We start from the raw sequence: 60,018 nt of genomic DNA on the forward strand, positions 1-60,018 counted from the left end.
TTTTATTATGTAGATTTTGAAGTTATTTTGTACTCTGTCTCAATGTTCTTTTATCTTTGTTATTTGCAATTAGCCTTCGGGCAGGAATTTGCAATGAAAGTATCAATTTTCCTAATTACTCTGTGAAGGAGGTCATGACCTCCGGATTCCGGACGGAGTATTGTGGGCAGTCGTTTTTTCGTGTTCGCAGCTAGAACACACGGTTCCCCTTGTTTAATCGGCATGTTATTTTATACATCGTCTGCAGGCATGCCCTTGATGATGCACGTATTTTTATTTTGCCGTAGCTGTTTTCGTGGTCAATGCTACTTCGCGGAGAATTGTCGCCTATGGACACTTGTTTAGACTTTCTCCTGGTTCCTTATTTGACGAATCCTTACACAGTAAAAGCGTGAAATATGTCACTGCCCAGGACCTGCCTGCTGACATTTCCGAACACCCCTGTCTCGTTAGACGCAGGATTTATCGGGAGGATTATTGAACTGGAGTGACCAGGAGCAACTTTGGTTCCTGTGGGCCAAACTTTATTACGGACTGTGCGTTCTCCATCAGATTTCGGCCTTTTCAGAATAACAACGTCTTCATTTAGAGCACATGTCTACCTGCGGGCGATTGGGAATCGTTAGAGAATGGTATTTACGAACAAGTTACGAGGTTCTGTGTGCATAAAGACGCCATAAAGATATGATAGTAAAAATGTATGTTGTTTTCATGTACATGTATGACCTCTTTCCAAAATTTTTCAACTGACCTACATAGCTACGATCGGTATGATCGTCTATCGTTGACTCCTAATTTGAGCTTTTACTAATATTAGCCTTTTTGTGTTACTTTGGACAAAGAATATGTGATAAATGTATATATTATGATTACGATCATGTTTTAGGAAAAGCGTATAAAAGACTTTTGTAGAAACCATACTTGAAACGGCTGGCCCAGTGGATGGGATGGACAGTTCGATCTAATGCCACTTCTTTGGGAGATATTGTATGTCTTCAACTTGAAGTCAACTTTATTTTGCTTATGTTCACTCCCAGGCGACTATGATTGCACAGTAGACAGGAAATTTGGGGGACGTGTGCCTGAAGAAGGGTTGACATTCCGATGTTGATTATTTTTCTATTGTCCCCAAAATGTCCCAAAGTGTCTTTTTAGCTGTCCCAGCCTAAATTTTAGTGGACTGTGGCCATTGGATCACCTTTGATTTCAAGTTTTGATTGTTGACCAATCAGCCAACGAAAAGAAAAGGGTGAAAAGTTTGAAGTTCCCGCCCGCCAGATGCACCACGGGAAAAACAAAGATGGCTGACGTCGAGGGAAATCTCAAAACCATCTCCAAGGCTATCCAGACCACGCAGCGGCTCCGTGGCAGCGTCGGCAGGGTCTTCTCACAGCTCCGGGATGGCATGGAAGGCGGGGAGACCGCTGGGGAGAGATCTAAGGCCTTCTTGGACCAGCTGAGAGAGAACCTGTTGGCCGTGAACAAGGAATATGAGTGAGTTGTGGGGAGGGGGGCAGTATGCTTTGTTTACATGTGTACAGCAGCAAGCGTGCATGTGACATTTACGTGCACCCACCGAATTAAAAGGGTGGACTCAATTTTAACGTTCACGCTGTCACTTTTCCGGTAAGCAATGTTAATGTCACTTGTAAATTATGGTAGCTGCACTGTGATGACAGATGATTAACTGTTATGTTACTAGTATTGACATATACAAATTATGTATTGGCAGCCAGACGGAGTATATATTATAGCAAACTGTCAAACCAGGGTCAAACTGAAATAACATAGTTAGTAAGTACCTATTACCAACTCATAAAAGAACAAGAAGTAGTCATGCCTTGAACTTGAAGTACCAGAGTTATCAACCAATGATGGAGGTGTTAAAAAATTCATTCTTTGTCTTGTCTTGTCTTGTTCGGGTACTGCACAACACCCCTAGATTGGGGTAAAACGTGCAGAGGAGCTGTGCGATGCGTTATTGCTGCTTCCTCAGGTGTTGTAGTACTGCAGCGTTGAACTTCGTGGGTTCCGCAGTATCAGTTATCTCTTGGGGCAAAATGTTCCAATCTCTGACAGTTTGTGGAAAATATGAATATTTGTAGCAGTCTTTGTGAAACGTTAGAGGTTTGTATGAGTTGGAGTTGAAGTGTCGCGATTGGCGCGGGATAGGCGTCAACAAGGTTTTGACCGGAAGGGCTGTTTTTGAGTGTCTTGCTTTCTGAAGTAATGTGAGTCTACTTGCTGTGCGTCTGTCCTTTAATGTGTCCCACCCTAAATCTGTGACCAATTTGGTAGTGCTGGCATAAGTATCATAGGTATTAGAAACAAATCTGGCCGCTCTTTTCTGGACCGATTCTAACTTGTGAATATGTTCCTTGTAGTACGGATCCCATGCAGCGCTAGCGTATTCAAGATGGGGTCTGACTAAACTAGTGTATGCATTCATCTTAACTGATTTAGGACAGCTATAGAGATTGCGTTTAATAAAACCTAATGATTTATTTGCTTTGGAAGTAATATGATGGATGTGTTCAGTCCAAGAAAGTTTGTTGTTTAAGATAACCCCTAGGTACTTGTGATTATTAGCCTCAGCTAGTGTATGGCTCCCTAGTTTGTAGTCAAATACTTTAGTTAAATGCGTTTATGGGTGTAGCGCATGACGTAGCACTTATCAGGGTGTAGTTCCATTTGCCAATTGCTCTGCCATGCGTCTAACATGTTTATATCATCTTGTAGTAGGATATGGTCATTGTCATTATTTATTTCTCTGTAAATGACACAGTCGTCAGCGAAAAGCCTGATGTTAGAGTTAAGGTTATCAGCCAGATCATTTATGTATACTAGGAACAATAAAGGCCCTAGTACGGTGCCTTGGGGTACTCCAGAAACTACTTCTGCCCAATCTGAATGTTCTCCCCCAACTACCACCCTTTGTTTACGTTTTTTTAGGAAGTTAGAAATCCACTGGAGGAGTTTGCCTCGGATACCGTAATTATATGTAGTTTTAAGAGAAGACGGTTATGAGGAACCTTATCGAAGGCTTTGGCGAAATTCTTTCCCAGAACTATCGCAGAGTGGAACTTGCTGTCACCAAGTACAGTAGGGGCATTGTCATTAGATAGCTTTAAACAATGTCTAGAGTTAGATGTTCAAGGGTTAGGTGTAACAAGTTGTTTGGTGTATAATGTAGCCATCTGCCGTCACACAGCATTCCTGCAAAGCTGGGTATGTTACGCCGAAGGGCGGTTATACCGGCTATACAGATACAGAAGCTGGTGTGTTACGCCGAAGGGCGGTTATACTGGCTATACAGATAAAGAAGCTGGTGTGTTACGCCGAAGGGCGGTTATACTGGCTATACAGATACAGATACTCGCTAGAATTCGGTAAGTACAGTGTATGGTCGGGGCTCAAAATATGTCCAAATTCCACCAGCATATGCATGTTGTAGGTAAAATTTGTCTGGTACAGTAATTTTTGTACACCTATATAGATAAATGTATGTTACATGCCCCAGTGAAGGTACATGTACATGTAGTATGCAGTAAAAATATTTTGACCCCCGGATGTTTGTCCTCCCCCCTGTACCAGTGAGTTAGAGAAGCTGAGTACTGCAGTGACCAAGCAGAGTGACCAGTTACCCACCGGCAGCAGTGGTCTGCTGAGCCTGGACCCTGTACAGGACAAAACTCCACTGTACGGACAACTGCTGCAGTCTTACAAGTGGTCCAACAAGGTGAGGTTCTAAGGTTTTATTTATACTATAGTAATATTATTTATATATAGTAGGGAAGTGTTATCAATCCTTTTGTTTGTTTGTTTGTGTGTGTGTGTCTCAGGGCTCTAGACAGAAAAAGAGATTTTTGTACAGGATGGCTAGTGCCTGGAATGAGATGAAGTTGTAATGATGTATAGAATCTTTGTATTGATGTATATAGATCTCCGCTGTGTGTTACTGTTAGTATTTTTGCTACTGTTAGTTTATGTTTGATATATTCCCTGTGTGTCATATGTGTGTACATGTCAGAATGGAACACAGGAAGAATAGCTACAGTTTGTATGATAAAGGTGGATCCTAATAAAGTCAAGTCAAGGGGGAGAAGTTCACACCCCAAAGAAACACCCCTACGCTGGTTGAAAGACAGTGTGGGGGGTCCAAATCACACTACCTTGCCAGCTTAACTTTAACTGTAACTGCTGTTTAAAGCTATCTATTAGACTATAGCATGAGGATGCCTTTGGTTAGTCAACCCAACAAGCAACCTTGGCTTAAAAAAACTTTCTTTGTACTTACTCAAACTACAGCAAGAACTTGGGTTTCACAGATCACCAATTCTAGATCTCAAGGGCTTGAAATACATGCACAATGATGAAAAGAACTTTTATTCCTTTGATTTTAAGTCATTATTCCACATTACATACTTCACTACACGCATTCAAACTAAACGTGAGAGTTAGGATCTCTCTGTAGCCATGTTAGTTTGGCTGACATGATCATTGCTTGGTCACAAGGAAGTAAATACCTTTACTAATGATGCCAACTTGAACATCAGATTACACACACACATGGGTGACCTTTTTCATGTCCTATGGGCCATGCTAAATGATGGGGTATTGTAGATATTCTACAAAAATTTTAAAATAATATCAAAGAGTTATGAAACAGATTTGAACTGTAATTTCCAACACAAGAAATTGGACTTCATGATGAACTGTAAATTCCAACACAAGAAATTGGACTTCATGATCACTAGATCCACTGCTTACCAAGTCATGCTCAAGAAACGTCAGTGTGAATACAATGTACGTCTTAATGTATTGTTCTTTATGACAACAGTTAACCTTTACGTAACCAACACCAAGTAAATTGGGACTTACCCCAAATTTTCGACTGACTCCGTCAGCCTTGTTCACGGAATGGACCCTTCTACTGCAGCTTCCGGGACGTGACGTCGGAAACACGTGGTTGCAGCAGAGGGTCATACGTGGCAGATAACCTATGACGCTCCCCGTCTCTGTTCAGTGTTGGACTCTGTCTTCCTCCCTGTACTGTTCCTTGCATGATGGTTTTGGCTAGTCCCAATGACCATGACACGTGGCCATATCACTTCTTTCCATTTCTCAACAGTGTTTTTATTTATATTTCAGAATCCATTGCCTACCTCTCTTTCTTTCTTTCTTTCACCCTGGTCTGTTCCTTGCATGATGCTTTTGGCTAGTCCCGATGACCATGACATGCGGCCATACCACTTCAGTCCCCGTTTCTTTACCGTAGTTATAGGAGGTCTTCATATCCTGACCTAACCTTCATCAATCTAAAATTGAGTCTGATGCGGTCATATTCCTTGCCTAACAGCCAGACATTGGCTGATGAGTTGAGGTGAACCACCCAACGGCCCATTAACCTTCTGTCAAAGCCATACATGTAACTACTATGGAGTTACCTGTACCGAAAGGATGGTGCCGCCATTGAAGCTTTGTGTGATTTATCGGCGTAGTTAGCGTGCGCGGAACTTTGGTCTCCCTCGAGACGCCACGCATGCTGAAGTATTCATTTCTTCATCTTGCTTTAGTGACCCCCGGGTCAAAATCAATCCCAGTGATGATGGAATCACTAATATTTAAGTAAGTCTGGCTGGAACTGTACTGATACATGTTACAGGGCAGCTTGGATGTTTTGAAACCACCTCGGTTTTGCAAGAGACTTCGATGAGAATTGATGAAAAATTTGACTGAAATCAGTTACTAGTGTAAATAATAAAAAATAAGGAAGTTGCAATTTAGAAATTAAAAGTAGAGTTGAGACTACATGACCAGAACTAAGTTTGTATAATATCAGTGCTTGAAAAAAACTTTTTTCTGCATACCTGCTCCAATATACATAATTCATCGAATTTCTGTAGATCTTGATGTACTACATGTAGTATATAATGAAAAATTGTTCTTTCTTTAATTTTTCCCAGCATGCCACTGTAGAATTAGGAATACTACATGACATACAGCCAAAGATACAGTTTTTGGAAATATAATAATTGTTATACGTTACTCTAGAGTGTAGTTTGTAGCCCATTGTGTCTCAGGTGTACTTTAACATATACGCCAGTGTACCCCATAGTATAATTTTTGGCCCTATAATGTACATCTATACCATAGGGTGCAGTTTGTAAGCTAAGTAGCCCTCTGTGCCCCCAGTGTAGTTTAACATGTAAACACTTACCCACAGTACAGTTTTTTGCTATATAATGTACATGTATGCCATAGACATGTAGGGTGTTAGTTTGTAGTCTTGGGACACTCAGTCATGCAGTACAGCTTTGTAATGCTAGGGGGCACCACTTAACAGTCCTGATTCCAGCTTGAGCGTATTTTAAACGACTCCACACTTATAAAGACTCCCCTCCCAATTGTGTACATATAGTACTTTAGCATGATAAAATTGTAGATTATCTGATCTGTGCCAAATTTGATGTATATAAGGATTAGGCTAATGGTTGTACAGGATTTGGCTGTCTCAGATATTTGTAGCCCCTGAAGGCAGTCATCAAATATTTGTCTCATGGCATGCTGAATGTACAGTGTAGGTTAGCAGAGTTCAGCTGAAACAAAAACATGTCATTCCTACAGAACCATGTCATTCCTACAGAACCAATATTGTCAATTTCCAATAGAACCATGTCATTCTTTCAAAACCATGTCATTCCTACAGAACAACCTCATTCTTACAGAACCATGGAATGATTACAGAACCATGTCATTCCTACAGAACCATGTCATTCCTACAGAACCATGTCATTCCTACAGATTGTCATTTCTGCAGAACCATGTCATTCCTACAAAATCACCTCATTCCTAAAACCATGGCATAATTGCACAACCAAGTGATTCCTACAGAACCATGTGATTCCTGCAGAACCATGTCATTCCTGCAGAACCATGTCATTTCTACAGAACTATGTCAGGCCTTGAAATTAACTTTTCTTAATATTGTCCCAGCACTGTCCCTATATCAATTTCAACTGTCCCGACCTGCTTTTCGAAAGTATTGTTTGACTTTTGTATGACAAAAATAGGAAATTTGAGGGGACTTTTACGAAGCCAAAAGCCAGGATGTGTTCCTGGTGAACAAAAGAAGGGCTGACATTCTGTGGTTGATTATTTTTCTGTTGTCCCCAAAATGTCCCAAAGTTGTCCCAAAGTTATAGTTGTCCCGGCCAAAATTTTAGTGGTGAGTGGCCATCGGGACACCTTTAATTTCGAGCCCTGCATGTCATCCCTACAGGTACATGAACATGCAGGTTACACAGCCCAGCTCCTGAACCAGAACTCCCTGAAGCGCTCGTCCATGATGACTGGACTGTCCACCAAACGTCGCAAACCCCAGTCTACCAGCCACGCCCTGCCAGGACAGTAAGTCCCATTACATGTATATCTGTTCTCATGACAATGTCAATACTTATCAATGCAAATACTTTACCCTTCAGCATGCTTAAAAGTTAAAGTCATTTGGCACAAAAGGCAGGAAGAAGGTTAAAGGCACCCAATTAATGGAATTTCAAATCAAAGCAGCAAAACTGGATTTTAAAAGTCAATTTTCTGGCCATTCTTTTAGTGTAGTAAGTTCATTTGATCATATCCCATATAACATAATGATATGTGTGAAAAAAATTGAAGTGAAATGTTGCTTATGGTGATCGCTGGTTTTGTTTGATATGCTGGTTCTACTTCTAGCTATTTATGAGTGGTACCAAAAAAATTAGCTTGTTTTGGGGCTATTTCAAATGTTTAAAGTATGAAATGAAGGTAGATATGTGCTCAGAAATGGCAGTAAATGTCAATATCAAACAGATTTCCTCATCCAGAGCTTTAGTTTTGCCTTTAAACACTTGTCTGTATTTTGTACATGTCATCATGATACAAAAAAAAAATCATAAGATGTATTACAACTTGCATTGTCAATTCCTTCCAACAGTTCAGTGAACTTTTTAACCTACTTACATAGATAGAGTTCATAAAGTTACCAGATCAGTGTCAATTCCTGAATGCTCCCATCACTCATAATGCCATCCTCGGCATAGAAATAGTGATCAACCGCACTGTGAGACGCGATTCCACATCTCAAACCTGGAAGCGCAACGATAGTGTCTCACACAGACTCCGTAATGTGTGGAAAAGCCACTTTGTGATGCTATCGCGCGAGACAGCATCTACACGAACAGTCAAAGCTTTTAAACTGTCAGTGCAGGGCGCATCACTAAGTACTTAAAGTGTGCAGAATGTGGTCCACTGTACGTTGATATAATGGTGCAGGGTTGATAAAGTCTTGCTTTAGGACAGTTGGATAAAGGTTGATTTAACTTTAAGCAAGTCGGATAAAGGTTGATTTAACTTAAAGCATTAGTTACCACTTTGCGCACCAAGCAATAGTTCTACTCACACAACACAATGTTAATTTTAAACCTGCCATTTTCAAGTATAGTACATACTAGATTCTTTATTGACTCGACAAAAGTACAGGGACTTAAGTATGGTCTCCTACTAGTCCTAGTTCTACAACTAAGATTGAACAGAACAACATACATGTGTGAATAAAATCATAATATATGTATGCACTATGTACAGAATATGTCAGTGGCAACATTGGAGGATAATAGTATTGTTTTATGAAGTTATAATATGAAGTTCTGCTGCAATGTTTTAAATCCTTTTGATCCATAAATTTGCATGACTTTTGACTGCGATTTGCACTTGTGTACAAATGTACAAGGGGAAGTTATTTTAGATCTGTACTGTATGTGTATGTAAAATGTGAGGTCCTGTGATCTGCAGGTATGTAGATGCTGTGGTTGCCAACCTACAACGCCATTTTCCCAACATGAACATCACCATGACCAGACCTTTTGGCCAGTCAGCTGTACTACAGGTGTGTAGAGCATTATTTGCAGTTAAGTGTAATTATATGTTACCGAAGGAAAACATATTGTTTTTGCTCAGTGTCTTCTTCCTCTTCCTCCTCCTCTTCTTCTTCTTCTTCTCCAAACAGTGACCTCTGACCTGAATCAATGTTTTGTCTGTCACCATGGTAACTGGTTTTGGGTTACATCATGCTGCAATTTCATAGCAGGAGGGATTTAGACCCCTGTGACTGTCTGACCACATATATGAATGTGTTTGAGTAAGAATTAATAGAGCAGACCATTTGCGAAGGTAAACATTAAGCATTTGCCTTTCTATTGTAGCATTGTAATATGTACTGTGATATTATTAGCTAAACCTCAACTATCATTCAAAATTTCATCTATCACATGTACACCCACAATACTCTTATTTGCCGCTTCTCTTGCCCACAGTGCTTTGCTTTATCACCAACTGCAGATATACTAGTAGTTGAAGTTTAGCAAACACCTGCTAGGGGGCATTGTTGAGCTGTTCCACATGTACCTGCTAGTTGGCTGTTATAGTGGTTGGTTATTTTTAACCGGTTATAATGTTGGATGTGGTGCATCTTTATGCCTATAATATTTGATAGGTAGGTTGTGTTGGTAAGACAAAGGTCAAATTCAATTATGTGGCTTTGAAGTCATATGGTATTGCAGCGGTGTACAAATATATATACGTGGGTATGCTATCTTTTACTGTGTATTACTATTAGGATTTTTTTGCAAGACTTTTCTTCTTGTTTTTTTTTTTTACATTACAATATTTTGTTTAGAGGCAAACAATTGAAAAATCAAGACAATACCTTTATGTTCTTTTTATTTCTAAGGCACACATATACATGTAAGACACACTAAATCTTTTTTACATGTAGCTAAGAGTTACACAATATTGTACAAGCCTGATTTGTACTGACATGTATGACATGTATTTAAAAAGGCATCGTAGGAAATCTCCTAACACGTTTGTACAATAATTATACACGCATGCATAGAACATACATAATTATACAGTGGGTGCTTACATGTCCAGTACAAGAACAACAAGAAATGCTTATGCATCTCTACATGTGTAAATCTGGTCCATGTACAAATGTATTAGCACAGTACAGAGGCCCAATTATAAACCGGTTCAAACCCCACTAAGTGAATATTTGGTCCTTCACTAAATTTAACCCAAGCACTATGTATAGTCTTTGAAGACGATGTCCCAATTTGATTAGTACATATCAGCTATTATATACTAGGCAAGGCTTCAACAGCATACAATGTGATCATCAATGGCCCTTCCGTGTAGTTACCAGGTATATGTAGGTTCCAAAAGTACATGTTGGGAGCATATTTTACTACATGTACATATCAGACACATATAGACACAAAGGACTTTGTTGTACATATACAATACATGGTCAATTACGTCCTCTTTCAATCAATGATAGTATGCAATAATTATTCCTCCATAATACAGTTGGTACATGTATTCCATTTTTTACAGGATTCTTTCAAACGTCAAACGGTAACCCTTGTTTGTAATTTCCTAGTTAAGAGTAGTAAAAACTAGTCAGTACAACAATTGCAAGGCATATAATTCCAAAGATCCTAAGTAATGACACACTACAAATGTACATACTTTGTAATTATGTATGTACAAATGTATACATACATGTAATGTTACGTGGAGTAGAATTTCACAGTTGATTGTCATATATATGTACATTGTATTGAACAATTTTATAAACTTGAGATGTCTCACTTTAACCAGTTTTACACTTTATAGCATTCAATTTTATAGATGCTTTTTTGTTATTTCTATGTGCAAATAAGATTAAGAGGAAATCATGAGAAAGGGCTAGAAATGCATTGCCTTAGTTAACATGATTTGGTTGACTTAAAGTTGGAGACTGTTCCAATTTGAAGAAAGATTATGTCTGTCTTTTCCTGAAAATGTATAGTGTAAACCACATATTAAAATTTTAAACCTGGCTTAGATAGACAGCAGAATTTATTTCTCCAAGGCTTTCTAAGAAATTGTATAGAGATGTTGATCCTTTCAATATTTTACACCAAATCTCCAGACATACATACATGTATATTCATACAATTCCTGGTTCTGTCGGCTAAATTGCCAATTTCATGCACCAGTGCCTTTTTTGATAATTATTGGCTCAATGTTTAATTTTTAGGTCCATATTCAAACATTGCAACACTTTATATTATAATTACAGGTAGCATCATGGATCAACATGTTAATATATTAGTATCTCCGTGGGGCTTACAATGTACACAATAAAGTTTCATTAGGATTGATTTTGTTAAGCCCACGGATAGTACTGAGTCAGACATTGAGTTGTGCCACAAGTACTTCTAATGATTGTTTTTGAACCTTTGCCAGTAAGGCTGTATTTGTACAGGGAGGACTTTTTAAAGCTGCTCTGTACTCCAGACTGGGGTTTATACAATGATCATTGGATTAATGTGTGTCTTAAATTCAATATTCAACAATGTCAAAGTTCCCTAGGCTCAGTAGGCTGACTTTGGTTTCGAAAATTAATTGTAAATCCTTGATGCCTCCAGGAACAAGAGAGTCACGCACGTTCATTATGAGACCCCCACCTTTGCTTTAGATTGCCGAGATTATGACGGGTATTTAGCCTCCTGTATAGACTTCTAGCAGTTTGCTTTTAAAGGTTAGAGCGGCAGTTTCTTTTGGAAGGGACTCCTGGGCCCTATTAAGGGGAAGAGCTGTGTCCACAGATTGCGTAGCTGTGTATTGCCCACTTTTTGGAGAGGTGTACATCTGTAACTCCCTATGCGGCATAACTCCCTTAGGCTGCACTAGAGAACATTAGCCCGTAAAATTTGTAATAAAAGACCATGTGTCAGCACAAAAGAAACAGACGCTTTTCTCCAAAAAGTGTGCAAAGGAGGCGTCCATTTTTGTTGATTTTGTAAGTATCTTGTCAGAATCATGTTGCAATCAGTTTGGTAATACAAAGTTCTGTCAGTGAAACCCTGTTGAAAGAAGCATTTGAGCACATATTGATTAAGCAAGTTTAACAAGTTCTCAGAGAAGAGATTGTTTTGCTTGAATTCATTCTGACAAGTTTACCATAGGTTTAAGCCTGAATACAACCCTTCAATGTGTGTTTCGTGGGGGAAAACTTTCATCAACTTGGCAGACAACAACAGGCCCTTACTACAATAATATTTCTTACTTCGGTCAGCAAAACCCTCAAAGTAAAATACAATGTACATGAAGAAATAATTGCCAGAGATTGTCTTGCTACCTTTCTCTTATGAGCTCATGTCAGACATGAGGTGTCGTTGGTAACAGCGGTGCATTATACAACTTACTAGTACCTGTGTTACTGTTAAAGATGTGTTTGTCCATGGTTTCTAGCTTCTTCTCTCTCTCGGCTTTCTGTATAACGTGGTTAAAGTTTGTGACTATAACTGTCACTGGTAGGGTGATCAGTAGAACACCGCTGAGCGAGCATATACCCGTGAGGGTCTTCCCCAGCCATGTTTTTGGCACCATGTCGCCGTAACCGAGTGTAGTCATTGTAACAATGGTGTACCAGAAGGTGGCTGGTATACTTGTGTACTTCGTGTTCTCTACGCCCTTCTCGATGTAGAACATAAACGTGGAGAATATCACCACGGCGATGAGCATGGAGAACACCAGGAACCCCAGCTCCTTCATACAGTTCCGTATCGTGTAGCCGAGGAGTCGCAGCCCCGTCGAGTCGCGGGAAAACTTCAGGACTCTGAAAACGCGGAAGACTCTCAACGTCACGAAGATCGCGTTGACATTGCCGGTGTCCGTGAGGCACAGGCCGATGTAGAAAGGTAGAATAGCTATCAGGTCTATGATACTCATGCCGCTGGAAACAAACTGCGCCCTCTTGGGTGCAGCGTAAACCCTTAGCACGTACTCCACGGTGAATATCGCAACGCAAGCCGTGTCTAAACAAGTGAATATCAAGTTATACTTATCGCCCATTGGAGTGGATGAAATTTTGGCTCCGTCGGTTTCTTGTACAGGCACTGTTTCGATGATGTTGGCCAAAATGGATATCATCACGAAAAATCCAATGATGTAGTTGAAAGCTGGAGCGATCTGTGGCATGCCAGATTTTTCCGGATCTTCAAACATCTGCCACAGGTTCTCCCGAAAAGTTCTCTTCTTTTGCATCTCAGTTTCCGCTTCCTTTTCTTTATTGTTAGGTTTGCTGGCATGTCTCTCTGGGTAGAGAGTCTCCTTTTCGGCATCCTTGTAGTCTTGGTACTCCTCGAAGCAGCAGTCTTGGATTACGTCAGGTACAATTCTGTAGAACTTCAGCTCGTTCTCAAAGGCAACGTGACACTCGTATTTGGGGAAATGAAGTTCTCCTGTACTGTAGTAGTTGAGGATGTACCTGAAGAGATGAGGGTCCCGGTCAAAAAAATACTCGTTGTTTCTCTCGTCGAAGAAGTAGTCTATCTCACAGCTGCCCAACAGCGTTGTCGGATGCTGGTCCAGATTTGTACGCCAAGTTTCGAACTTGATCCCGCTTACGTTGATCACAACTCTTTTGTCGTTTTGACTCTTGTGACAGTTCACAGAGTGGACCACCGAAGGATCTGTAAGACAAATCTTATTGATTTACTTATAATTATAGCTAATATGTTTTAATAATTATCATTCTATATGATATTGTATGGAACTGAAATGGGGGACTTGAACAAGCCTCACATTTTCTTTAAAATTTGTACATGTTATTTATCTAATTTGCTTTTAAACATTTGCAAATAAACAAAGAAGCAAAGAATCCATTGGTTAGACATTGGGTAGAACACAACATTGTCCAAAATGAATCAAGCAACTGGATAAACTGTCTGATGAGTCAAACATTTTATATAGCAGTGACAGTCAGGTGAAAGGTTTATCTGCGGCCAGTTCCAAAAGCCTATTAAATGTAGGGGTGCTTCTGAAATATTACATTAACCACAAAACCAGCTACCTTAAAAATAAAAATACGGGCATCATCACAGTCATGCCTTCAGACGACATAGCAAATGACATGCTGGTAAAATAAAGGGAGCCGTGAGTTTTACCTGAAAACGCGTAAAACCAACTGACCACAATACTCCTGCAGGAGGGATACCTCCTTCACGGAGTAAAAATTAAATTGATCTGGCCTTACCTGCAATGAACAGCAACCTCCTCATGGCCTCTGCAAAGGAATACCTCATCTTGGTAGTCATGGCACTCATCTTTGAAGTGCTGCCTTCACAGGAACTTTTCTACACCAGTGAATAGGGTTCCTTTAGATCAAGGCAGGCAGCTTCCACACTGCTGAATTATGCCATCTCTTTGTTCGTAATACTCCTGGAATTCAGGTTTGAGAGATGTAGGTATAGAAATTTGTGTTCTAGTTTGTAGAAACTAATGCGTTCCTTCACTTCAAGGCCCTGTTGTGAGTGGTCAATAATAGTGTCTGGGTCTATTTCCTCTGTAGCCTCTCCAAGGTGCTGAATCATGTGTGATTGGAGAAGTTGTCTTCATACGGCTTAGCCAAGTTGTTTAAAAGTTGATTCCAGGAATTGAATTAACTTGAAGGCCCTGTTGTGAGTGGTCAATAACAGTTTTTGTGTCCATTTCCTCTGTAGCCACTCCAAGGTGCTGAATCGTGTGTGGTTGGAGAAGTTGTCTTCATACGGCTTAGCCAAGTTGTTTTAGAAGTTGCTTCCAGGAATTGAATTCACTTCAAGGCCCTGTTGTGAGTTGTCAACAACAGTGTCTGGGTCTGTTTCCTCTGTAGCCTCTCCAAGGTGCTGAATCATGTGTGGTTGGAGAAGTTGTCTTCATACGGCTAAGCCACGTTGTTTTCAAAGTTAGTTCCGGGAAATCTGCATAAACTTTGTTCCTAACTCTTTCAGAATGGCAAGCTATGGAAGAACATGCTTTGTTGTGATGGCATACGAAGCTTCACTTCAGTCTGAACTAAACAACAGAATGTCTTTGTGACTGTTGTCCCATCCAACATTTTGCTGCTTTTTTTTCATGTTGCATACATGTGCGCAGTGTTCATCCTCTGGTCCTTCCTGATACAAATATCTTGTGAAAAAGAGGACCCAATCCTAGCAAAGTTCCTGAATTTCTTTACACAATGCCTCTTCAACTTTTGAGGTGAACAACTTTTGTCAGTGAGCACAGCGCAGGCATCTATTTTTTAAACCCCTTCCTTGTTACTTATTTACAAAGTAAGCTATCAGCTCAGTCCTGTCTCTTCTTGCTTGTAACCAGTAATCCACTGTAATCCACTCTTTCTCTGGCCTATTATCATTTTATCCTGCAAGGTCTTTGCTCCTGCAATGTGCTTTCATTGTGTCAGTTGTATCTCTGTTTGTTTTTTTGTTCCTCACAAAGACAAAGTTGCAGCTGGAATAGTCCTTGATAGTCCAGTACGTCTACTTTCTTAGGTGTAGCTTATCACCAGTCTCCAGTCCTTTTGGTATCTGTAAAGAAGCAACAGAATAAAAGACGAAATTATTCACACAACACCTGAATAATGTTCAAGTTGGACACAATGTTGATATGAAGTACATTCTTCAGGGTAGCAGTGCTTCATGTGATGAAAGTAAAAGAGAATAAATCACATGTACTAGTAAGTAAAACTTGCATGCATGGTGCAAGTAATTTTGAAAGATACCTAAACTAGTGTATATTTATGTTGAAGAAAAGTCTCTCCACTTATTTCAGTAATTACGATGGGAAGATCAAGTGTTATGCTCTTCTTCTTCTTCTTCTTTCCCGTACGTGCACAACCTCAATAAGTTGAGGGCTCCGGCACGGTGAGGGGTAGGGGTTTTTGGTTTGGATTTGGGGTGTCGCTCTTATTTTGTATTGTGTATATGATGTGTATATATATGTTGTTGTAGTCTGTTGGCTACAGACTACAAGCTCCTCAATGGGCAGGGGCGCCACTCCCTGTCCGCCAGCTGGGTGGCGGTGAGTACCCGTGACTCTTGTTTGAGGTTTACAAGGTGTGAATGGCATTTTTAAATGCCTGCAGTGACTTTGCTTTCACCACACTATCTGGTAGGCGGTTCCATTCTCTAACAGTTTTAGAGAAGAAGGAATTTAGGTGATAGTCAGCTCGTGAGCTTGGAGGGTGGAGGGCTAAGCTGTTTTCAGTGCGAGAGGGAGCTCGTAGCCCCTTGCTTGCTAGCGGCATGTGCATAGCTACAATGTTATTTGTGATCTTATAGAACATCTGTAAGCGGGCGTTTCGCCTCCTTTCTACGAGCAAAGGCCAGTCAAGTGTGACTAACATGTTAGACACACTAGACTGCCGTCTGTAGCGGCGGAGGGCAAAACGCGCCGCCCTTCTTTGAACAGCCTCCAGGTTCCTTATATTACTCTGGGTATAAGGATCCCATACCGTCTGACAATACTCAAGTATAGGGCGCACTAGGGTTTTGTAAGCCCGGGCCTTGACCTGTGGATTTGCAATGCTAGCCTTAGTACTTGAGCTTTTCCTTCATGGGTGTACAATACATGTACTTCGTGTTAGAAGTTGCCTCATGGGACCAATTATAACTACTTACACATCTGTGATTGACAACAAGGCATGCAGGTTATGATACAACAAATATTTAGTGCCATCAACTGCTTACTTGCTTGTCATTCAACAACAAAAAATGGAAATTATATTCAGTGAACTATTGATATTAACCATAATAATGATATTAAAATCAATAAACAGTCGCTGAATATGATACTTAGGCCACACCAATTTAATTTGTTGGTCCTTGGATTTTTTCAGAAAAAATCTGAAGTGATGTGCAAAAAAAAAATGAAAATGAAATGACAAAATTTCTATCTATAGTTTCAAATTGTTGTGTTGGAAAAGATACAAATGTATCATCTGCAAGGGGCGAAATTCTGACGCAACGTTGACCAAACATCTGAAAACCTTTGCAAATCAGTATGGTAGCCTAATCTTGTAAACCAATCTTCCAAATTGAGAATTATATCCAAGTACATTGTACTCTATTGTCGGTAGTTTGGGTAGTGCATGTTACATGTATAAGGCTTCCATTTTTTTCATAATGAAGAAACCTAGTACTGAACTTTGGGGCAAGTTTGCATTAAAATGCTTGAATATACTTCCTTTTAATCAGTGCATGCTGTTTATCACTTTTCAAGTACTCATGATTGATAATCCAGATTATCGTGCAATATGTAGGATACACAGTTAATACCACTGGATTACTTAGAAGGCATTTATCAAAGAGTTAGACAATGACAAGTTGACTACAGTTGTGCCAGAAAACAGTCTTGCTGTTAGTAGCAGCTTTTCTACATTATCAAATATGGGGCTCAAAATCCCACCAGCATATGCAGGTTTATGCAGGTAAAATTGGAGCTGTGCAGGTATTTCTGATGTCTACCTGTACCTAACCTGCACTGGTCCATGTACTGGGTATATGCAGGTTAGTGTAGGTAAAACTGGAGCTGTGCAGGTATTTCTGATGTCTACTTGCACCTAACCTGCACTGGTCCATGTACTGGGTATGTGCAGGTTAGTGCAGGTAAAATTGGAGCTGTGCGGGTATTTCTGATGTCTACTTGCTCCATTAAAAATTTCTGAAAGATGTATCAGCAACTAGACATCCTTAGTTTAGAGACATGTCTCCCAACTTTTTTTTACAGTTAAATTTTCCATTTGCTTCCTGAAATACATCAATATTCTTTTAACAACATATCCAAAAGCTTTGTCAGCAACTTAGGCTTGATAACTTTTTGAGGTAAGTCATCTATTTTTCACACAGTTTTCTCTCCAAAATACATCAATATGCTGTTTTCAAAAAGCTTTTTACGAACATGACACTGTTTTTGAACTATTTTCCTTACAGTTTAATTTTTTATTTGCTTGCTGAAATACCATCAAATTACCATCTCCGAAAGCTTTGTCAGCAACCAGCGAGAGGTGTGTCTTCAAACTATTTTTCACACAGTACATGTAGATGCTCTCAGAAATACTTCAATATGCTGTCAACAACATTTCCAAAAGCTGTGTCAGCTACTAGACATCCTATATATAGTTTTTAAGATCACGACACTGTCCTTGAACGACTTTCCTAACAGTTTAATTTTTAATTTGCTCACTGAAATACCACCAATAACATCTCCGAAAGCATTGTCAGCAACTAGCAAGTAACAAACTATTTTTCACACAGTTTGCTCTCAGAAATACATCAATATGCTGTGAACGACATTTCCAAAAGCTGTGTCAGCTACTAGACATCCTACTAGTAGTTTTCTAGTACCGTTCAAGACAGAGCTAATAAGTGTGTCAGCAAAAACTAATTTTGTTTTTAAAGACAAGTAGTTCACAATGATTTTATTATTTTTCTGACACTTAGATGTCAAGAATATGCTGTATAGTAACTATACATTTAAAATCTTTACTCACCTAAACCTACAAAAATATTTGGATGCACTGGTGCACCCACACAGAAAAACTGGGTGCACAGCTCCAAATTTGGGTGTACTAAGGTGTTTTCAAACTATTTTTCACACAATTTGCTCTCAGAAATACATCAACATGCTGAAAACGACATTTCCAAAAGCTGTGTCAGCTACTAGACATCCTAGTTTTCTACTACAGTTCCAGACATCGCTAACAAGCAGAATGGGATGAATGAAGAGCATTGACTTGGTTTTCCCCAGTTGCCTTTGATGTGAGAGGAGCGGCTATAGAGGGAGGGCGGCTCGTGGTCCCAGGAGAAACAATTACCAGTCTCTTCCAGAATCAAGGCAGAAGTCATCCAAATGAATCCCATAAGGGATAAACTAGAAAGGGTAACTGCGACGAGGCAAAGAATGCCAAAATTCAAGTCAAATCTTTTCTGGCCAGCACGTCAGCAGTAGCCTAGAATCCATCCGTTCCTTGTGAAGAAAGGAGCAGATTTGTTTGTTTGTTTGTTTCGAATAACCAGTAAACCGCCTTTAGGCATGACACACCAGTTTTGTACATGTACGTAAGACCAGACTGTAAGGTTTGAACCACTCACACGGGGAAGGTCCCCTACTCTTTTCAATAAGTGCGTTGGGTTCTTTAACGTGCGTGGGGTGTGGCTCTCCCAAACATGGGACCTCCATTTAACGTCCTATCTAAGGGACATAACTGAAGCTAGGTACTCATTTACATCTGAGTGAAGTGAGGAAAGTCATGTAAAGTGCCTTTCCCAAGGGCACAAGATCGGCGACAAATTGGGCAGGCTTCAAACCTGCGACCACTTGGGTGTGAGCCAAATGTGCTACCAACTGCGCCACACGACCCCAGATTCTTGGAACAGAGCAGACACACAGCGTGAAATCTGGATTTTTCAGAAATGTTCAGTTTTGTTGGGAGAAATTTGCAGAGTTGCCATTGGCCAGAAGTACAATTCAATTAAGGTGATAAGAAGCCTGTAACAGCCGTAGTACACAATCAGTGCCTGCCCTGTACATGTACATGTAAATGGAGGGAAGATAAGAGATCTAAGAAGTCTCTGGGACAACTAAAGGTTATCCAATATATATCAGCATGGCTGTAGGGGTGTGTGATTTGTCGGAAAAGTTGGTTGCTGTGGTCACTACAGCTCTGCATGCTAATGTTACAAAAGTTATACATGGCCTTTAAGTACAATTTTTCTCCATACCTGCACTGGTGCTGGCAACATTCAGAATATTACATACATGTACATGTATACAGTAACTGCACCAGACAGGGCTCGAAATACCCATGTTCAAAATGCACATGATTTTCAACATTTGCACTTAAGAATATTTTGAATGTGCACTTTTGCACCTAGAGCAGGAGGGGGAGGGGGGCATTGCAGGCAATTTAGAAGCAAAAATTACTTTAGATTTGGTGCTCCCAGCCCCAAGGACAGACACTTACTATTAGTAAGTGCAAGTTCCTGTTCTGTAACAACAGGAGTTTCTTGACTAATTTGTATCATCCTTGACTAGACTTTGGACTTTGAAAAAATATTGTCTTCACTTATTTGCATATCAATTTATAGTTCTTGCTTATAAATCTGCCATTCTCCTGCGGTCTCTTACTAGTCTTTGTGTTACTGACGAAAGCTAGTGGGTGCTTCCTGAAAGATCTGACCGTTTCCAAAATCATATCCAGTTGCTTGAGTAACTGTTTTTTGGTGGTATCTTATTACCTGTATGTCTAACCTTCACTGACATAAATGTAATTTTGCACATAAATTTTCCAAAGTGCACCTAAATTTTTTGCCAATGACAATTGTGCAATTTTGCACGTATCCGGAAAAAGGATTTTGAGCCCTGACAGAGAACGTTTACCTGCACTGCAGTTTCTTCCCTTTCAGTTCATCAAAATGAAACGTTTTGAAAACAATTCCTATTATGTAGTAGCATTCAATGATGCTACAATTAAGAGTGCAAGACAGTTTTGTGGAGTCAGAGTCTGCCTATATAAGTGTTGGAAAAATTTCAGACATACATATAAACACAGTTCCGGTTGTTTCTTTCTGTACAAATTAGAGAGGAAATTGTATCTTTACTGTTTCAAGAAAATTTTACCACATGGAAGTATGTGTGTATTCGTGTATGATATTTCAGACATCTAGGGTACCTTTTCACTGTGGATTTGCACTAATACAGTAACTTCAGCTGCTTCAGGCGCAAAATGCTTTTAGAAGATTACATCGGACTCTGTTGTATTAGGACTGTTTTACTAAACGGGACAGTAATTTGACGTCTTGTCAACCTAGAAAAAAGCACTTGAGGGAATAGTAGAACCACATACAGTTGCGTAGATATAGAGATATACTGTGTTTGAAAAAATATCAATATAGATGAAAGAAAGATGTTGACGTATACATATTTGGCTTGCAACTTTTTGTGAAACTTATGGTTTGTGCAACTTATGGTTTATGACAGTTATTTACAGTGATATTTAAAGCACTAATAAAAACTACCATACAAAAGTATAAGAAAAATACTATCATACAATCCACTCAAGTTGGTGAAGACTATTCAATATTGAAGACATTCAAGTAAATGATATTTATGGGCAAAAGTACTCTCCAAAACAGTATGGTTCCAATTCAAGGATTAACTATAAATCACCCATATGGTGGCATGGCAAACCTGCTTCTCATATTAGCCTCAAGGTCCACTCTTAATAATAGCCACACACTAGCTGGGCAGCCTTAGCTGTATCTTTAACCAATATCAATAAATAAATGATATTAAAAAAATCAAAACTAGAAAGGTAACATTTGCAAAGGAAATGCATAACCTTTGCATATGGTCTGCTCTGTTGATTCTTACTCAAACACATTCATATACATTTATATGGTAAAAGGAGTCTAAATCCCTCCTGCTATAAAATTGCAGCATGATGTAACCCAACACAAGTTACCATGGTGACAGGCATCTGGTTCAGGTCATTGACCTTATTTGGAGAAGAAGAAGAGGAAGAAGAAGAGAAAGAAACAAGGCAAAAACAATATGTTTTCCTTCTGCGATGGTAAACATAAAAACAGGATGACTATTAAGTCAGTATAAATATTGGATGTCGTGATCATCACTGTATCTTATAAGTAGCAGATTATGATTACAAAACACACATACATGTACATTTGTAGTTCGTTCAGAAAAGCTACGATGACTTCACCGTCTGTTTTGCAGGTCTGTGCCGGGGTAATGTATCATTTATGAACACATTAGAGAGGATATAATTCCTAGGATCCAGTTCCCAGGGGTGCCATTATGAGCAATACGGGTCACACACCTGAACAGACAGACGGATTAGGCTCAATGCTGCAATCTTACCCAATTACTGTTGTCAATAACAGCTTAGTGCAATGTAGGAAATGATTATAGGTCGTAACTTACTCAGATCAGTTTTATTGAAAACATGACAGCAGTGTTGTTTTCATGTCACATATTCAATATCTGCCAAACTGTGAAGAAAAGTATCTTCAAAGATATCGTCTTATTCAAATGCGTTGTAATTTGTAATGCATTCATACATGATGCTACCAAGTGCCTCAGAAAGTACAAGATGGTGGCATCGTACTGCTAAATGGCAAGGGTAGTGGACACTAGATTGAGAGATTGTCTCCACCCAGGTAAAATGGATACCTGACTTCAGTTGGGGAGATAAAAGGCAGTGGAAGTAGAGGGATGGGCTCTACCTTCCAATACCTTGCCTTAGACACAGTGGACTAACAACCAAAGTCCCCTATACTACCTCAAAAAGGCTATGGGACTGCCTTTACTTTTACCTTTTTTACCAGATAGGCAGCCTTACAAATAATTGTTCTGTTTTCTGATCTGTCTATAACCCAGTAGAACAGCTTGTATTGTGTCTTTCCTTGGTGCTGAAATTGTTGTTGGTAGTGTCACTGCCTTCCGTTGAATACTTTTCACCTTACCTTAATGTTTTTGAGTGTTACAGAGATTATTTATGTACTAATAGATTATATTAATGATGCACAATTATATATCTCACGCATTTCTCTTCTAAATGCCAGCTCAAAGTTACGACATTCTTAATTTCTTCATTATTAAAAGCGATCATAGCATTTGGTACTTGCAAAGATAATTATAAACACATTAACTGAGTCATAAAGAGGGACAACCATGTAGCTCTGATTTGTGACTGTACTAAAATTGCTTGATTATTACAAAGACTGTTACAAAATTGATAATACCTATATGCTGCTACCAAGTAAGCTAAGCAGACAGGGCATATAGCTATTATGTGTAGCGTGACATCCTAATTGTATATAATACTTAAGTCAGATTATAGCTGACAGCCTTAGCAAGACACGAAACACCTATCTTTAATCTGCAATTTACTGGTAACAAATAGAGTTAGCCTGAAAATTTTGCAAGCAGTTTTACAGATGAAAGCAACAAGGCTAACTAATACACTCTTCCTACCAATTCATGTTGAACCAACGGGTTATTTTCTTCTTTCTTTTTACATATAAAGCAACGGTTACCTTTTTGAATTTTATAGTAGCCATTGTCAGAAATAAATTGTCTCACATGAGAGCAGGTGGTCTGGCTTACGGCTTGCCTTCTGAAATAAACAGCCCATGTTCAGGACAACCTGAAATATTGATGGGCAACCTGGCTTTGGGCTTAGTTTGTCCTGCTGGCACTGGACAACCTGAGAGAAAAAAGTATGCAATTTCCAGCACAACAAATTGGACGTACCCAAATTTTTTTAACCGTATTAACAACTTCAGCCTTTGTCAAGGAATAAGCAATCCAATGCTTCTGTGACCTCACGTTATGTGATTTGGTGAGCTGTGGATAATTTGTTGCAGGAAGTTTGTGACGCCCCCCGCCCCGTCTGCATAATGTCACTTCACAGAAGCGGTAGATTGCTCATTCCTTGATAAAGACTTGAGTTGTACAGTCAAAAATTTAGATAAGTCCAATTTCTTGTGTTTGAAATCACAGCTCAAACTTGCTTCATAATAGCTCCAATCTTTGAGTGAACAGAAGTGCATGATATGCACCTACATTTAGTATTTCCAGCACAGAAGGTTGACAAGTATTATAATTGACAGATTGATATACATGTAACTGTCATGATAGTGTCAGAAGGTTAATGGTTCTTTCACTGTTTTAGAAAGTAGAAGGACAAACAGCTTAGTGGCTCTAGAGTACTTAACCCTTGGCATTCTCCTGGAGAGTGCACTCTACAAGGTTAGCAGATAATTTTACATGTCTGTACAAAAGGCTAACAATGTGAAAAATGCACTTGGCGTTGAACAGATTATAATCAAATTATTTCAACTGTTAGGTTTTCTATAGCGTGTTAAAAAAGTGATCACATTTGAATTATTAAATATGAAATATCTGCATCCAAATTGGACACAAATGCAACAATTTTTATGATCCATGTACATTCTTTCCCTTTTTGCCTGTTCTTTCTCAGCACAACTAGGATTCCATGTATTTTTAACAAGTTTGTAGCCATAAATGTTGTTGAACAGCAAAGTTGCAACATTGAACCAGTCAAAAATGACCCTCCGTCCTCTTAGCATTAATTAGCCATCAAGTCTATAGACCATCTTACAAAACTTTTGCATATCCAACGCCATAGACATGCACAACACAAATCCCTGGCATAAGACTAAGAGTTGTTTTACATTGTAAAATGGATTTCTTTTGGATAGAAAATCTACAACAATACTATAGAAAATCTACAACAATATTTCTACATATTATACCCATCAGAATCATGATTGCCATCAACAGCAAAAAAGCTGAATATTGTACAAGTCGTTCAACATCGGAGCTGATCTTTTGTCCAAAACAAAGTGTCGAATATGACAGTCACATACCTGGCAGTACAACATTGAACATCCATGTTGCACAGATACCACCAACAGTCTTTGCAATTTGCAAAATAGCCCGGATATTGTATAAGTTGTTTAACATGGAACCTGATTTTTTTTTTCAAAAACAAAGTGTTGAATATGACAGTCACATACCTGGCGGTACAACATTGAACATCCATGTTGCACAGATACCACCAACAGTCTCTGCAATTTGCAATCAGCAACAAAATAGCCTGAATATTGTACAAGTCATTCAACATCGAAGCAGATCTTTTTCCAAAACAAAGTGTCAAATATGACAGTCACATACCTGGCAGTACAACATTGAACATCCATGTTGCACAGATACCACCAGCAGTCTCTGTTATTTGAGCAGTCACAGACTCTCCAGACAAGCGGCTTGACAGGCAATTAAATATGCATAAAGGACGTCATCGCCCACCCACTCTGGTTTCTCTTAAAAGGGCTCCCCTTAAATGTCACGCTGGTACGGTGACAGACAACTTAACGATGATGGAGTCAACAATGCTGACCAGGGGTGAACTGCAAGATCAAAGGATAACATCAAGCCTGTGATAATGTGTTGAGATGAGCCAGTTGTAGCCGACATTTCAACAGGGATCAGGGCTGGAAATACTGGGTGCATGTGGACCATAGTGAGCCTAAAATTAGAGCTGTTCACCCAATTTTTTTTTCACTCAAATGTTGTATATATTTTTATTTTTGTACATATTAAATGTATAATAGTATACAGGATATTTTTTGCATCTAAGTGTCAGCAAGATGATAAAAATCTTTGTTGTAGTACTTGTTTAAAAGATTTTGAAGTTAGCTCCCATTTCAGATTCCAGCTCGGAAGAGGAGCAGTAAGTTTTGCTTTATATGGTGCACACAAAAAGATTTTGTGCACCTAATTTTTTTAAGTTGGCTGCACCAGTGCACCTATTCTCAAAGATGAATTTCGAGCCCTGGGAATTGTCCATTTAATGTGCTAAAAAGAAGACTGTTACTTTTTGGTTACTTGTACAGACACAAGGTCAGATGCAACCAGGCAATGTTTGGAAGACTGTACATGCCTTTTCTTAGGAATTAAAGGGAGTTTTTTTACAATTCTCTTTTTACAATTTAGATTTCATTGGAGCATACTTTCAAATGTACTTAGTTACAGGTACAAGACCAGCCAGAGAACATTTGGAAGACAAAAAAAATAGTCAGGATACTGCAATTTATTTTATAAATTGTCTGAGATAAGATTGGTGCATTTATTGCAACCTAGTGTTATCATCAGGAGGCAACAAAATTGGATGGCCCTTAGGATACAGGCACGAGGCCAGCCAGACAACAATTGCCAACATTTACAAGACAAAAACAGCAGGAATGAGCAACTGTAATGCCTTTTTTGTACAGTTCTCTTTTCAGATTTGATTGGGGCATAGGATACAAGCTATGTTGTCCTCAGGGAGCAACATGAGATGGCCTTTTGGTTAAGGGCCACTCAAGAAACATTCTTTAAAGACAGAAACAGCTGGAATCAGGCAATAATGTAAATGTATATGTCATTTTTTATGAATCAGAAGGAAATTTTTTTGTCTTATTAGATTTGATTGGGGTGTGCAAAATGTATGTTTGCATCAATGAAGGTTTGACATCCAGGTAATGAGATACACAAGGGATTATTGCTCAAGCAACTGGATAACTTTTGAAAACTGTCAAATTTTTCAAGTAGCATCCACTACTTTTCGTCAGACATGTACAATCCTAAACAGGAAAGGAGGCCTACGTGTACATGTATGTTACTTGCTTAGAGACATAGGACCAGCCAGATAACATTTGGAAGACAAAAACAGCAAGAATCAGGCAACTATATTATTCCACTTCTTATGAAGCGGAAGAAAATTTTCTTCTCTTTTCCGATTCGATTGAGTCATTTGGCCAGCCAGCCAGGTAACATACGTACATGTACATGTACAAGCTGTGTAAGACCAGACTGTAAGGTTTGAACCACTCACCGGGAAGGTCCCCTACTCTTTTCAAAAAGTGTGGTGGGTTCTTTAAAGTGTGTGGGGTGTGGCCATCTCCAAACACAGGACCTCCATTTAACGTCTTATCCGAGGGACGTCCCTAACCGAAGCTAGGTACTCATTTCCACCTGAGTGAATTGAGGAAAGTTGTGTAAAGTGCCTTTCCCAAGGGCACAACATCGGTTTCATGGCCAGGATTCAAACCCTCGATCTCTTGGGTGTGATACGAATGCGCTACCGACTGCACCACACGACCCCATATAATATTATGAATAAGAAGAAACTTTTTTTCCCTTTCAGATCGGACTGGGGCGGACGTTACAGGCCATTGTTGTTCTCCGAGGGCTGCTGATCGACCGGGTAGTGGTGAAAGGGTTCCAGGAAAATATCACTCAAGAGGACGGCAAGGTGTGTAAATGTTAGTACATTAGGCTGAAGGAATGTGTTACTCAGGAGGACTGCAAGGTGTGTAAATGTTTGTACATTAGGCTGAAGTTGTCAGTTTTATGTTTTCATTAATGCTACTACTTGCCTCAGAAAGTACAAGATGGTGGCGACATATTGCCAAATGGCAAGGGTATAGCGAACACTTAGATTGAGAGGTTGTGGGTTCGATCCTGGTTATTGCTCAACAATTTGTCCTTGGGAAAGGCACTTCACAACTTTACTCACTCCACCCACATGTAAAATTGGTACACAGCAAGATATGTAAATGTTTTATACATTAGGCTAAAGTGTGTCACAGTCAGGTCCAGAAATAGGTTACTCAGGAGGACAGTAAAGACATGTTTGGACTGTGTGGAAAACAAAATAGTGATTCATTCATCGTGTGTCAAACTTGAAAGAACAAACCTGTCCTTGGTGCTGATCACACACACACACACACACGCACACACACACACACACACACAAGAACAAACACACATGCACACACACACAAGAACATGCCTGTCCTTGGTACTGAACACTATCCACTCACATAAAAAAAACTGTCCTTGGTGCTGAACATTTGTTATTTGTTTCTTTTACAGCTGGATATTTGGTCGAAGAGCCAGTTCAAGGTGTTTGAAAAGGTAAGGATGAGAAAAATATAAAACAGTACGCCATTTTATGGAAGCCATTACTGGTGTTGCGTTAGTAGTGATGGCAGCAGTGTCTAAAGGCTATAGTAGACATAAAATCGAGAGGTTACGGGATCAATTCCTGCCTTGACGTTGCATCCTTAGGAAATCCTAAGGGAACTTTACAGGACTTCCTTCACTCCACCCAGGTGTAGATGGCTATCTAACACTAGACATGAAATCAAAGGTTATGGGATCGATTCCTTCCTTGATGTCTATGGGGAATCCAAAAGGCACTTTATATGACTTTCCGTACTCCACCAAAGTGTATAGAATACCAAACATTGGTTGGGGAGGTGAAAGTCAGTGGAAGGAGAGGGATGGGCTCTGCCTTCCAATGCTGTGCCGTAGACACAGTGGACTAACAACCCACTGCCTCAACTGATAAAAAACTGTTGGACCTTCACCTTAAATGGTATAGGATGACCAAGCTAAGCTAAACTGTGCAGGTAACAGGATACCATAACTGTCATTTCTGTAAACATTATTATCAGTGCACCAACCTTTAACTGAATAGCATTTGATTTGACAACAAAACTGAAAGTTCTTTTATCCAAGAAAAGAATGAGTAGCCTTGAGTAGTATAATGGTTTTTGTCTCTACACGGACAAAAAAATCTCCAGGGAACACATATCTCTTACAGGGGGACTTTTCGGCAGATATCCATCTAAAACAAACACTGAGAAGGATCTAGGAGCTGCTTTTATGTCAGATTATGTAGGACTAGATTGCCTGAAGCCTAAGCCTTAGACTCAAAGCGAACTAACCCTTCTGATTCTAAATGTAGAAAAAAGCCTTTTCCTGATGAAATCCTGTTAATGGGTCTCAGACACTGTACATTACTTGAGGTGAAATGTTAATAGGACTTACAGATACAGCACAGCCAGATTCATGGTAGACTGTCATGATATATTGATGTCCCTTAGGCCTAGAAAAAAATGTTGTGTTTCCTACTTCCCGACTGACCCGAGAAAAAACTGCCGACCCTAGCCTTGTTTTTTTTGTGGATCCCTGCAAGGGACATAACTGTTTCGAGCTGATTGATCTTTTCTAGCTCCCTGAGTGATGAAACATTGCACAATCGGTTTTTCAACATTGACATTGAGACTTTTTTAGTGTCCTTATGCAAGTTATACTTTGTTGACTGTATTGTATAAGTTGGATAACTATATAGATATCACTGAAGTCTTAAAAAGAATAAAGTAAAAGATAATCCCTACACTGTACCTACTGAAACTGGAAACAGAAAACTTTTTTTTTCCTATGCCTTACTAAATTGTCGTAACATCATGTCGAGGGGGGAAAGCAATTGTTACAGTCCTATTGGTGTCTGTGGGCATGCCCCCCCACACACACACACACGAAAAATAGGGCAATCTTGACCCTCTGAAAAGCTATTTACCGCATTTTGAGATGAAAATTTTGCAGGTAGATGATGTTTAATGATGTCTCGTTCCATATATACACACTGATTTTTGTCCATCAAAGATGACAGATTGGGCAAAATTTTTGTCTGTCATGAGCAGCAAAATTCGGTCAAGTGACAAAAAGACGGGCACTGGATAGAACACTGCCTGTAACTGAACCAAACACCAGGGATCTATGGTAGCCTTTTCTGTAACAAGACATCAGCTTGAGGACACAGGCATGACTGTCCCATCAATGCCCTTCAGTTTCTGTTTGTACGACAAATGCATGATGTATGTGACCAGGCCCTCAGCTGTGGTGAAGTGACAAATGAACCCCTCACCAACCCTGAAGCATGTCATCGTGTTAGAACATTATTTATACATAAACAAGCTTTGTCAGCAGGATACTGTTGAGCCAGTCGGCGCAGTTCAGGCAATATTTGCCAGCAAATGCAAAACAGCTCGGATTTGTAGTAAGTATAGTTGAAATGTAATTTTTTTTTTTACATATTCTCATTTGAAGTGATGTGACCAAAAATAGTTTCATCAGGTTGGTAGACCATAGGATATTGGAATTTTCTTTTTTCTACAACCAGTGTTCTTGTGTTCTTGCCGCAAAAGTGCCATCTACACTGGCTACATACATGTACATTTGTATATAGCGGCAAGAAGCAGAACTTCAACCAGAAGCTCTGAGGAAATGTAAGCAAGGTTGGTTAGATGTTTTTGTTTTCATCTCATACCCTAAATGGTCTCATCTGACTCAAAACTAGCCAAAGTGACATCTAGAGTGAGCGTAGAGGGAGGCTCAGTCTGTAACACAAACACACTGTCCTGTCCATGGGACCCATGGGGGACCAGCTATTTCCCTATTTTAGGTCACAAATAAGCATATAATTAGTGTGACTCTATACAGGTACAGTACGGGTACTGTATTTTAGACCTGTACGTTATCAATTTTTCTGGTACAGTATCGGTACTGCGTACCGGTACACATCCCTACCCTCGACCACCAAGAGTGTACACACTAGCACTCTTTCATGACAACAGTAGCTTTACAGGGGTTAATATCACCCGACCCGGCTTTCAAAGAATCTTTCACCAGCCTGTATACTAGACATAAACCAGACGTGACATGCCACACTTCAGGGTAATTTATCAAGACTTTTTCCCTGGGGCATATACATTGTACATGTGCATGTTGCACCCACAATCATTCTATATTGTACATGTATGTAACTGTGTGCTATAGCCAGACTGAATTTTTTTTCCGTCATCTCAATTTTGTTTGACGTAACATCATGTCAAGCACCTAAGGCATGCTCACCTGTTAAAATTTTGAATCTTGAACATTTAAAACGCTATTCCTTGCAATTTGAGGAGTATGTTTTGCTGGTAGACTAAAGCATATTTTGATGACATCTCTTACTATATCTCTACAGGCGAATTTTTCTTAGTCAAAGATGACAGATTGGGGCAATTTTGTCCGTCATGAGCAGCAATGTTTCGTCAAGTAATGGAAAGATGCTGTTATAGCACATTTGGTGACATTTTTTGTGTTTAAAAAAAAAAACATACTTTGACCTTCAAAGTAGAAGATGGTATCTTGTATTACCTAGTAGACATTCTCACCTTTAATCATTGATCATGCATCTAGCCTGCTAAGGCTGCCTTTTGGCACCAAAGTTGTATTCGGTTACAGGATCAGGCAGTAAGCTCGCCTGAGTGTCAGCCTTGTTAGCTTTTGTCCGCTCCCCAAGATGGAGCGAACAAAAGCTATAGGCTGACACTCAGGCTAGCAGTAAGCAGAACATTAATACAAGACCATAAATTTTCAAGAGAAGAGAAAGGTTTTGTTTGTCCCAGCTTGTGACAAAACAATGCTTACGCCTACTTAATGGAAGTTACATGCGTATGGATGTACATTTTTGTAGTTGCATAAGATTTGCAAGATTGTAGTTGAACCTTTATAATTAAGCCTCTACTGTGAAAGTATGGGTTATCAACGTGATAACATGTATAACATGGGGAAACTTATTAAGCATTAATCACCCATATAGACAGATTTAATACATTTTTGTAGAATCTGTACACTTTTTGTACTGAAATAAAATATAGACCACATTAGCTTGTCTTAGCCAATGAGTAACCTTTGACAAATTACATTTGCACCATAATGTCTCCAATTTGCTGCAGAAAAATTTATCTAAAACCATAACTATAATGATGTATCAATCATAAACAACACACATTCCATGTGAAAAAAAGCAACATCAGCAACTACAGGGTTTAAACAGTCAACACTGCGGCAGCAACCTTCTGCATCATAATTACACATCTAGGATAACACATTGGGTGCAGCTGGTGTAGTGACATTTATGTACAAGCTAACGATACCTGACTGATAATCACTGGAGCTTTCACAACTCCTGGGCCACTTAAGATAGTCACACCATATCGTAAGCACACGCTTGTGTGTTAATCACACTCCCCACCTGTTTGTAATGTACATGGAGATAATTACCAAAATTAATCTATGTATTCAGCACATCGCTTGGGAGCAAAATCATTAATAGTGATTCTGTTATGACCTGGGCTTGAAATAACACCTGCATATGCAGGTTATGGCAGGGAAAATTGGAGCTATGCAGGTACAAAATGTATTTCTGATGTCTACCTGCACCTACATGTAACCTGCACTGGTTCATGTACTGGGTATATGCAGGTCCGGGGTGGAGTGAGGGAAGTCCTGTAAAGTTAACTATGGATTTCCTAGGGACACATTGTCAAGGCAGGAATTGAACCCATAACCCTTTCGATCTTATGTCCCTCAACCTTAAGTCACATGGACATTTCCAGGGTTGGACGGGTTTTTCACAAATCCAATTGCCCATGGACATTTCTACTTGCCCGAACCAACTTTTCCCTTGCCCAATGCAAAATATAAATATATATTTATATATAATGAGCACTTTCTGAACAGCTTTTTGTTCATTATGGGTTCACCACACCACGAAGTGGTGGTGAACCCATATTGCTTTTTCTGATGTTTCTTCTCCTCCTTCTCCTCCTTCTTCTTCTTCTTCTTCTCCTGCCATTTTTTAAATGGATTCATCTTCTTCATTTTAGGGCCTAAGGTCCTGAAATTTGGTATGGAGGTAGAGTGGGCAAATACCCCTAGGCGTTTTTTAAATTTTTGTGATACAGGCTTTTAGAATGGTTTTATTTGAGTTTTTTGGCTGTGTTATAGCAAATGTATTACTGTGTTAGTATGCCGTGTTTACCACGTCTGGGCATGAGTCATCACAATGGAATGCAGGGCATCAACCAATAGGCATGCAGCTTTCCTCTATACTTCTTGCTGATTGGCTGTTGGGATTTAACTTGATTAACACCTGCACAGAGCATTTCCACCTGACAGTATGTCTTTATTCAAGTGTTTTGGTAGGTATTTCAAGCTTTTCCTGCTCCAGCATTGAACGTTTTTTTATTTATTTTGAAAATCAACAGTTTGCATTATGCAATTAAAAATCCTAACCAATAAAGTAGGGAATAGCTATCCAACTGTTGTTTTAGTTGTATGTTACTTCATATTATAGTTATATCAATGTAAATCATTGTTTTCCCTTGTGTTTCTCATTCTTTCCCTGCCATGTCGTAAAATGTGGTGAACCCATCGCTGTATTTGCTCCAAAGCAAATATTGGCCTTTCTAGTTAGTTGAATCTATAACAGTTTGGGTTAATTATCTCTCTACCAGAATATAAGTGAAGCTATTAGGACTTGATGTATCCAGTTCTTTCAAACAAGCTTCATCATCATTCAATCATTCATTCATTCATTCATTCATTCAGTAATTACTACCTGAGGGTTATAACTTTAATAGGTTTAAGAATAAGTTTGTTGTGCTACTTTGAATAATACATTAAAAAGACATTAGTCAACTCTACACGATACCTGTGTGTTTCAGATCTCGGATCATGCCACAGCTGCAACCTTACACTACCAACACCCCATCCATCCTGACTTAGCACTACAGACTTTTCTGGTAAGTTGAAAACACTCATTTTTGTATATTATAATTCTAGACTCTCAATTTATGCTTTCTAAAGCTTTACAGTGCATTGACCCCTTACCTCTTGCAAGGTCACACTGGCTAAATCGGGGAGACCCAAAAGTAACATGGGCAGGTGCTACACAAGCTTTCTAAAAATATAGAGAGAGCCTTCCCAACTTGTATTGAGCACAGCACTGGGGACATGCATCTGCTTCCCATAATATGTTGAGAGCTGCAGAACATTCTAAAACTATCATTTTTGCTATAATAGTCTGCCTATACCACTGTACGCCGTTAGAAACGATTCAATTCAGGATGAGGCTCAAAAGCTGAGGGGGGAAATAAGGTCTACAACATTTTGTTAATTTTTTTTCAAACATGACCTGACATTTCAAGTTACTTGGGCGGAAGTTTTGTTTCTGGTAACACTGGTTTAGTTTGTATGTATTCCTATCCTCTGCAGCAAGTATTGAAAGAGGGTGGGTGGAGATTGGGCTTCAGTTGATTGACAGGGTTGTGATTAGGTATTCTTTGGGTTGTAAGATGAGGTAGGCCAGAAATGTATGAAACACAAACAATGGTGCCTTTACTAGAATCCATTCTATATGTAATTCAATTGGGTATTTTCCCACAATCATTCAATACACTTCCAACACATTTACAAAAACCCAAAACACTTTCCAGAAGCTGCCTAGTGCTCCACGTGTATTCCTGTTGCAACTAGAATAAAGAGCATTTTCCAGATGTCTCCCATTTCCTATTTTTGCAGTAACCAAAATTGCACACATTCAGCCAAATAGTACTTGGTACACACTCACCATGCTCTACTTTGTATTCATTGTCCTCTATTATTACTGTTTCTATAAGAATTTATGAACATCATAAAACAGCATGTTACTTCACATTTGTCTGCATAATTGCATGATTGTACAGAAAATCTGTAATACGTAGTTAGCATTAAATACTAGCGGACAGTAAGATGAGAATTGAATTAATCTCAATGCAGGCATTTTAATTTGATGTATGAGCGTATCAAATGATAAATGAAAAGCAACAAATCATTTTTGACAAGGAGTGGTTAAGAAACCTCCAGAGCTGCATAAAATGCCTGCTATTTTATTGATAAGTAAAATCGATTAATTTTTGTTCAATTTATCATTGTATTATCATGCCCTTGTGTCACTTTTATTACATATTGTGCAGTTATCATTATTATAAAGACAAGACCTTCATCCTGTTAAGGACCTATTCATTCCTGGTTTGTCAATTTGCAATTTTCTCGGATGTACTATTACAGCTACATTATCAACTACTTTTTTGTGGTCTACAGGATGCTGCATATAACCAAATACAATTTTCCACAAACGAATTTTTGCAAATAGGAAAATTACCAAGATTTTAAGGTCCAAGACATGATTTTTTTAACACTGTGAATCGTATAGATGTCTTCCTTCTTTTATTCATTGATTGATTCAATGATTTAGGGTTATGGCCTTAGTTAAATGATACAATAGGACAAAAAAAGGGATTCTGACTTATATTAATCATAATAATACCATTGAAAATAACCTAGGATACTAGCATTAATAGCTTTATTGCATGTGGATTAATATGTACAGGACCTGGTGTATTGTCCTAAATGAATATAGTAAAGTTATGGAAGGTCAATTATTGTTCTTGTAACGTATACAATATTCAATTCTCAAAACCTGGTCTTATCCTGGCATTCGCTGTGGAATTCTTTAGGCACACCAAAAGTGGATGTTTTTTTCTTGCTGAAGAAATCCACTACAGGGATTTACCAACTTGATAAAACTATTACATTGTTACCAACTTGATAAAACTATTACATTGTAACTTCTGTGAGGTGCTTAGAAAAGCCCTGGATTTTCTTATCTTTTCTCTCTTATCCTTTTCTTATCGGTATCTGTCACTATCAAGTGGCCTGTAGTGGCTAGGCTTGTGGAAATGAGATCAAAAGTTCAAACCCTGGCATTCTTAGCTAGGTGTTCTGTTCTTAGGAGAAGAATTTCCCTTTCTTCACTCCACCCAGGTGTAAAATGGGTACCTGACTTCGGTTGGGGAGGTAAAGGGTTCTGGAAGGAGAGGGATGTGCTCCACCTTCCAATACCGTGCCCTAGACACAGTGGATTATGTTTTACCCACTGCCCCTACGGCCTCTATAAGGCTATGGGACTATCTTTACCTTTTTGTCTCTTACTTTTTCAGACATGGTTAAACAGCTACACCACACTGTTCACAGCCACCTGTCACAGGTGCGGGAGGCACCTGCAAGATGGACTTCCCCCCACCTGGAGAGATTTCAGAACCACAGACCCTTACCACGAGAACTGTAGACAGTAGATATCAATATACAAAGTCCAAGGTCAAGTAAATATAAGATTTGACGTTTCCATATCAATGTGTACCTTCGCAGAAGAACATACTGTTAACTCTTCTTCTCTAACCACAAAAGGTCAGTGACCTGGACCAGACGTCTGTCACCATGGCAACTGGTGCGGTAACGGACACCCTGTGGTGTTATGTTAGTTACTCATGTAGCAAGTTGCAGGACAGTTGGATGGGCTGGTCACCATATATCTGAATATGGATACACGTCACCACTTGTACAGAACTAGAAAAACATTTGAAAACGTAACAGATGCCTAGCAGTTGAGATCAGTTGTGGAGACCAGATGAAATTAATGAATAGACATTTTTCGTTTAGCATACTGTAACTCGTCGTTTACCGCCCAACAGATCGCTTGGTCACGAAATATCTAAATACGATTGGTTAATTTTGTACTAGTAGTTTTTAAGAGAGAGAGAGTTTTGGGTGGTTTGCATGATTTTGCAGTTGACTAATATATAGAATGGATTTGAGACATAAAATTGAGAATTGTTAAACTTGTTTCTACTACTACTAGTCTCTCGGCTTGGCTTCGTTTTCTAATGGCTTCGTTTACTACTAGTAGTATAACTTGAGTATATGCACCACAAAAGAACGGTAAACCCAGGGCAAACGTGTTCGAAGAGTGAAAAAGCATCATGACAGACACCACCCATGTTGTGAAAGATCTAACAACATAATGAATGTCTCCATCAGCCAGTGCTTGACCCCAGCCTTACCAAAGGTGCCAAGAAGCCACGAGGCAGATTCCAGACATACACACCTATTAACGGCACAGCTTTGAACCTCCAGTCCCCCAGGAGCTGTGCATCATTACCTCACCACTGCCTTCTCCTTTGTTAGATCCTAAATCACGTCGTTAGACGCTTCAACGACCTTTCGATAAACATTTGTATGACAGGCCGCATGATCTACGGCATTCCTTGTGCATTCAAAACCGATGTGCATGGATCGCCTGGAGAGATACAACGGCAGTAAATATATCAACCCGTTCTATATGTAACAAGCCGCCACTGAGGGCGAAAATTTAATGATTTTGATGTCTCATCAAGACCTAACCACCTACCAAATACGGCGAAGATCCGTGTAAACTTTCTTGTGTTATCGTATTTTCAAACAGATACACGCACACGCGAACGGTACCGAAAACAACCTTCTTGGCAAAGATAAACAGAAGACCCTTAGTGAAGCTGTAATGAATGATTCAGTCGTCCCGTAGCTATAGGTCAGCGTGCCCATCATCTTAGATTACCTCCGCTACAGCGCGGATAATGTCGTCGTTACGACACGTTGTAAAGATTTTATGTACGTCCTGGTAGTATCTGCGGTAGGTCGGATGGGTTATCTGAGGTTTCCTGTAAGTAGGTGTTGGTTAAGGGAGTCTCGTGCCAGCTGTAGAGATGGCAGACCAATTTTCTTGTCAACTTCACAAGGCAATATCATTATGTACAGATGTATGTGTTCAGGCGTCGTATGGCGTAATAGGGTATTTGGCCTGGAACCCATAGGTCGTGGGTTCGAATCCACCCACATGCCCCAACGTAGTGACCTTGGAAAAAACACTTCACACGACTTTTCTCACTTCACACGACTTTCCTCACTTCACAATGAGTGAGTAGCTTCGGTTATGGATGTTCCTCAGACAGGACTTAAACGGTGGTCCCGTGGTTGGAAAGAGCCACACGCCACGCACGTTAAAGAACTCACCACGTATACACCTTTCGAAAAAGAGTAGGGCCATGCCCCGGTGTGAGATGCTCCAAATTGTACAGCCCGGAGTTGGTGACTCTCTACAAACCACCCGGTTGAGGCCTGGCGAACCTCCGTCTCTTATTTGCCACGTTTCAAACTTTAATCTTATTTAAACTTTATTTCAGGCACTTGGCCCATATCACATACATACAGGAATATTAAGTACAGAAAAAAGGACTGAGTAGCTGAAATACTACTACCTAAATAACTAACTAAAAAAGACAAGATTGACATAATGCCTCCAAAATGGGCTAAGATAAAAACAAAGTGGGCAAGAGTATGTATAATGGAGTTCTCAGAAGAAAGCAACCGGGAAACGAACGAATGGGATAGTTTACGAAGCTTAGTGTCAAATGTGTCAAGCCTGTTATTTGTGAAAAGTAAACTAGTACTGGACTGTCTGCTCACACGAAGCAGCAGCTTAAGGGCTCCATTATAAGCCACTCATAACTTAGAAATAACGCCCACACTATATTCAGACCATAGTTGAGCACAATACAGACTGGCACAATAGCTACCAAAAAAAAATGCGCTTTACCTCAACAGAGCAGTGACGGAAACCACGTTTAATGATACGCCTGTGCTAGTTTGGCAACCCTGTCTGCATCTTCATCCAGACGGATAAAAATAGATACAGGCAAGCCTTACATCCTATCGCTACTATTTTAGTACAAAAGATGATTAGCTTGTCCAAATGAAGTAGAACCTGTCTATAATCACAGTGCAGAGATGATCGTTTGAAACATGGAACCATCCGCCAGTAGCAACTACTTATACCCAACAACCATTATAAAGATTTAAAATGACAAGAAAATGGCTCATCAACAAGCTTTTAGTCTTGATCAGAGGATTCTTCTCACGTTGAAATGATCCGAAGCCTAAGTCATGTTGGAGTAAGCTTTGGATGAATGCCTGTTGGTAAGCTTATTTTTGTACGTGTACGGTTATTTAGAGTCTTAAATCTTCATAATGTCAGTGGTAATGTTAGTTACCCCCGTCTAGTATTAGACAAAAGGTGATTTACATCATCACCCTTGCGGGCTCAGTGAAGAACATTGTAACATTTATGTAACACAACTAATAAAAGACTCATAGAGGCTAGACAAAATTTATGGCACGTCATTATCAGGATTTGTTGAGATTCAGTCCTTACGTTAAAGCTAGACAGTTTGGTCAGTACAAAACTTATAGTATATCTTGCAAAGCTTAAGCTTCAGATTGCAACGTTGACATGCCAATGGCAATGAGAAAGTTCACCATGACACTGATGAACGACAAGAATAACCTTACCATCGCTAATATACTACGCTTGGATTTTTTCGCCGCTATATCTGGTGAGCTAAGAAAGCGTCTCATATCACAACTCCATTTCTACATTTGGTACAGGGATCGGGCAAGGCATTACTGTAAGCACTGCAGCCCTTCCCGCCTTATCGTAGCTCCTCTAGGAAGATGTATCTATGTTCCTACTGCTCTGGTCTTTATCTACAGGCAAGACCACGTGGACATCACGGGTTTCGTGCCTCTTTTCTCCTTATGGAAACTAGATTTACGCCTGATGCGACGAAGAAGGTCTGTGAAGCAGCCTGAGCCTTTGAGCTCGCTCAGAGATAACTTGGCCCAGTCCAGAAATGAAGAGCTTTTCTCGCATTCAATCAGTCCTGACATTTGACTTTCAGTCGATATAAAGGGTAAATCTAGTGTGTTTCTACACCCTGATCGCAAAGTTCTCGCGTGTTTGACGTCTACAATCTGTCTTTTCGTGCTGACATGAGTTATGTCAATTTCCTTAATGGTGCCAACAGCAATCAAGCGAAAACGGCTTTACTCAACATGCATGTGACAAAAGGGCGTCGTTGGAATTGTACGCTGCACCATTCCATCCGAAAGGGAGTGCGGCAAGCCGAAGCGGTTAAAGTGTCCCGTGTTGATAGGCTTCGAAATATCTGTCTCTGGTGATCAATATCATTACATTAGCCCGGCACATTAGAAGTTGATGAAATGGCACTTGTTATCGCTGAGTCGCATTGCTGGTGTCGATTGAAATTGACTCTGCTTTTACCCGTATTTTACCCTGGTAACGAATGACACGTAGATGTGCGAATGGCTTTGGATCTTCGGTGGGGGCTCATTGATGCTATCAACAGGTGGGGCTAAGTGCCGTTACTGGAGATGGTATGGACAACATGCTGGAACGAATTAGCTTTTGATTTATTATGATATTTAAAGACAAGCGTGAAAGTATTTTAGCGCGTGATGACATTTTGTTGCCCTCCGTGTTTTTAATTGATTAAGTTAGAGTTCTTTATTGCAAGTTCATGCCCGATGGCTAATTGCAAACAGACATTGACAAGAACAACGAGTACAGAATGTAGTGATATAAAACTTAATGCTAACATGAAGTTCTACGATCTACTTATTTTACCTACTATCTCTTCTTAAAACTTATAACGTTGGTATACAGGATAAAGAGTGAATATGCAATACATACACAGGTAAGGGAAACATGGTAACTGCTATTCTATTCTATTATACTATTTCAGCCAAGCTTTTAGGGGGTTTGACTTCTTCTCAGGAGGCAGTGGGGCAGTGGGAGAGATCTAATTGTTCTGAGATCTCAAGCCGTAAACTGTAATGAGGGACGTAGAGGAGTTGGGTTTCACATAGGAGGGAGCGACAAGGCAAGCGATGGACAGAAGAGGGTGGGAAGCAGTGGTGGCCCATAGCGAGACGTAGGCGGCGACTTTTTTTTATTGTTCACACCTTGAGGAACGTAGCGACTGGAAAGAGTAGAACTTCGTCAAATAGAGGAATAACATGCACCCGAACTTTCTACTCTTTTCAACCGCCTACCGAAGCCTGGTAGAGGCTCCGAAGCCTGGTAGAGGCTCTATTACTCAATCGGTGAGGAGGAACCAACAGGTGATTGATAGGGCTTGATGATTCCTTTTATAGGTAATGAAATCGACATACGTATTTATTTACGATGGTATGATTTTATCAAACGCGAGCGGTTCCCTTTGAAACTTGGCACAATGGATGTGATAGTTTTGTTTATGTGCCAGATATCGATTTCACTCGTTTTACTGTATAGTATCAGACTCGGGAGTAAAAAAAGAACGGCCTATATATTTACCATACTACAGAAGGTTAGAATGGGCCTTCTGGCCCTGTTGGTTGACACATTTTTGGCTAGCCCAAAAAGCAGTTTTACGCCAAGCGAGTCCCAGTCAAGTAGGCCAAAGAAGAACACAGGGTAGAATGCGGATACGGATTCATGTTTGTCGGGAACATAACCATTTAATTGCTTACTTATAGAAGAACGGCCTATATATTTTTGATACTTTTGATACTATATATTTTTGATACTTTTGATACTACAAAAGGTTAGAAAGGGCCTTCTGGCCCTGTTGGTTGGCACATATATCAACAGTCAAGCGCGTGCCAGTCACGTCACAATCATCTGAACTCATACAAACCAATTAACTACAACAATGGCTGCTATAGAATACTCATATTTCCCAAGAACAGTTTTCGATTGGAACTCACTGCCCATACCCAAACAGTCCAAATACCACTTACTTTATTTTATTATTACTTTACCTTGTCGAGCTCCCGCTCGAACCAATCCCGAAAGCACACGTCATCCCTCTCTGTCTATCATCAGAGACCGGAGCTCCGCCACCTCAGTAAGGCCGGCATCTGACTTGAGGTTGTCAATCTTAATTATCATGGATCTGCTCCGGTTTCTTTTGCCTCTTGTAGGCTCCCAGAGAACAAGTTTGGAAGCTGCAGTATCAGGATGTCCAAATACCAGAACCGGTAAAGTTCAAGATCGAGGAGGTCTCCCAACACGTGAGGAACCGGCAATAACTGTACTGTGTAGCTGCCGGAGTGCTTTACCCCAATTGAAGGGATGTTACCAGTAACCATCCAGATACTGACCACGCGTAAATGGAATCTGAGATCGCGTGGTCGTAATGGTTGGGACAAGTTGATCCAAGGTTCAAATCCACCAACATGTTCGTCCTATGTTACAGCGAAACTTATATTAGAAAACGACGTCTGCTTTGGAAGTCATCCATGGCTACCTCGTATGACCTGCCTTGGTAGCATTTCTCTATGCCATGTTGGAGAGTAAATATGGTGTAATAGTCTACCGAAAATCTGATGATAACTTTTCTTATCATTCTTATAAGAAAATGACGTCTGCTTTGGAAGCCAGCCATGGCTACCTCGTATGACCTGCCTTGGTAGCATTTCTCTGCGCCAGTTTGGAGTGATATAGATTGGTATTCTGTGCATTTCTGTTCTTGTTGATTTTCTTTCTTTTTTTCTTATAAGAAAATGACGTCTGCTTCGGAAGTCAGCCATGTCTACCTTCTTAAGGCCTGCTCTGTGGTACATTTTGGAGCGATATGTATTGACATTCTGTCACATTTCTTCTTATAATTTCTCTTATCATTTTTTTTTCTTACAAGAAAATAACGTGTACTTTTGAAGTCAGTCATGTCTACCCTCCTAAGGCCTCCTTGTTAGTATTCTTCTAGGCCATTTTGGAGCGATATGGGTTAATATTCTGTCGCATTTCTTTTCTTGGTAATTTTTTTTTCTTATAAGAAAATGAGGTCCGCTTTGACTACCTCGCACGACCTGTCTTGTTATCATTTCTGTGGGCAGTCCTAGAGCCATATTGAAATTCACATGTTTTGGCAGTCATCCATGTCTACCTCGTACGACCTGCCTTGTTAGTATTTCTCTAGGCCATGTTGAAGCAATATGATATAATGATCTATCACATTACTTTTCTTATGTTTTTTTCTTACTATCTTATTTCTTATAAGAAAATAACGTCTGCTTTGGGAGTCAGCCATTTCAACCTCGCACGACCTGCAGTTGCGATTGTTGGAGCGATATGAATTGTTATTCTGTCACATTTCTTGTCTTAGATTTTTTTTCTTATTTTTTTCTCTTGAAAAAATTACGTCTGCTTTGGAAGTCAGCCATGTCTACCTCGCACGACCTGCCTTCTTAGCATTTCTCACGGCCGTTGTGATTGTTGGAGCGATATGGATTAATAATCTGTCGCATTGCGTGATACGATTGACATTGATTACAGTTCGCGTCTTAATAATTGATATTGAATCCAGTCCTTGACGATCCACTGTACGTGATAACACCATTGTGTCACTTATGTTTGCGTCAGTGCCTTGGAAAGAAAGCTTAATGAGTGAATATCAGAATGACAATTATGACCATGGATACCTATCTTATGAATTTCATGTTTTCGCTCGCAATTCTAACGAGTACTAGTTCTTCCTACTTTGCCAATGAATTATTACTCAACCATCTTACTCAAAGGCACATTTCCATATCCCACTTAATCTAAATGTACGCTGTATACATACAATGATGTTAATTATATGTAAACCAGCATAAGATAAGTACAATAGCTGCCTGAAAGTTATTTAACTACTACCCAGTGGTAAAAAATGATCTGTACTTCTATATGGAGTGATTATTAATTGCAAACCACACTGATGCGCTACGTATTAGACAGTACAACAGTATGCATGCTACATTAGCTTTCTCTATACCTGCATCGTTGGATTTCTGATGGGTGGTAAGGCCTAGGGGAACGTCCTTATGGTGTCCAATACATTACAGAAGGTGTTAGTAAAGAATGCAGACTTAGTGATTAACGACCTGCCAGTGGTTGTCTCATTTTTCAAACCTTCAAGAGCCCAAATAAACATTTCTACATGCCAATCAACACAGGTGGTATATAATAATAATAAAAACAACTCGTACATGATACCTACACGCTGCTTCCAAAGACCTAAGACCAAGCGAAGTCTGTATACAATACTGACCGACAGTCAAACCCTGACGAACCTTAAAAACTATACTGTATGCTGCATGATTTTACTGTGCCAAGAGCGTCCTGTTTTTAGACTGCTATTGTCCCATTATTGTTCTATTTCATAGAATACACATATGGTGACTGGAAAACTACACTGTGTCTAGCCCGTAGGGCATGCATTCTGCATTGGCTTCACATGGAGATATCAGTGACAGGACACACGAGACACCCTCTACACCTTGAAACTATACTGTATTCCCTAAATGCTGCATGATTTTACTGTGCTAAGAGCGTCCTGTTTTTAGACTGCTATTGTCCCATTATTGTTCTATTTCATAGAATACACATGGTGACTGCAAAACTACACTCTGTATAGCCCACAGGGCATGCATTCTGCCTTAGCGTCACAAGAAGATATCAGTGACAGGACACACGAGACACCCTCTACGCCATTTCTCTAAATCCAGACTGGTTTCACTGAAACTCGACTCTGAAAATTATATAAATCCCCTCCACTTACCTGTGTTTTCTATTACTGTTTGTCTGTGCCTGCTTTCTGTCACGATCCACACACACGCGTATACCTTCACCTTCCAACGGTAATGCTGTACTCGTGACGTGCTTTAGCTCTAAAACAACCTCCGGGTAAAACAGCTGCAGGCTGCCGGGTGTATTGTCTCTCAGTCCCCGGGACGTCATTCGAGCCTCCCGCTGAGACGACTATCACGTCCCGACGTCCCAATCATCCGTCACCTGGTGGAGAAGCAGGTTATACCATGTAATGAGACCAGAGGATCACCTACCTTGTTCTTTTCAATAACGACTTTTTCCAGTTCGATGAGGAAATCCACTCGGCAGACGTCGGTACTGCATTTGGATACAATAAGATCAACGTGGCGGAGAATTCAACTGTACTGTAAGGCCATGTTGATTTGATTATATGGATGACATCCACGCGCGCATGAATTTTGGTCCGTTTTCCAGTATACTTTAAATCGTACAAATCAGCTGCATCATGACCAAGTGCATGCCGTAAATTGTAATAAAAAATATTGGAAAAAATATTGATGTTGTAGAATGTTGTAGAATTTCAAAGGAAAACAAAATGTGAAGAAATGAAAATGAAGATTATATTATTTGGCATATTATACTCTTGTATGAAGTCATTTGTTCAACCTTCACGACCACGTTAATTTATGTCATAGAGGCAACGTTTTTTAAAACTTTTTTCGCACATTCGCGTAAGTTTTGGTGTTCCCAGAGGATGTCATCCATATAATCAAATGTACATGGCGTAAGATGATGAAAGCACGTATGAGAACCATACTGCTGAGTTCTTGTCGAAATTCATTGAAAAATAGAACCCAAAAGCATGCAAAACACTGCCTTTCGCATCACGCGTATGATCTATTGGCGTAGCCTAAACCTCTTTTTCTAAAATAAATGGGTTGCCTTCATTATAAAATCTACGTGGTCATGAAGGTTGAACAAATGACTTTACACAGAGTATAATAGGGCGAACAATAGACTCTTCTATTTCATTTCTTCAAATTTCCTTATTCTCCTTTGTAATTGATTTTGGCATTCTCTGACAATTGGAATTATTTTCCAATATTTTGTTTACAATTCACGACATATATTTGCTCATTCTGCAGCTACTTTTTACGATTTGCAGTATGGTAAAAAAAAAACTTTTTTGAAACTGCAGAAATAGTGGCGGTGTCTTTCGTCGGTCACAAAGTTGAGCCTGCGAGTCCATTATAGTTTATACCCACCACGATGATATTCCCTGGGGGATAGTTTAGCTACATTAGAGCAGACCGCAGGGATACATACGGTTCAGTCCTTATTGCGGGGGCAAAGTGTGCTCTAAAAGCAGACAGGACGATAACTTATCCAGGCTCTATGCCTTCGTGAAGTATTTAAAGCGAAATAAAGGATTAAAGCTGTCTCTGAAATTTCGTTTGAGCCACCTGATGTAGCAAATACGCTGTGAAAGTCTGCATGCTACATGGTAGACGGAAAATTGAGGTGAACCAATTTTCACCGTGTCATCCATTGCTTGATATCATTTCGTTCGAGGATTGATGTACCCAGAATTAAATCAAACCTACGATCTTAGGAAGTGCATATGTCGTAGGAAGGGGGGGGGGTTATATTTTTAATCAAACTTATTTTGCCAGCGCCACTTAAAATAAACAAATAAATGTGCAAATAAATAAAAAAGAGAGACAAAACCTGAACTGTGCCAATCGCCCCCACCCCACCTAAGGAATCATCAATTCAATTATAAGAAATTCTTATATCATTTCCACTGAGAGATTCTTGGGTCCTCTTTATTTGTGTGCTCTAAAACGTTCTTCTGTATAGCCGGCATAGCCGCCCTTCGGCGTAACACACCAGCTTTTTTTGCCTCTCAAATATCAGTATGATGTGGGAGAGGGTTGATTCGACTTACTGCGTTAAAAAAACATGACCAGAAAATTGACTTTTCTGAAAATTGAAAATTCAGTTTTACCGCCTTGATATCGCCTTTGACGACATAAGGTCTACAAAGAAAAAATTAAGGGTAACACTCAACTAACTTACGTTATGGAATAAATTTTTCTTCATTGAATTTGTGAAAAAGTCATTTGGGTGGTTAGATTTATATGGGGGTGTCGCTGGAAGAGTTCATTCTTGAAAACAATATTTTTTACTTAGCGTCAAATTTAAAAGTTTCCATTGCAGACTGGGATAACTTGGCAATACTGTAGTTTCTTTTTGGGCCGAGAGAATTATTTGGTAATTTTCCTCTTTTGCACAAGGGGTTAGTTTCATTTTTGTATCGGGAGGGAGATGGAGTGAAATATGTTGTATTTGCTCGATAGAAAATGTCGGCCTCTCTAGTTTGATATATTTTTGTCCAGTGTTTTGTCAGCTTGGGGCTGTCACTGTATCGATTTCACATTTAATCCTTCCCTTAAGGTTGGGTATCAGGAATTCTTTTTACGCGGCCACACCAGCGGTTCATCCATTTTCATGAATTAAGGGCGGGCGAATACCTTGATACCTTTCACTGTTATTCCTATCCCGGTATGAGCCTGTTTTTCTAAGAGAGGGATTTCTACTGCCTTTACCTCCTGCAGTGATGGATCTTCTCTGTGCTATATTTAGCGCACATTTTCTCTTTGTTCCAGCTGGTCTTAAAAACCGCAAGGCTTTGAACATTGGTTGTGTGATGAGGTCAGAAACTGATTTGTGGACAGGCTGTTGTATGATCCAGAACCGCAAGTTATTCAGAAACATTCCCAGGCACGGTTCTGGATACTAGTAATCAAAGTTGTCATTTTTTTCTAACAGACACCATACCACGAAAGCGAATCACACAAGCATAACCTATATTGTATCCAGAACTCTGCCTATCTAGTTCCGTGCCTGTGCTGCATGGTTCTGGATAACCCACCCGTGTCCAGAACTGCGAAAATCTACGTATTTGGGACTCGGAGACTATCCAGAACGGTGTCCTTGATCCTAACCCATGCAGGCTATCCGGAACCGTGCTTGGTCTATACATATACCTAAATGGGTCAGGGATAGGTCCAGGCAAGATTCTGGATAATCTCCGCGTATCCAAGACACGTAGTTTTGCACTGTTCTGGATAGGCGTGGTCTATCCAGAACCGTGCCTAGACATGATTCTGAATATAAAGCATTGTTATGGATATAAAACAGTCAGCTAGATAGGCAGAATTCAGGATACAATAAAGGATATGCTTGTGCGATTCCCTTCCGTATCCATTTAGCAAATAATGAAAACAAACATGCACCAGACATACCTAATTGTGCCAATTAAGGGCAGGTCGTTTCCGTACACCCAGGAGTAAAGACAGCTTAATTGAGTGCCAGCGAAACAGGTATGAAGCGTCATACGTCTAAATTTGGATTTATGTCAAACTACACCCTAAAGATTCAGAACACAAAAAGGATGCCCATTCTCGTGGTGTATATGTGATGTGAAATTACCTCTGTTTGCTAATGGCAATTCAGTGAACACTTGTACAAGAAATTTTTTCCCTTCCAAATTTTAAGATACAAAATGATATACGTTCAGGGCAAAAAATATCAGTCTTAACAGATTTGTGGCAACGCCTACTTTTTGATACGAATCGAATAAAATTGTCTAAAATTTGACTGCCAACCGTTCCCCGACCACTGCTGACATACTCCCAACCACCAGCCAACCATGGCCCAACCTCCCGTCCACTCCCGAATGAAACATTCGACTGGCACAGCCGAACAGTAGCCAACCTGGCCGGACACGTGCCAACTACAGCCGACCTTGCTCCCGACCTAGTTCTAACCATGGTTGGGGAGAGTTCGGTAGGTCATATTGGACTATGTGTGTCAGGGGCTCAGAATTTGGCAGTATCCCCATTCATAGTATCGCGACGAGTACTGTAATGTATAGAGGGAAGTGCGCACGGGAATTGGACGTACTTAATCACGCATATAAATGATGCCCACCTTTATTCGTCAAGGGGTTACAGGATGGATATGGGTCATACCCGTAAATAACCGCCCAGGCAAAACGACACCGGGGACTGGTTATGTAGTCCCTGATGATTGGAAGGCTTTTGATTTATGCCGATACACTTTATTTTCTGTTCATAGACCCTCGACTCGGATTGTAAGGTAATGTTGATTTCATTATATGGATGACATCCACGCGCGCATGAATTTTCGTCCGTTTCAAAAAAAAGTTTTGACCATACTTTAAATCGCTAAAGTAGCTGCAAAATTAGCAAATATATGCCGTAAATTGAAAAGAAATATTGGAAAATTATAATTCGCAGAATGCCAAAATCCATTCCAAAGGACAAGAAGAAAATATGAAGGAATGAAAATGAAGAGTCTATTACTCATCAAGGACCATACCGATAAAATATTACTCTTTGTGTTATGTTCAACCTTCATAACCACCTAAATTTCAAACTTTTTTTGCCAAACTTTTTTTATTCGCACGCTCGGATTATTTTTTTGGTTCACAGAGGATGTCATCCATATAATCAAATCAACATGGCCTAATTCAACCGGTGATGTCACTGGCATAGGGTGAAGGACGCAACGTGGGCATTGCTGATTAAATCATATTTTGTACCTGGTTTTCTAGTTCAAGGGCACAGTACATGGCTTTCTAGTTTAAGGGCACCCAAAGCGATTTCTTGGCAGTAAAACTGTTAATTTATACCTATGTTTTTCAAGGTAGTAAGTTTAATCAACCCTAACCCATACCATAATAAGATATCTATGAGACAAAAATGCAACGACGGCTAAAAGTGCCCGCGCCTACTTTGATGTCGAATAGCGTTTGAACGGCTTGCGCTCGAACCACCAAACTCGTATCAGCGAAATAAGTTTTTTTTTCGTTTTGCCATGGCAACGGGTTTCCGAAAGGCATCTTTTGCGAAATTCAGTAATAAAAAACGGTCTAGATAGGGTTCAAGCATGCGTATACGTACACACGATTAAAAAACGGCATCTTTACGTATATATCTTTAAGATATGCTTAAACAGTAGACTCTGTACGATGATCGCATCTCGTCCTCCTTCACCTTCATGTATGAGTCCCTTGACAACCAGATGCTAAACAGATGTACTGAGGCTACTCAGGAAGTATCAACAAAGACGAATGCCATATCAAGACGTGTCACAACTGTATAATACGTCTTTCTTACATTAGAAACTAACTACTCTTCTGAAAAATATGGAACTGGGTCGAAAGCAAGCAGCTATTTTTTCAGACCCTTTCATTCATTCAAAATGTTAGTTATGTCGACACTTTCAATGGCTTAAGATGGTCAGGAAGAGTGGCTGAGGACTTTGGGGACATACTTAGGATTATTTATGGTCATTGACTTTTTTTGTGTAAGTACGTTAGTGCCCCTGTCACAAATTCAGAACCTTCTCCCTGAACAGTCGCCTCCATGATGACATCTACGTGGTCATGAAGATTGAGTATGGGATGGACTACCTCTTGATTTTTATTTATTCACATTTTCCTCTCTGCCTTTGAAATTGTTTATGGCAATCTACGACATAATATAGTTTTCCGATTTTTTTGCAATTCACGGAATATATTTGCTCATTTTGCAGCTGCTTTGGGCGAGTTACAGTATAGTCGAAAACTTTTCTGTTTGGAAACGGATGAAAATTTATGTCATCCATATAACCACAGCGACATGGCCTCAACGCGGTAATGTGGCAGAATGCATACGTCTACCAAGTAATATGCAAACGTCCCAGGCAGTCACTAAAAGGTGAAACACTGTGTACTTGTGCTGAAAGCCTCGTAACCTTTTACCGTAGGTTAATAGTCGACAAACTCTAATAGATTTTCTGGCTGGATGCCAGTAAGCAAAGACTAATGAAGTCGACTGCAACTGCCTGGAGAACGCCGGGGAGCTGGTCCATTTGGTACACATTACACCTCGCTAAGGACGCTAGGGAGGTGGGAAAAATCGGCCTTTCTACAATTCCGGAAAGGCCTCGTTAGGACAATTTTTACGTCACCGTATAGGGGTCGTGATGTTGCGGAAAGAAGGAAGACCCCCCCCCCCCCCCATTGTCGCTTTAATCAAGATGATTTATGACGAAACCCTTCTTGATAAATAATAATTATCCTGATAAACGCGAAGGATTTAAATGGGTTAAACGGACGACTAAAATATATATGAAAAATTGCCAGAAAAGGTATACCACCATTATCGTTGTCTTGTACAAATAGTAATAATTATTAATAGCTGGAACCAGTCTACGGTACAAGAGAGGCCTTTTTCCATCAGTGACATTTTGGCCTCACAGATATCAGGATGCTATGGAACAGGGTTGATTCTACTTACTAAATTTAAAGAATGACCAGAAAATTGTCTTAAAAAATGAAGTTTGAATGCCTTTAGAACTATTCCTAAAACTGTTTCTTACCTTATCTCAAGAAGACGGAGTCCGAATGCCCGCCACTGTTGCCCAGACATCAGTCTAGATCAGGCTTCTAGTCTTTGTAGTTCTCCTAAAATAACATTTCTTCTCTGCCTTCTAATATCTCCTAACCTCAATGTTGTAGTAGCTGCCTTGCCTCCCTTGTGCCACTACAAAGGCTTGACAAATGAACGTTTCTGCTGACAAGAGCAGATGCACCAAGAAAGGCTTTGTCTACGGGGATTTCATCCTTGACTAAATCCCTTATAAAGAGATAGGCAGAACGGCATGTAACAGCCTCTGAGTCCGTAGGGAACCAACGCTACGTAGGATTAAGACTGTTCATGTACATTTGTAACGAATGACTAGAAGGTGCATATGTACTAGCCATATACTTACCTCCGATGTCTTCATCCTTTATCAGATCAGATAAAGAGGCTTACAAAAGCAAATCATCCAGCTCAGAATAGACCAACACTGCACAGCTATGCTTCTGGCAACTTCCCAATGCTTCTCAGCAACCCAAGGCTTATTTCCCCACACACATACCCGAAATACATTGCATAGCTAGGGCTCGAAATACATTTTTCTGCATACGTGTACTGGTGCTAGTATTATATAATCCATAAGCATATCTTTGTATGGCTGCAGGACAGTATAAAATTGGCCAGGCGGTATGGTTATAGGAGGCCAATATAGACTACCCTTGCTTCAGAGAATCTGCTTGGATATTACTCTAGTGCAGGTAGCATATAGAAAATGTTACCCCAGAATTTAGGACGTGGTACTAATTTTGCTGGGTTTGACTTCTTCTTTTGAGGCAGTGGAATACGAATTTATGATATGTGGGTTCTTTGTTTTCTCGTGATGGGGAAAGTAAGGTAGTATTTTGGACACGATGGTAAATAATTGTTTTCCGATATCGTCATAAATGAAAAGTTAGAGATGAAATGATTTTTGTCTTCCACTGCATCTGAGGAGCAATATGGTGAGATTTCGAGCCCTGCATTAATGACTGCGCAAGGTCACGTTCTGACCTTCAGAGAGACGACAACAAGACGGCGAACAAGATCTCCGCCATTATCTGGGGGTTTACATGGCGTCCTGGCCGGCTCAACCCTTTCGTGGGAAATTGATTTGCGACCGAGAAAAATCCCTCAGAAAGTAGTAAGATAAATACCTCGTCTCCATTTACTCCTAGTGAGAAATGACTTCGAACACAATGAGATCCGGTCTTTTCGTTACAAAAGATTGTGAATCTAACTATGAGTTATTAGTTTAACTATATTTAGTTTTCTCATTAAAGTTTCTTCATCAACTTTCATCTGTGTTGGTACAAGTCATTATGAAAGAAAGACTAAACTTCAACTGCCAACACTAAATGAATAGGAACTTACCCTAAATTTTTGGCTGACTCCATCAACCTTGTTGACACGTGACCGTAGTGGGGGGTTACATGTGCCAGATAACTTGTGTCGCCCCCGTCTCTGTTCAGGGTAGGTCTGCGAGCTATTATATAGACCGCCTACTTCACTACTCTTGCAAAAAAAGTCCGTTTCAGAATCGAGGATTTTAAACCCTTCTAAAGATACTTCCCCAACAATGATTCACTACACTGCACACTTTAACAATACGCAAAGGTTCCGTTTTCCCTTACCTATGTCTTAACGCACGCTTTAGTTGTGCAGTGATTGGGAGTAGGTTGGGAGCAAGATCAGTTGTTGGATGGTGTTCGATGAGGTCGGTATACCAAGCCTGTAGTACGAGCGTTTCGCATTCTGTCAATCTTAAACGTGTCTTCATCTACATGAGTCAGCTAGCGCGTGATCATGTTTTCTAAACCTTATGGTTTGGAAGATGAAGACAAAGAGAAAACTGCAAGGACGATTACGTTATCTGCTACACATCCCCCATGCGCTACCTTTTGTCATCACACGTCTTCTCATAAGCAAGTCCTTGTCAGCAAACAATGCTGCTACCAAAAGCTATCTTTGTTTGTTTGTTCCATTACGATCACCATCAGTGTTACATACATATCACACCATTCTTCCTGAAGACCTTGACATCATATTGTAGGATCACTGAAAGAGAGTAAAGTGTAATTGGAAATTGGATGCCTACGGGGAAACACATTTATCAAAGTGCCGCTGAAAATGGATAAAAAAAGAGCTCGCCTTGCATGGGCACATCCTGTCCACTCCCCTGGGGCAGATTACCCGTGTTACTGATCCGGCGGCAGGGGTAGAATACATTACCTCTTGTTGAAACATTGCTTCTGCACTAACCATCGCTGACTTAAATAGGACTTTTTTTAGTATTAGTTGTCTAGATCATTACGCTCAATGTTATTTGTTTGTGTTTATGTAATTTGTTATGTTTACCTTCACAGATTTCTCGGTTTCTGAATCCACCTGAATCCCCCCTGCTATAAAATTGCAACACTAATCACCATGGTGAGAGACGTCTGGTTCAGGTCATTGGCCTTATTGGTTTGGCGAAGAAGAAGACGAGGAAACAGAGCAAAAACAATATGTTTTTCTTCGGCAAGCAGGTCACTGCTACTGGTAAATTCAGGTCAGGTCACTGACCCGAGTGTCATCTACTGGTAAATTGATAAAAATGAAAAATGAATAGTGTGTGCACGTTGTTCTTTTTTTATATGGCCTGCTTTCTGTGTACGATTCATTCCTTATAAATGATCATAACGATCTATTATATGCTAATCTTAAATAATTCTTTTTAAAAGTAGCTAACACAAGGTGGCCTAATGGTTAGGGTTGTTGACTAAGAAACTGAAGGTTCCTTTACACCTATTTCCTAACTCGACTTTGCGCACGCTTTAAGAAGTGCTTACAGATTGGACTTTGTGCAGTGGTACTTTCAACACCAAGGCCGGACATTATCATTTTGAACGTCTACCAGCAGTCTCCAAGTTACTGTGTCAAATAACGGAAACCAGCTACTTGTGTGTGTGTCCAGACTAGGTCAGGGCTATAGCTCAACCCTGCTCTATTAATAAGAGAAACATTGCTTGGGCCGAACAAAGCCCCGAAAAAAGCTGATGGCAGTGGACATATGTCTTCTAGATTACCACACACACAGTATAGCGGGTACTGTAATCCCCATGTGATCCCTCAGGCAATATACCGAGCTTTCATTTTGACCGGAGGGCCATAGGACATAGATCCTAACATCAGCAACCGCTGATGCAAGCAAGCTGATTAGAGTAAGGTCTTCATTACCAATGTTTCCAACATGGGGGCCATCGGTTACCGTGTCATAAAAATCAATTTCTAATTCCTGAAGCCAGATAGAATCTGCACCACTATATATACGGGATTGACAAAAGCAGTACCTAGCCAGTGGGTTTTTTAAGGTTGTACTTTATAGCAATTTTTCTGGTTGTTCGTCTTATTATAAAGTATAATATATTCAAAAAAGTCAAACTCAGTAGTTTTAGGAGTCAAAAGTAGTTCTTTGTGTGTAATTGCCTGTTTTTATACCAAATGTTTCTTCTGTACTTGCAATTAGCCTTCAGGCATGAATTTTCAATAAAACAATTATTATTAAAGCTTCATCCAGCTAAAGGGTGTCTTAATAAACCGATAAACCAATTATTAAAGCTTTGAGAGAAATCCCTCTCGCTAGTGCTCATGAGTTGGAGATTCACCCTCAAGTAACAACTTCGGAGGGTTGTGTCTTCTCCCAAGGTGGCTGATCCGACCTTTCGGCGCTTCAAACCACCGCACGGTACTTTTTTAGACGCCCCAACGGGTCAGTGACAAATCGTCTTCTCACTTCCTCGTTCCCACGGGGGATCCAGGTTCACTGGGGTGCCAATTATTTCCCTTCAAAACCGCTGACGAATCTAAGAAGCCGCTCCAGGCTACCTGTAAGTTTTCGCAACCTACAAAAGGGACAGATAGACATAAATAAGCAATGTAACCTTCTCAGAACACAGAGGACTGACAAAGACGTATCATCGTCGGACTGGATTCTATTCATCAACAAGATTCCTAAAGTTGATGCCTTTGTGTGGTATACGCGCACGTTGACCTAGTAGTGTCAATTCAGCATTATACGCACTGCATTTTCTTTTCTTTGAGGCTATCACGTATCCCATATCGCACGAACTGGTGATTGGACCATGGTGATAGATTACGAACCCTTGGTATCTATTGTAGCCTATATTCAGATGTAGGGGTTTGGATATTTGTGTCCAGAGTAATTTGCCACACTGGTTGAGGATTCACAAGCCGACAATTGGGCTCTTAGAACAAGAATGGACCGTCGGTTTTCAGTGTTCCTTTGTAACGTTTTGTTTAAACGTTCTTATACTTAGCCTATGTAAGTACAATAGTAGTTTTTGATGCCCCTGACAGCTCCGTTCGGTTAAAACTTAATCTATCATTGTGTATTATTTATTTGATAAGTTAACTACTGGTTGATTGACGTCCTTATCAGTGGTTGTTTTATCTACAATTTCATGTAGACGATTTATATATATATATATATATATATATATATATATATATATATATATATACGAGTATTTGCTAATTTGATTTGATTTTAATTTTGCAATCATACATAGTTTGCAACTAGTAGAATACTATGTATGATTGTAACTCCGAAGTACGAAATACAATCTTATCGATTTTCCTTTGCCATAGGGATACAGGCCAAACTGCAATATCAGCTATAACCGTAAGGGGCTCTGCCATCCTACAACAACGATCCACTCAAACACTCTGTGCGTGCGTAGTAGAGTGGTGGGCGACCCTGCCTCTGGACTAAGAGGTTGGGAGTTCGAATCCTGGCTGTTGTCGCTCACCCGACATACACGCTACTAGAAACTTTTAAGGTAGTCGCAGTCTTTAGGACGAGACATTAAACCGTGGTTCGCTGTTCATCGTGCTTGTCGATAAGAGCTAGGGGAATTTCCCCGGTACAATGAACCTGTAAATACTGTACATAGCGTCTATCTTCTCTGTTACGACCAGTGGGGTAGCTCTTAAGCGAGCTAAAACTGGTTCGAGATCACTTTTACTCCACTCCTGTTCAGTAGGTGCGAATATAGGCTTTCAATTTGGGACCTCGGTACAAGAAGGACCGGTTTGCATTTTTCAGACCGCTGCAATGGACATTTCTTTACTTGTCGACGTGCAGGTTTAAGGCACTTTTATATAGACATCGGTGACTATGGCTTACTCAATACCGGCTACCGTCAATGAAAGACCCGGCTTGTAGAGCAGAAACAAGGTGGCAAGGTGGTCTTCTGGTGAAGGTTGTTAAATCTACAGGTTCTGGGTTCGAATCCCTAGCAGAACCCCAATGGAGTGCCCTTGAAAAAAAAACACTGTAGTCATAATATTTTCTCACTCGACGGTGCAAATGAGTACTTAGCTTTGGTTAGGGACGTCCTCTCGGACGTAAAGATGGAGGTCCAGTGTTTGGTGAGAGCCACACGCCAAGCATGTTTAAGATCCCACCGCACTTATCGAAACTAAGTGCGGGTCCTTATCCCCATATGAGTAGTTCAAACCGTACAGTCCGGTTTTACACAGCTTGTGCTTACTGTACAAAACTGGCGTGTCACGCTTAAAGGCGGTTTACTGGTTATGTCAACAAACAACAAATAATCAACAAATGTCAATTGCACATGTTCTGTCCATTTCCACTTCGGATAATGGTTTCCATACATTGTTGCAAGAATTCCTCATTTGATAGTGTTTGGCCAGAAGATACGGAAAATTCTTCGTAAGCTTGTAGCTTTTAGTACTTTTAGACTCGGCAGCCAAATAATAGTTTCTTTTATACCAACATTTCATGACTAGAAATGGTGACGGCACACTCAAGTTATATCAACTTATTTTATGCCGTCACGAACGCAAATAGAGGACAAATGCAGAACAGGACAATAGTCATTTTCACTTGAGTTAAGTGAGGAAAGTTGTGTAAAGTGCCTTTCCCAATGGCACAAGATCGGTGGCATGTCAGGACTCGAACCCGGGACCTCTTGGTTCCGAGTCGAGCACTCTGCCGCTACGCCACACGGCCCCATAAAATAGGTTTGGTGACCAGGCTCAGCTCAAATCGACCTGCTGACTGCTTTTCAAACCGTTCTGCTGGTCGTTCTGAAGAAATGAGCAAGAATGGAATAATAACATATTCACACGTACCATCCCCTGCTGTGCCGTATCTAGGTTATACCAACTCTACACAAGTACGCTTTTCCTACATTGAGCCTGAAAATGAATCCCCGTGTCTTTCAGCAACAAAGGAAAAAGACCTACATATTGTCTCTTTATTGACATATTAAGTAATGGAATTATATTAGACTCATAGTAAAGAAAGGACTGTGACTTTAAATGTCTGACTTTTGGCCACTTCAAAGGAGGCCGGTCTTTGGGGATGGGACACGTGGCATTAACCTCATTCTGGTCCACTAAGGCAAGGGTCAACGTACGGCCCAATCGTCTCACCGCTTTGAACGAAGTCAGTCTCACCTTTTCTTGACCCTGTAAATCAAAAAAGAGAACCACGTGGCAGTAACCGGAGTTTAATCACCTTAAGCCGAGGGTCGACGGTCTTCTGTCTTGACCTCCGCTAAGGAAGCAGGTTTCACCTTTTCTTGACCCGGTAGAGCAAGACTTTGACCTGATTTCAGGAAATAAGGAACTACATCCAGCACGAGCATCATTCATTGGATCTTTGTCTTACTTAGAGGCTGGACACATACGTTGTACAATCGTCGAACGTAAATTATTGAATGCATTCTTGATATATGTATATATACAAATGTATGTATATATATTCTGACGAAAAGTAATGGATGCTACTTGAAATGTCTCACAGTTTTCAAAATTTATCAATGAGTAACAGTTCCTTGTGCATACAGTCTTGTCTCACGTAGCTTTAACTGTCTGTTCAAACCGGTGTGTTATACGGTCTTTTATGGTAAGGTAATTTTCCGATTATGCTGAAGGGTGGGATCACATTCGTAGTACGATTGGTTTGATGTCGTACACTCAAGCAGACTGTGACAGAACCAAGAATACAAAAATAGCCTTTCCATAACAAGACAGCTACATTTTGCATAGAACGTCGTCTATCCTTCCTCCTATCGGAAGATAAAAGGTAGTCCCGTAGCATTTTTGAAGCCATAGTGGTCGATTCACTGTGTCTAGGGCACAGTATTGGAAGGTTTTGCCGAAGTCAGCTAAAATGGAGTGAGGAAAGTCGCGTGTCTTCCCAAGGACGCAACTTCTAGCCAGGAACCGAACCCGTGGCCTAGGGCGCGGTGGTATTTTTTTTTCGGTGCCCACGCTTACCGAAAAAAATACCACCGCGCCCTACAAGTGTGCGAAGCTATTTTTATGGGTTCACCACACCACGAAGTGGTGGTGAACCCATATTGCTTTTTCTGATGTTTCTTCTTCTTCTCCTTCTCCTCCTGCCATTTCTTTAAATGGATTCAGCTTCTTCATTTTGGGGCCTAAGGACCTGAAATTTGGTATGGAGGTACAGTAGGCAAATACCCCTAGGCGTTTTTTTAATTTTTGTGATACAGGCTTTTAGAATGGTTTTATTTGAGTTTTTTGGCTGTGTTATAGCAAATGTATTACTGAGTTAGTGTGCAGTGTTACCACATTTGGGCATGAGTCATCACAATGGAATGCAGGGCATCAACCAATAGGCATGCAGCTTTCCTCTATTCTCCTTGCTGATTGGCTGTTGGAATTTAACAGGCTTAACTTAATTAATACCTGCACAGAGCCATTCCATACTGACAGTAGGTCTGTATTCAAGTGTTTTGGTAGTTTTTTTTTAAGCTTTCCTGCTCCAGCATTGGAATATATGCGGGGCATGAACGCTTCTTTTTTCTTGAAAATCAACAGTTTGCATTATGCAATTAAAAATCCTAACCAATAATGTAGGGAATAGCTATCCAACTGTTGTAGTCTTAGTTGTATGTTACTTCATACTATAGTTATATCAATGTAAAGCATTGTTTTCCCTTGTGTTTCTCATTCTTTCCCTGCCATGTCGTAAAATGTGGTGAAGCCATTGCTGTATTTGCTCCAAAGCAAATGTCGGCCTTTCTAGTTTAAAAGCCCTTTTTGGTCGCCGACTTGTTTGGGAGCGAAACCGTCTCTCCCCGGAAAAATTCTCTCGGCGGCAAAATCGTCCCTCCGCGGCATAACTCGCGTCGCTCACCGAAAAAAAAATAACGCCGCGCCCTACAAGTCTGCGAATGATGTTAGGTCCTGTGAACTTATGAACACTCGCCTTATGAACTTGGCCTATCGGTCAATGCCTCTATCAGAAGAAGGATAGAAAAAACATACTCTCCAAACAGAGGTTGGTGGGGAAGACTGTGGCCTTTCCATCATATGCCATGTTTCTGTCACTGTTATCAACCAAGTAGCGGAAAGTAGCGACAGAAATCTGGGTATATGGTAGAAAGGTCACAATCTTCCCCAACAACCTCTGCTTGGAGAGTAAGAAAACGGTTTGACCCTTTCCTTGTGTTCTGCATAAACTTATGACTGTATAACTTTGGAATTCAAACCACCTGGGGATGGCAACAACATAGTTCTCCCATGAAGTGTTGTAAAAAAACTCTACATTGTATTTCTGCCGATAAGATAAGATGTTTTGTCTGTAGCTATTTTTAGGGTTGCCAGGTTATCTGTCTTCATCAGCAAAACACGAACCGTGTGTTCCATCACGTTTGCATGACGTCATTCCTGGTGTTTTTCCACGCCAGATTTTACCCAGACGTGCGTAATTGGACCTTTCCACTTTCGTGACAAATGGGGGGGTCGAATCACTTGTTGACCGGAGGATGTAAGAAAGTTTGCTACCGAAGCAAACTTCCTCGCGAGGATATAACGCTGTAGACAAACACATCACTCATAGAGGGTTAGCAATTTCTTCGACTTTAGCAAAACATTTGGTGATGATGGTTAACCTTAAATAGTCACGTATGGTTAAATCTGGGTAAATGTCAGAAGACCCGATTTACTGCTAACTCCATTACTTGGAGAAAACACGCAAACAGTCATTTATCACATGTACAATAGGGACGGATGATTAGATCTTATCTATTGTTTGAATAGAAGGCAAACTAAGCCGTCTATTGGATCTTATTGCTAATTTGTATCGTCATGCGTCAGCAGAATCTGCTGCTACCTTTCCCCTAGTTCCCACAGGATGATTAACATGTGTTAAACATGTTAAACAGAGCAGTCATGGTTTTTCATTTTTAACTTTTGAAAATATAAAGTTCTCGGCAAAAAGAATCGCAATGTACAAAGATGCCAACTTAAAAAAAAGTATTGTAACAACCATTAAACTTAAGTCTTTATACTGAGAAAAAAAAACTTAAATAAATCCATGGCCTCTACATTGCTTGGAATAAAATGGGGAACTAGATACGTTTAGGAATTTTACTTCTTACAACGGATCCGGGCCATTTTAACTACCGTGGGTCGATTACCAACACTTCGAACATCGCGAACATCAAATAAGACTTATTGACATGTACGGTACTGCTATCCAATAATTATACACAAATGATTCTTGGTGTAACTAAGCATTTAGATGGCAAAGTGGTCTTGTGGTCAGGGTTGTTGACTCAGAATCTGAAGATTTTGGTTCTTGGCAGACCCCACTGTTGTGTCTTTGGGAACACACTTTACACCAGCTTCGGTCAGGGACGTCCTAAAAGATGGGACGTAAAGCCATAAAGGTCCCGTGTTTGGGAGAGCCACACCTCGAGTACGTTCAAGATCACACCGCACTATCGAAAAGAACAAGGGTCCTTCCCAGTGTGTACGTACGTTCTGTACAAAACTGTGTTACGCCTAAACCTTTTCCTGTAACGAAAACTGACCTTGCAATTTTTTGCGTTTTTCTTTGTCGATTTTTCGCCTCCTTGGTGGTCAAAGTCTTTCGAATTCCTAAGCATTTTCATGAAATATTTCACTAGGGGAGATATTGTTCGGATTAACATACGTTAAAATGGCATTCTTTACAAGCCGAAGTAATGAGTAGGAAATGTAACTGCATTTTGTAAAGAAACCTTGCAATGCCATTGTTGCTTG

General features: G+C 40.1%; 1 protein-coding gene across 2 annotated transcripts; it reads left to right on the forward strand.

Moving 5' to 3' along the window:
- The first annotated feature begins 1,293 nt into the window (after positions 1–1,293).
- On the forward strand, positions 1,294–35,809 carry LOC109482655 (mediator of RNA polymerase II transcription subunit 27-like). 2 transcript variants are annotated; one of them, XM_019785477.1, is made up of 8 exons: positions 1,294–1,494; positions 3,595–3,739; positions 7,283–7,410; positions 8,812–8,923; positions 26,639–26,746; positions 27,370–27,411; positions 32,838–32,915; positions 35,154–35,809. In XM_019785477.1, the coding sequence occupies exons 1-8, from the start codon at positions 1,301–1,303 to the stop codon at positions 35,286–35,288; spliced, it is 942 nt and encodes a 313-aa protein (XP_019641036.1). In that variant the 5' UTR covers positions 1,294–1,300; the 3' UTR covers positions 35,289–35,809. The 2 variants fall into 2 exon arrangements, with proteins under 2 accessions (XP_019641036.1, XP_019641037.1); XM_019785478.1 differs by having other exon boundaries at positions 8,830–8,923.
- Positions 35,810–60,018: the final 24,209 nt, after the last annotated feature.

Source organism: Branchiostoma belcheri, unplaced genomic scaffold (assembly GCF_001625305.1).
Source record: "Branchiostoma belcheri isolate BF01 breed outbred unplaced genomic scaffold, Haploidv18h27 scaffold6, whole genome shotgun sequence".
Taxonomy (NCBI): domain Eukaryota; kingdom Metazoa; phylum Chordata; class Leptocardii; order Amphioxiformes; family Branchiostomatidae; genus Branchiostoma; species Branchiostoma belcheri.

Bases quoted from the DNA above. Each gene is read 5' to 3' on its own strand.
- LOC109482655 (XM_019785477.1), top strand. From the start codon at position 1,301: ATGGCTGACGTCGAGGGAAATCTCAAAACCATCTCCAAGGCTATCCAG. The intron at 3,740-7,282 runs GTGAGGTTCTAA...TCATCCCTACAG, and splicing joins CTTACAAGTGGTCCAACAAG to GTACATGAACATGCAGGTTA. The intron at 7,411-8,811 runs GTAAGTCCCATT...ATGTAAAATGTG, and splicing joins AGCCACGCCCTGCCAGGACA to AGGTCCTGTGATCTGCAGGT.